Here is a 60,948-nt window from a genome sequence, read left to right as displayed (position 1 = left end):
ACGAGAAAGCAGTCACAGCCTTCGTTCCCTAGTCTCCTTCTGCCCCCTCCTCTTCCCATTCCTGAAACTCTTTGATGGAGTACAGTTTGGGAGTAAGTCACCAAGCATCCGTTCCGCATGGGAGGTGGAATTATTTGTGATGGAGGAAGGGGGGGTATGAGCATTATGGTTGAACCTTATTCCATCCTTGTTATTATACGTTAAATTTCAACAAGGCTAATAACGATGAGGATTGCCCAAACATTTCCTTCATGAAGCCAAGCGGGCTGCAGCCAATTGTAGCACCTCTGAGATCAGGCTTCAAACCAGGGATCTATCACCTCTTTAGGGGTCTTTAGAAAGGGCAACAGTTTCAGAATAAGGGGTCGCCCATTTAAAACGGAGTTGAGGAGGAATTTCTTTTCTCTGAGGGTCGCAAATCTTTGGAATTCTCTGCCCCAGAGAGCTGTGGAGGCTGGGTCATTGAATATATTTAAGGCGGAGATGGACAGATTTTTGAACGATAAGGGAGTGAAGGATTATGGGGAGTGGGCAGGGAAGTGGAGTTGAGGCCAAGATCAGATCAGCCATGATCTTATTGAATGGCGGAGCAGGCTCGAGGGGCCAAATGGCCGACTCCTGCTCCTATTGCTTATGTGGCACAGCCCATCATTCTTCAAGATAATTTTAAACAGGGCTTTAGAATAAAAGGTAACCTACCTCCTACAAACATGTGGAATTAGAAGTAGGGAGGTGTCCATTTCGACTGATCAATTGCTCAGTATGCTAACTTAATTTTGTATTACAAGAAGTTATCCATTTCACTTAAGGATATCAGGAAACCATGATCTACTACAGACCACCTGCGCTTGGGGCACTGTAAAATGTTATTGTTGGATACCAGCAAGTACATTGTGGAACACATTCCCTCAGCTAAAACACTGACGGTTTGGGGCCCAGGGAGATTCCGTACGCAACGTTGAGCGAAAACAATAGCATCTCGCGGCCCGTGGACTTGGTCTCAGGGACCTTATGTGACTTTCACAATGAGGAGGAGGAGATTTACCTCTGAAGTATTGGTAACTTTATTCCACAGCTCGAAGCACTCCGACCACAAATGGGCAGGTCAATAATATACATAATACCTTGGAGGTATGGCATGAAGCAAGAAACTATTCAGGTTTCTCCGGGGAGGTACGGTCGCTCACAGATTGGACAAAACGATGCCGACACTGACCCCACAAATTAAGAATTTTTTTATTGTTACTATCGAAACAGTTGATATGATCAGGAAGATTTAGCTCCTTTGTCACAGTTACTACTTGGGGGATATTTGTATTGTTCTGGGACGTCAATCCTGCCCAGCTGGACAATTTGTACTTCAAGGAATTGTGCCAGATGCAAATCCACCTCCACCAAACTGTTTGCAACAGGCATGTAACAGGAAAACATGTGAATGCAACCGCGTCCAAAACATCAAGTTGCTTCTGAAATGGAGTGCTCTGTGACATTTCTCTATACCAGCCCGTTCCTCTCGCCCAAACTGTCCACCCACAGACCCATCGACTGCCCACTCAGGGAGGCGACAGAGTATTGCTTGGCATTCACCCGGCACACACAGAATGCAGAGTCACCGTTGGGCACCACGCCATCACAACCTTCGGAGGGCCAATGTATGACCTTACCAACCTCACAAGCGTGGTGTTTCAATAGGATGGCAGCCGGGGGAACGGTCATTTTAATACCGTTGCATTATTCCAGTCTCCTTCACGCACTTTACAAGCTGCATAGTTACCATTCCAGGTCTGCTGATTGTAACTTCAGACAACTCAGGAATAAAACTAGCTTTGTTTGCATCATGTAGGGGAGCAGAAACGCCCAACTGATGGTAAGAACACTGTCGGGAGCCTCTCATTAACACATTAGAACATTGCACATTTCTCAGATCTGTAACGAAGGTACTCTGAAATAAATTACGTTCAATGCAACGTGAAAAAACCCTTCCAGCACAATATGAAAATAAATAATTGCTCGACTCTCAACCTTTGGTATAGGAAGGTGTAAAAACAGTAAATTGGAATGTTTCACAAGGGTTGGGGGCCCCAAGTCTCTGTGGCTCGACCCACAGGACAACATTCAGTTATCCCGCGGCTGCAACAGTTTCTTGGCTGCAATGATGGTGTTCTTCATCAGCATGGCGACGGTCATGGGGCCAACTCCTCCCGGTACCGGGGTTATAAAACTGGCTTTCTTCTTCACCTCTGAAAAAGATTCAAAAGGATGTTGGAAAACCACTTTTTAAAATTTTAATCTCTTCACGGTTATCTATTTGCTTCATGGGTTCTTTGCTTAAGAATTCATAGCACCACATCACTATTAGGAACTAGTTGGTTTATTAGCAAAGGTTTAACAATCACACTACACATTACCCGTTCATCCACCAGGCTCACAACCACCTGCCCCATCGTGGGTCCCCCAAACCCAACTAGCTGGGGTTTTATTGAGTCTTGTGAACATCACATGACTGGCTAAGCCACTCCCAACTCAACAGCTCTACAAACCTGTAGCACAGGTACATACATTACACCCAACAAGTAGTTTAAAAACATATTTTAATCATTCACGGGATGTGGGCGTCACCAACAAGGTCAGCATTTATTGCCCATCCCGACTGGAGGTGTTGGTGAGCCGCCTTCTTGAACCACTGCAGTCCGTGTGGTGAAGGTGCTCCCACAGTGTTGACTTTGTCGTAGTGGTTTTGTACAACTGAGTGTCTCGCTGGGCCATTTCAGAGGGCAGTTAAGAGTCAAACACATTGCTGTGGGGCTGGAGTCATGTGTAGGCCAGACCAGGTGAGGGCAGCAGATTTCCTTCCCTAAATGGTCACCATTACTGACACTAACTTTTAATTCCAGATTTATTTAATTTATATTCCCCAGCTGCTGTGGTGGGATTTGAATTCACATCTCCCGATTACTAGTCCAGTGACATTAGCGCTATGCTACCAAACTCCTAGTGCGTCCGACTGTCACTGAAGGCAATCCAAATGTGTTCAGTTAGAATGTGTAAGACTTAATTGAACCATTTAAAGGCAACCTAGTTTTGATAGTTTGCCAATAAAAGAGGCAGTATTCAGCCCTTGTAAACTTAGTAACCGCTCACAAAGCATCTCCCGACTGTATAACAACCCATGCCCGAATTCTCACAAAGTTGACACGGATTGTTTTTTTTTTTAAAACTGCTGCCAATGAACCGGAGGTAGTTACACAGCCACAGTTCCAGTGTGCGTTTTATAAGGCTGCGAAGTTGAATACGCTCCCTGCTTCGATGACGGGAAAGATCTTTTTTGAAAACACAAACATATAAAACTTGAGATGAAGTTGAGCCTGGATTGCGAATGGGAAAATGATGCGCTTTAAAAATTTTATTTGCGTTTATTTATAACAACATTATTTTCAACGAGGGAAAAATCGCTATAAGACATCTTTGAATAACAAGGATGTTTATCGAGCCAATCCAACAGGAATGTTTTAATATTCGTTTCTCGGTCTTTCTTGCCTGGATTTATTCTCAAATGGGAGTCACCACTGAACTACAACCCTGAACTGTAACGGTGGAAAATATCACAAATAATAAATGGATTTTGATCATTAAAAAGCAAAGAAGAGTTGGCATTTACGCAGATATCCGTTAACATTATTTTTAAATTTGGGACCTTTCAGTTTGTTGACTGGTCGGTGTCCCTGTTTTGAAACCCTACAAATGAACAGTGTCAGATGTAGTTGTTCCACAATGTAGGCCCATCCTAGTCCCATAGAAGTAATTGAAAGCGCAAGTGAAGCAAATTAGGGCCGTTGAACAAGTTGCAAGTTCGTTGGCAAACTTTTCATTCTCTAATCTAATCAAGTCGAGCAGCAATTAAAAATATACAGACTTCTCCAGGCCAGGGAGACAGGAGGCTGTAATAGCAAGCATTAAAATTCACAAACTTGGCCAGAGATTTTAATCCGGGACCTTGTTTTTCTTGCATCTTAGAAAGTTTTTTTGCAAAAATGGTGACTGATAATTGAACATGTCGAAATGTAATCTACCAGATATCCAACTGTTCCACGTGAAGCATTTATAGATTCATAAAACAGGACAGAGAGACAGACAGACAGATCTTATAATAATATTGCTTCAAAATATCAAGTAATCCCAAACATTGATGTACCGCACTCAACCCGATGGCTCAGCCAGTACATGCACTGGTACTCAGCCCTGTAGACGGACAAGATCTCCGGTTCAATCAGCTACTATGAGCCAGGGAAATAGTAGAGGCAGAACAATCGACCTCTGCCAGGGCTCGGACGGTTGACTGTCTTATGGGAACACATGTCCTACGAGACGAATTTAAGGAGCTAGGAGCTAAATTAAAAAGTAGGACCTCAAATGTAGTTATCTCGGGATTGCTACTGTCATGTATTGAACCAGCATTGTAACCCATGTATAAACTGACCTAAGTTGTACACCGTGAGAACACTGACCACTAGGTGGGAGACACTCCTAACCTGGACCTTCAGGTATAAAAGGGGAAGCTCCACCCACCTTCATCACTGGAGTGCTAAGGAATAAAGGACAGGTCACAGACTGACCTTCTCTCAAGCATGGGCCTCGTGTGCATTTATACTGTGTAGTAAGGACATATCAATGGCGACAAGAAACTGGGAATTAAACCACGCGAGCATGGCCACTAGCAGAACAGACGAGAGGTACTGTGTTAAGGAATGGTTGGGACAAAGATTCAACATTGTTAAAGCAGCACACAGTTCTCCAGGCAGACAAGGGCAGTCAGGCATGCCCAAACATGTAGTCAAACCCAGAGGGGGAGTTTGACAGAGACAATGGCAAGCTGAACAGCGATTCACGCCATTGCAAGGGACAATGCGGCCAGTAATGGGGCCATCAACACCTGTTAATGGTGCACTCAAGGACAATAACAGGGGCAGTCAGGGACGATCGACTGACAAGGGACATTTTGTTTCAAACCGCAACTCATGCTGGAGGCGTGGAGGTACACACTCAGCCGGAGTTTGCAGAGATGAGCAAAAGACCTGCAGAAATTGCAGAAATGGACACTGGGGGAAATCGCTGGAAGCTGAAGTTCAGCGAGTTCATGTGGAGCACGTATACAGTTCATACACCAGGACGCCATCGATAATGATGAAAGTGCTCCTCAATGGCATCCCAGTATCAATGGAGTTAGACACGGGTGCCAGCCAGTCCCTGATGGGTATCAAACAGTTCGAAAAGTTGTGGGCATCCAAGGCCAGGAGGCCAAAATTATCGCCGATTGACGTACAGCTACGGACTTATACAAAACAGATCATTCCGGTGCTAGGCAGCGCCATGGTAGTCGTGACCACAAAGATTCGGAGAACAGGTTGCCACTCTGGATTGTCCCAGGGGACGGTCCCGCACTACTGGGGAGGAGTTGGCTTGCTGTCATGAACTGGAAATGGGGCGATGTCAATGCAATTTCCTCTGGAGCGAGTATCATGCTCACAGGTCCTGGACAAATTTGACTCATTATTTCAACCCGGCATTGGCACTTTCATGGGGGCCAAGGTAGTGATTCACATAAACCCGGACACCAGGCCAGTACACCACGAGGCCAGAGCGGTGCCGTACGTGATGCGGGAAAAGATAGAAGGCGAATTGGACCGCCTGTTGAAGGAAGGCATCATCTCGCCAGTCGAATTCAGTGACTGGGCGAGCCCGATTGTGCCGGTGCTCAAGGCGGATGGATCGGTCAGGATATGTGGCGATTACAAGGCCACCATCAATCGGGTGTCACTCCAAGACCAGTACCCGCTACCGAGAGCGGAGGACCTCTTTGCGACGCTATCCAGTTGCAAACTTTTTTCAAAATTGGACCTGACCTCAGCTTACATGACCCAGGAGCTGGCGAGTGAGTCAAAGAAGCTGACCACCATCACGACACACAAGGGTTGTTTGAGTACAACAGATGTCCGTTCGGGATTCGCTTGGCCGCCGCGATTTTCCAACGAAATATGGAAAGCCTCCTCAAGTCGATTCCACGGACGGTGGTTTTTCAGGACGACATCCTCATTATGGGTTACGATACTGAATACCTCCACAACCTGGAGGAGGTGCTACACAGACTGGACTGGGTAGGTCTGCGACTGAAAAAGGCGAAGTGCGTCTTCCTAGCTCCAGAGGTAGAATTCCTGGGGATGAGGATAGCAGCAAACGGGATCAGCATCCAAGAAGGAAGCGATCCAGAGAGCACCCAGACCCCGTAACACGACGGAGCTGCGTTCGTTCCTGGGGCTCCTGAACTATTTTGGTAACTTTCTTCCCAAATTGAGCACGCTGTTAGAGCCGCTACACGTGCTCCTACGCAAAGGTCGCGAATCGGTCTGGGGAGACAGCCAGGAAAGGGCTTTTACTAGAGCACGCAATTTGTTATGTTCCAACAATCTGTTAACGCTATATGACCCATGTAAGAAACTTGTGTTAACGTGCGATGCGTCATCCTATGGTGTCGGGTGTGTGTTGCAGCATGTCAATGCCAAGGGTCAGTTACAGCCGGTAGCTTATGCCTCCAGAAGTCTGTCCCAGGCAGAAAGGGGCTACGGGATGGTAGAAAAGGAGGCGCTCGCATGTGTATATGCGGTAAAGAAAATGCACCAGTACCTGTTTGGCAGGAAATTTGAGCTGGAGACAGATCACAAACCCCTAACGTCCCTTTTGGCCGACAACAAGGCCATAAATGCAAACGCATCGGCACACATACAGAGGTGGGCACTCACGTTAGCTGCCTATGACTACACAATTCGGCACAGACCGAGCACCGAAAACTGCGCCGATGCACTCAGCAGGCTCCCACTAGCCACCACTGAGGGGGCTACCGAGCATGGTGCTGAGATGGTCATGGCTGTTGAAGCTTTCGGAAGCGAAGGCTCACCCGTGACAGCCCGTCAGATTAAAGTCTGGACAAATAGAGACCAGCTATTGTCTCCAGTCAAGAAATGTGTCCTGAATGGGGACTGGGCAGCCACGTACAGGGCATGCCCTGAGAAATTTAAACCATTTCACAGGCGCAAGGATGAACTCTCGATTCAGGCCGATTGCCTACTGTGGGGAAACCGCGTAGTCATGCCCCAGATGGGCAGAGAAGTGTTCATCAGAGAACTCCACAATGGGCACCCGGGCATTGTCACGATGAAGGCAATTGCTAGGTCACACGTTTGGTGGCCAGGGATAGACGCAGATCTGGAACTTTGTGTTCGCAGGTGCAACACGTGTGCCCAGCTGGGCCATGCGCCCAGGGAAGCCCCCCTTAGCCCCTGGCCCGCCAAGTCTTGGTCACGCATCCATGTGGACTACGCAGGTCCTTTCATGGGAAAAATGTTTTTGGTTGTAGTAGACGCCTACTCCAAATGGATCGAGTGTGACATTTTAAATTCAAGCACATCCTCTGCCACGGTAGAAAGTCTACGGGCAATGTTCGCCGCCCACGGGTCTACCGGACATCTTGGTCAGCGACAATGGCCCGTGCTTCACAAGCACTGAATTCCAGGACTACATGGCAGGCAATGGAATTAACCATGTTAGAACGGCACCGTTCAAGCTGGCCTCAAACTGCCAGGCAGAACGAGCATTGCAGATAATCAAACAGAGGATGCTCAGATTCTAAGGGGGTTCCCTACAAACTCGCTTATCACGCCTCCTGTTGGCCTATAGATCCCGACCACACTCGCTCACAGGGGTTCCACCCGCAGAGCTACTAATGAAAAGGACGCTCAAAACCCGATTATCCCTTATACACCCCACAATGAAAGAAATTGTCAAGAGCAGGCGCCAATCACAATATCACTACCATGACAGGAATGCGAGGGCGCGATGTATTGATGTAAATGATCCTGTTTTTGTCCTCAACTACGCTGCAGGGCCCAAATGGCTCGCAGGCACTGTGGTTGCCAAAGAGGGAAATAGGATTCTGGTAGTTAAACTTACCAATGGACAAATCTGCCGCAAACATGTGGATCAAACAAAAAGGAGGTTCAGCAACCCCATAGAAGAAACAGAGGAAGAACACGATATAGAGTTCACTCCACCACAGGTGACCGAACACCGGAACCAAAAGGAGGAGAGCCCAGTCACTGTGGGCAGCCCGGACAGGCCTGAGACACTGCAAACAGCAGACACTTGTTGTACACCGTGTGAACACTGACCACTAGGTGGGAGACACTCCTAACCTGGACCTTCAGGTATAAAAGGGGAAGCTCCACCCACCTTCATCACTTGAGTGCTAAGGAATAAAGGACAGGTCACAGACTGATCTTCTCTCAAGCATGGGCCTCGTGTGCATTTATACTGTGTAGTAAGGACGTATCAGCTACCAATGCCACGTGCCAGTCAGAGTAGGAATCGCAGGATAGCTCAGATGAATACATGGCTTGAGCAGTGGTGCAGCAGGGAGGGATTCAAATTCCTGGGGCATTGGAACCGGTTCTGGGAGAGGTGGGACCAGTACAAACCGGACAGTCTGCACCTGGGCAGGACCGGAACCAATGTCCTAGGGGGAGTGTTTGCTAGTGCTGTTGGGGAGGAGTTAAACTAATATGGGAGGGGGATGGGAACCAATGCAGGGAGACAGAGGGAAACAAAATGGAGACAGAAGCAAAAGACAGAAAGGAGATGAGTAAAAGTGGAGGGCAGAGAAACCCAAGGCAAAAAACAAAAAGGGCCACTTTGCAGCAAAATGGTAAAGGGTCTAAGTGTGTTAAAAAGGCAAGCCTGAAGGCTCTGTGCCTCAATGCGAGGAGTATTCAGAATAAGGCGGACGAATTAACTGTGCAGATAGCAGTTAACGGATACGATGTGGTTGGCATCACGGAGACATGGCTCCAGGGTGACCAAGGCTGGGAACTCAACATCCAGGGGTACTCAACATTCAGGAAGGATAGACAGAAAGGAAAAGGAGGCATGGTGGCGTTGCTGGTTAAAGAGGAAATTAATGCAATTGTAAGGAAAGACATTAGCTTGGATGATGTGGAATCGGTACGGGTGGAGCTACAGAATACCAAGGGGCAGAAAACGCCAGTGGGAGTTGTGTACAGACCTCCAAACAGTAGTAGTGATGTTGGGGAGGGCATCAAACAGGAAATTAGGGGTGCATGCAATAAAGGTGCAGCAGTTATCATGGGTGACTTTAATATGCATGTAGATTGGGCTAACCAAACTGGAAACAATACGGTGGAGGAGGATTTCCTGGAGTGCATAAGGGATGGTTTTCTAGACCAATATGTCGAGGAACCAACTAGGGGGGAGACCATCTTAGACTGGGTGTTGTGTAATGAGAGAGGATTAATTAGCAATCTCATTGTGCGAGGCCCCTTGGGGAAGAGTGACCATAATATGGTGGAATTCTACATTAGGATGGAGAATGAAACAGTTAATTCAGAGACCATGGTCCAGAACTTAAAGAAGGGTAACTTTGAAGGTATGAGGCGTGAATTGGCTAGGATAGATTGGCAAATGATACTTAAGGGGTTGACTGTGGATGGGCAATGGCAGACATTTAGAGACCACATGGATGAACTACAACAATTGTACATCGCTGTCTGGCGTAAAAATGAAAAAGGGAAGGTGGCTCAACCGTGGCTATCAAGGGAAATCAGGGATAGTATTAAAGCCAAGGAAGTGGCATGCAAATTGGCCAGAAATAGCAGTGAACCTGGGGACTGGGAGAAATTTAGAACTCAGCAGAGGAAGTCAAAGGGTTTGATTAGGGCAGGGAAAATAGTGTACGAGAGGAAGCTTGCAGGGAACATTAAGACGGATTGCAAAAGTTTCTATAGATATGTAAAGAGAAAAAGGTTAGTAAAGACAAACGTAGGTCCCCTGCAGTCAGAATCAGGGGAAGTCATAATGGGGAACAAATAAATGGCAGACCAATTGAACAAGTACTTTGGTTCTGTATTCACTAAGGAGGACACAAACAACCTTCCGGATATAAAAGGGGTCAGAGGGTCTAGTAAGAAGGAGGAACGGAGGGAAAATCCTTTAGTCGGGAAATTGTGTTGGGGAAATTGATGGGATTGAAGGCCGATAAATCCCCAGGGCCTGATGGACTGCATCCCAGAGTACTTAAGGAGATGGCCTTGGAAATAGCAGATGCATTGACAGTCATTTTCCAACATTCCATTGACTCTGGATCAGTTCCTATGGAGTGGAGGATAGCCAATGTAACCCCACTTTTTAAAAAAGGAGGGAGAGAGAAAACAGGGAATTATAGACCGGTCAGCCTGACATCGGTAGTGGGTAAAATGATGGAATCAATTAGTAAGGATGTCACAGCAGCGCATTTGGAAAGAGGTGACATGATAGGTCCAAGTCAGCATGGATTTGTGAAAGGGAAATCATGCTTGACAAATCTTCTGGAATTTTTTGAGGATGTTTCCGTCGAGTGGACAAGGGAGAACCAGTTGATGTGGTATATTTGGACTTTCAGAAGGCTTTCGACAAGGTCCCACACAAGAGATTAGTGTGCAATTATAAAGCACATGGGATTGGGGGTAGTGTGCTGACGTGGATTGAGAACTGATTGGCAGACAGGAAGGAAAGAGCAGGAGTAAATGAGTATTTTTCAGAATGGCAGGCAGTGACTAGTGGGGTACCGCAAGGTTCTGTGCTGGGGCCCCAGCTGTTTACATTGTACATTAATGATTTAGACGAGGGGATTAAATGTAGTGTCTCCAAATTTGCAGATGACACTAAGTTGGGTGGCAGTGTGAGCTGCGAGGAGGATGCTATGAGGCTGCAGAGTGACTTGGATAGGTTAGGTGAGTGGGTAAATGCATGGCAGATGAATTATAATGTGGATAAATGTGAGGTTATCCACTTTGGTGGTAAAAACAGAGACAGACTATTATCTGAATGGTGACAGATTAGGATAAGGGGAGGTGCAACGAGACCTGGGTGTCATGGTACATCAGTCATTGAAGGTTGGCATGCAGGTACAGCAGGCAGTTAAGAAAGCAAATGGCATGTTGGCCTTCATAGCGAGGGGATTTGAGTACAGGGGCAGGGAGGTGTTACTACAGTTGTACAGGGCCTTGGTGAGGCCACACCTGGAATATTGTGTCCAGTTTTGGTCTCCTAACTGGAAGAAGGACATTCTTGCTATTGAGGGAGTGCAGCGAAGGTTCACCAGACTGATTCCCGGGATGGCAGAACTGACATATCAAGAAAGACTGGATCAACTGGGCTTGTATTCACTGGAGTTCAGAAGAATGAGGGGATCTCATAGAAACGTTTAAAATTCTGACGGGTTTCGACAGGTTAGATGCAGGAAGAATGTTCCCGATGTTGGGGAAGTCCAGAACCAGGGGTCACAGTCTAAGGATAAGGGGTAAGCCATTTAGGACCGAGATGAGGAGAAACTTCTTCACCCAGAGAGTGGTGAATCTGTGGAACTCTACCACAGAAAGTTGTTGAGGCCAATTCACTAAATATATTCAAAAAGGAGTTAGATGTAGTCCTTACTACTAGGGGGATCAAGGGGTATGGCAGGAAAGCAGGAATGGCGTACTGAAGTTGCAGGTTCAGCCATGAACTCATTGAATGGCGGTGCAGGCTCGAAGGGCTGAATGGCCTACTCCTGCACCTATTTTCTATGTTTGCGTAGGTTAAGAAGCAGGGACGTTTGGGCTTGGCTGTGATACCGCCGTAGTGGAATAGTACTCCATCTTTCAGTGCCTATCCCTGCCCAGTGTGCGCGGACAGTATGCTGCCCATACTTGTGGAATTACACGTCATCAAAATGCTTTCAGGGTAAGGGGGCGAGGGGTGAATAGATCACCACATCTTCAGATCCAGATCAGAATCCGTATAGCAATGTAGTTCCTGGTTAAAACATAGGCTAGAAACGAGTCTCGAGCGATATCGTATATCCGCCCATTACACGCAGCGCCCCATATTCCGTTCCAGTGCAGTCAATGCAGCGGGATATCAGGCATTGTGGGAAACAGGCGGCTGCTCCGATACCTCCCGTTCCCTACCACCGCCTGAGACGCATTTCTGGGCCACCATGACTGTGGGTCAAGGCAGCACAGCGGCAAGAACTGCTTTTGTCACTGTGTGTACCAGCAGTGGAAAAGGTGCCAGGGAAGCTTTCCTTTGACCTGTACCTCCACTAAAATAATCAATTATTTTGTTTTGAAAATGTGCTACACAGAGCAAGTCCTCCCCAATGTGCCATTGGACGGAGCCACACACAGGTGATACAGGTATTGCCCTTGGCTTGTGCCACCCGAGGTAGACAGACTGCCCAATGGACCTCAATGTGTTGGGGAGATCACAGAATTGTGTGTTTTGTTACAGCACGGAAGGAGGCCATTTCGGCCCATCGTGTCCACGCCACATCAGGATCAGGCAGTGCTGTGTGACACGCGCTCTCTTGGCTCAGGTGGTGAGGAATGAACACCACGACGATACACTGCCCCGGCACCCAAACTTTACCTCATTAAAAAAAAGGAGGAAAAACAAAATATATATATATTTTTTTTAAAAAGCAACTTACCTGGAGTGACGTGAACACAGCAGCTAAATTCAAATAAGGCAATTCATTTCTTTAAGCACCAAATCTCCATTTTGCTGTTTAAATTGATTATTTCCAAATTATTGGGCAAATCATAATTTTTTTTTATATATAAACGCACGAGAACTATAAGTCGACTATATTCCCCTTCTGTAGCTGAACTAACCAGAACGGCATTTATCAGACTCACACCCCCAGGTATTCTCCAGATTTCATCCGTCAGCTAACCTCCATTACCTTCAAAATCCACATCGCCAACCAGCTTGGATTTCCCAGTCACCGGGTCCTGGATGCGATTAATACCGACATCAATGACCGCTGCACCTTCCTTGATCATGTCAGCCGTGATTAGGTTCGGAATGCCTGCAATGCACAAGGGAAGGTGATCAAGTCACAACATTTGGAAAAGCAATAATTGTTTCTATCTCGAGGGGAGATTTAGACTGGGCCGATAAATAAGAGGTGATCTCATTGAAGCACTCTTGGAGGGCTAGACAGGATAGATGCTGAGAGGCTGGTTCCCCTGGCTGGAGAGTCCAGAACTAGAGGCAGTGTCAGCTGAGGCTCAGTGGGTAGCAAACTCACCCGAGTCAGAAAGTTGTGGGTTCAAGTCCACTCCAGGGACTCGAGCACAAATCTAGGCCGACACTCCCAGTGCAGTGCTGAGGGAGTGTCACACTATTGGAGGTGCCGTTAAACATCTGCTCTCTCAGGGGGACATAAAAGATCCCTGAAGAGCGGGGAGTTACCCCCGGTGTCCTGGGGCCAATATTTATCCTTCAATCAACATCACTAAAATGGTTTATCTGGTCATTACCTCATTGCCATTTGTGGGAGCTTGCTGTGCGCAAATTGGCTGCCGCGTTACCCACATTACAACAGTGACTACACTCCAAAAGTGCTTCATTGGCTGTAAAGCGCTTTGAGACCTCCGGTGGTTGTGAAAGGTGCTATATAAATGCAAGTCTTTCACTGTCTCAGGGGTCGGCAGTTTAAGACTGAGATAAGGAGAAACTTCTTCAGTGAAGGTGGTGAATCTTTGGAATTCTCTGCCCCAGAGGGCAGTGGAGGCTCAGACTCTGAATATATTCAAGGCTGAGAGCGATAGATTTTTGGACTCTTGGTGAATCGAGGGATACGGGGAGCAGGCAGCAAAGTGGAGTTGAGGTCGATGATCAGACATGACGATGGTGAACGGTGGAGCAGGCTAGAGGGGCCGTATGGCCTACTCCTGCTCCTAATTCTTAGGCTTACACAACACTGCAATTAAGAAATCTATTGGAACAGAAGTACTGAGCTGATGTTCATTCAGATTTTTATTTTTTTCTGATATAAAACACAGAATTGAATGACCTACGATGTTAAGTTACTGCTGGGGAACTATGCCAAAATTATACGGTTAGTTCCTTGCAATGACAAATAGGGTTTGCACATCAGTCAGTCACTGAAAAGTCACGGTACTGCACAACTGAGCCAGTTCCAATTACTGATAGAGGGGAAAGAACAGCTAATTTCGCCAAACACAGAAGCTGGAAAAATGTCAGCTTACATAAGAAATAGGAGCAGGAGTCGGCCATTTGGCACCTCAAGCCTGCTCCGCCATTCAATAAGATCATGGCTGATCTGATCTTGGCCTCAACTCCACTTCCCTGCCCGCTCCCTATAACCCTTGACTGCCTCATCATTCAAAAATCTGTCTATATGTAAACCTTAAATATATTCAATGACCCAGCCTCCACAGCTCTCTGGGGCAGAGAATTCCAAAGATTCACGACCCTCTGAGTGAAGAAATTCCTCCTCATTTCTGTTTTAAATGGGTGACCCCTTATTCTGAGACCCTAGTTCTAGATTCCCCCACGAGGGGAAACATCTTCTCTGCATCTACCTTGTCAAGCCCCCTCAGAATCTTATACATTTCAATAAGATCACCTCTCATTCTTCTAAACTCCAATGAGTATAGGCCCAACCTGCTCAACCTTTCATCATATGACAACCCCTTCATCTCAGAAATCAACCTCGTGAACCTTCTCTGAACTGCCTCCAATGCAAGTATATCCCTCCTTAAATATGGAGACCAAAACTGTACGCAGTACTCCAGGTGTGGCCTCACCAATACCCTGTACAGTTGTAGCAGGACTTCTCTGCTTTTATACTCTATCCCCCTTTGCAATAAAGGCCAACATTCATTTTCCTTCCTGATTACTTACTATACCTGCATACTAACTTTGTTTCATGCACAAGGGCCCCCAGGTCCCTCTGTACTGCAGCATTTTATAATCTCTCCTCATTTAAATAATTTGCTTTTTTATTTTTCCTACCAAAGTGAATAACCTCACATTTTCCCACATTATAGTCCATCTGCCAAATTTTTGCCCACTCACTTAGCCTGTCTATATCCTTTTGTAGATTCTATGTGTCATTCTCACAATTTACTGTCCCACCCATCTTCGTATCATAAGCAAATCTGGCTACATTGCACTCGGTCCAGTCATCTAAGTCATTAATATAGATGGTAAATAGTTGGGGTCCCAGTACTGATCCCTGTGGCACCCCACTAGTTACTATTTGCCAGCCTGAAAATGACCTATTTATCCCGACTCTCTGTTAGCTAGCCAATCCTCTATCCATGCTAATATATTACCCCCAACACCGTGAACTTTTATCTTGTGAAGTAACCTTATGTGGTACCTTATCGAATGTCTTCTGGAAATCCAAATACACCACATCCACTGGTTCCCCCTTATCCACCCTGCTGTCTGTTTTTATATTTCTTGCCAGTTTACTCTCATGTGCTATCTTCTCTGTCTTTATCATTTTTTTTAAGCCATTCTTTGCTGGTTTGTAAAAATATCCCAATGCTCTGGCCTTCACAACATTGCATGCCTGTGTTGTTAATTGATACCATCCTTTACTTCCTTCGTTAGCCTCCCGTTCCTTCGCCTTATATCATCAATGATTTTTGTGGGAAATTAAAATCTTAATGCCGGGGGTGAGGTAACCAACTAGATACCAGGAAAAACAAACTCTTATAGGGCCTTTCTGAAAATAACCTTGAGGCACACAAGAGTGCCTGCAAACCATCCCAATACCACAATAAGGTGTTTGTTGTGGCCAAAGTTAGAACCATTTTAATTCTGTGCAACCCTTGGACAATATTAGAACTGCCTTGTCCAACCCTTAGAGAGCCACATCCTTGAGAAACAAGCTCTCTGTTCGGCAGGCTGCAAATATAATGGAGAACCCTAATCGATCATTTCTCCCCTTGGCCCTCTAGCTGTTTCTCCATTTCTTATCTGTACAGATGAAACAAGGTAGACTCATTTGCAACTTTACATCAGAAATAGGAGCAGGAGTCGGCCATTCGGCCCCTCGAGCCTGCTCCGCCATTCAATACGATCATGGACTCAGCTCCACTTCCCTGCCCGCTCCCCATAACCCTTCACTCCCTCATCGCTCAAAAATCTGTCTATCTCCACCTTAAATATTCTAACTGCTCAACTATCGGTAGCCATGTCTTCAGCTGTCTAGGCCCCAAGCTCTGGAACTCCCTCCGTAAACCTCCTTCCTCCTTAAAACCAACCTCTTTGACCAAGCTTTTGGTCATCTGCCCTAATTTCTCCTTATGTGGCTCGGTGTCAAATTTATTTTTGTCTTGCAACACTGCTGCGAAGCATCTTGGGATGTTTTACTACGTTAAAGGCGCTATATAAATACAAGTTGTTGTTGTTTATTAGTACTAGGCGGGAAAAATATTGTTGTTAATAAATTTCAAGTGAAGTACCATTTTTAACACTTCAGGAAATTTGAGTTTACTTCCAAGTTTGTTCAAAATTTACTGGGAGCATTATTGTCATATTGGTCCCAAGTTCTGGGTGGGTAGGATGGGTTTAGGAGAGAATTGTAATCAAGGACGACATCCACAAAAACTGATGTTATTGCGGAACAGCGCATTGGCCTTTATTGTGACAGTTAGAGTCACATCTGTAATTCAGTGCCTCCGTCACACCAACCGGAGTTGTGAGAGCTCAGCCATTCCCTCACCGAGTCAATTTTCCTGAACTGCCTACACACACACACACACACATCTTCTAAAAGCTTTATTAAAATAAAGATTTATTTAAATAAATTCCTTGAAGATGGTATTGGTCTAGAGGACTACGCTGTAAATACTGAGCCCATGGTTGGCATTGGACTTCTGGAAGTCCACACTTTCGGGGACACCCTGCGAGATGTTTTTGACATCAAAACGATATGAAACACATCGTTTGCTTTGGATCCGTCTTTCGGGCGAGACGTTAAACCAAGGCCCCATCTGCTCTCAGGTGGATGCAAAAGATCCTACAGCACTATTTCTTGTTGTCCCCAGTCTCCTGGCCAATATTGATCCCTCAATAAACATCACTAAAACAGATTATCTGGTCATTATCACATTGCTGTTTGTGGGAGCTTGCTGTGCGCAAATTGGCTGCCGCGTTTCCCACATTACAACAGTGACTACACTTAAAAGAAAAGAACTTTATTGGCTGTAGAGCAGTTTGGGACGTCCGGAGGATGTGAAAGGCGCCATGGAAATGCAAGTCTTTGCTTCGGAAGCCTAACTGTGCGCATCTGTTGTTGAAACGTGCAGACTCCAGTTTCAACCAGTCCTGAAACTTGAAACCATTCACTTACCTGCTGCGGCCACAATGATATCCGCAAGTTGTGTGTGGGCCCTGAGCTGGTCTTTGGGTGTGTATCGATGAGAGATGGTCACCGTGGCATCCCCTGCAATACAACACTCGCATTATCTTTCCAAGTCGCAATCACGTGCAACTAATCCTCAGTCTGCTGTCACCTCCACAAGGTCAAGACGAGCTTCAAGAGGTCTACATGGGTGCTTGGAGTGAGATACAAGAGTTGAGTGAAACGGACCCATTGCCTGCAGTCAGCCACAATGTAGTTTGAAAAACAGGCTAATATTGCAAGATCAAGCTCTTTAAATGGAAAGGAACCCTAGTAAGAACAAAAGGCAGATCAAAGAGGACATTTCTTTCTTCAGTTTTGAAGCTTCATCTCCCAAAAGATACCACCCGAATTCTCCAACCCTTGTGTGACAACAGATTGCTGCTCAAGTGTCAGATGGGGGGGGGGGGGGGAAAGAGTCCTATTATATTGCTATATGGCTGCAGCAACAAAACTGCGCTTGAAAAGTTAGTTTGTGGGTAACTGTGTCTTTAAGAAAGTTCTTTTAACTTTATGTCAGGGCAGCAGCCAATACTTAAAAGTTTCCGGAGAATGTTCAGTCACTATAAGAGGCAGCCTATCTATAAGACACAGGGGATAGAAATTGCTTTTTTGGCGATAGCGGTTTTTTTTTTTTTTTAAGGCATTTCTCGCCAAAAATACCGTTATAAATACCGCTTTTTTTTTTTCAAAAAGGGGTCAAATTGGCAACAAAATGCGCCCAACGGTAAAAATCGGCTTTGCACGAGGATTCACAGTCCTCGCCAACTGCAGCCCGAGGTCGATTACCGATAAAAACACAGGCCCTCAGATGGAAAACATTAAAAAAGAGAGGCCCTGGGAGGGAAAACATTTTTTTTTTTAAAACACAGGCCCTGGGAGGGAAAACACTACAAAAAAAAACACAGGCCCTGGGAGGGAAAACACAAAAAAACACAGGCCCTGGGAGGGAAACACAAAAATCATTTACAAGACCCTTAACTAAGTAATTGCTGCAAGAGAATTTAAAACTTTATAGCTTACCTTTTTTGCAGGTCTTCCTACTTACCGCTGTTTGAGGCTGCAACCCAAGTGTTTCTCGGGCGTTTTGTTCCGCCCAGAATACGGGTGTGCCGAACGGCCAATTTAAAGCGATAGCGCTTTTGTTGGCGTTGCACAAAGGTGGTCCGCTTTTCGTGCGGTATTTCAAAACGCCAGCATACCACTTTGGCCAATTTAGGTGAGCACCATTTACTGTCAAAAAAGTCAAAATATCACCCAAAAAAGGCAAAATATCGCTGAAAAAGTGAGTGCAAGGCTGGCCAATTTCTAGCCCAGGCAGTTTCTTTGACACAGCATCAGCCAAGAAGCAAAGCCTTGGTTTTAGAGACAACTGACATTTATTTCGAGGATCAAACTGGACATTTAGAATTGCATCTGTTGTAGGCAGGCATCAAAAGAAAACAAGGTCAGCGGAAGACAGCAGGCTGCTGTTCATATCGTATCGACTTAGTGTCAGCTGTGGCTCAGTGGGCAGCACTCGCGCCTCGGAGTCAGAAGGTTGTGGGTTCAAGTCCCACTCCAGGGATATGAGCACAAAAAAAATCCAGGCCGACACTCCCAGTGCAGTACTGAGGGAGTGCTGCACTGTTGGAGGTGCCGTCTTTCAGATGAGACGTTAAACCGAGGCCCCGTCTGCTCTCAGCTGGATGTAAAAGATTCCATGGCACTATTTCAAAGAAAAGCAGGGGAGTTACCCCCGGTGTCCTGGCCAATATTTATTGCTCAATAAACACACAGAATATATGGACGTTGTGACATTGTTGTTTGTGGGAGCTTGCTGTGCGCAAACTGGCTGCTGTGTTTCTCACATTTCAACAGTGACTACACATCAAAAGTATTTCATTGGCTGTAAAGCGCTTTGTGACGTCCAGTGGTCATGAAAAGCACAATATAAATGCAAGTCTTTCATTCTAAATCATAACCCATGCAACGGTTCATCGGAAATGCCAACAAAGGCTGCTGAAAAGAACCAAGTCTGGAGAGTCTAGTTTGAAGAGAGGTGTACATATCGTTTAAGCAAGTTCTTGTCCTGCTAGTTTCCCACAGCATGTGCGCTTCTGTCTGCATCTTATATGAAGAATATTTTGAGTTAATTTGAGCCTCAATGCACCAGTCGGAGTGCAGTACATGCAGTGTCTACTGACGGACAGTCGAGAGTCTGGCGAACAAGGCCACAGGGTGTGTGACTGCGAGGAGACAGCAATGGGCAGCCTTTTAGTATGAATCCCAATTCACAGCGTGCACAACAGCACGAGCTTCAGGTCGTAGGAGATTCAGTCTGGATGTGAATACCAAATTAAAAGCAATAGCCGCTTAATCCTACAGCCGGGGCCTGAAATTGCCTGGTCCCGTTTGGGGTGGATAACATGCTTCGGCCCTTGTGTAAACAAATGAGCGGGGCGGAGTTGGTCGGGGCAGTGGCAGAGGGGCGGCAACGAGCCGGGAGCGGCGCGAAAGGCGGGCAGTGCCCCGCCCGGCCTGACCCTCGGCCCACAAGTAAAAGAAAATGGCGGCTGTGGTGGGCCCTCCAGTTTACGGGCTGCCGTACCTCCCAGGCACCGGCAGCTTCCCGCCACACGGCATGGCGTGGCATTAATCCGTTCCCCGCCCCTTAAATCTTTACAACAGTATTTTTTTTTTTAAAAAGTACATAAAAAAAGCTAAACAAACTTCCAACAGGAAATAATTCCAAAGTCACATTAAAGACATTTCCACCTTTACCACTTAAAATGCCAATGGTTTTGTTTTGCGTTTCCCTTTGAACTTCAGTGAAGAGGGGTCGACAAAGCAGGTTGAACTTCAACATGAAGTCCTGTTAAATTTGACACTGTGCAGTACATGACCTTCACCCCTCACCTCCAGGCCGCTCGTGGGCTCCATCGGTGTGCAGGAGCATCGCTATGGGCATTCCCACATTCTTCGACCGGCCAGCAACAACAACGTTCTTCCCAAGAGTTGGGATCCCTGAATGGAAAAATGGCATCTTGTTAATTCATGAAAACCAACACAGTCCTTGACTGAAGTGCAAACTGACAGTCCACACGACAAAGTACACGCGTCTTTTTCTGTTTTGCCACTGGCTACAACTATCACCTGAGGAAATGAGTCATCGCAGACACCACCACAAAATCTGGTTCCCATTTGATTTGTCTGGAAAATGACGTATAACTAGTATTATGCACCAGGCAAATGTCCAACATGCATACACCCTTTGGGGAACAGCAATAAAGGTGGTGGAGACAGAGAGAGATTTGGGTATTCTAAGGGATATGGGCCAAAGGCGGGTATAAGGATGATCTCATTGAATGGCGGAACAGGCTCGAGGGGCTGAATGGCCGACTCCTGTTCCTACATCTCTTTTTTAAAAAAAGGTACGTGAGCATTGCAGTGAAGCACTAGCGAGAGCGAAAAGGGTGTTGGGGTGTATCCATAGGACAATTGAGTACAAGACAAGGCAGACTATTTTGTTATTGTACAAGACCTTAGTCAGGCCGCACTTGGAATACTGTGTCCAGTTTTGGTCTCCTCGTATGGTGGGCGATAGAGGCTGTGGAGAGGTTGCAGAGAGGGCCACTAAACTAATTCTAAGTTTAAAGCATCTTAGTTATCAAGATAGGTGAAAAGAACTGGAACTCTTTTCACTTTAGAGAAGCGTAGATGGGGGGGTCTGATTGAAGTTTGTAAGATGCTGAAGGAATGGACAGGTTAGGGAGGACCAGGGACACAAATTTAAGTTGTATAAGGCTAGATATCAGGAGGTGGATCTTTTCCCAGAGAATCGCAGGCCTCTAGAACAGGCTGCCGTCTCACTGAATCCCTTCAAGTGAGAGGTGTCTGCAGCGGAGATCAGCTCTTACAGGAGGTTGGTGCTGCAGGGAATTCTGGGCCAGGGTGATCTCCTGGACCAGTTTCAATCGCCTGGATAGGTCGGAGAGGAATTTCCCAGATTTCCCCCCAAATTGGCCTGGGTTTTTTTTTTCTGGTATTTCACCTGCCTCAGGAGATCCCAGGGTTTGGGGTGGAGTATATATGTTGCGATACACAAGGTATCACAATTGTGTGGGACAGGCTCGATGGCCCGGGTGGTCTTTACCTGTCCAGTCATTGTTTGCATCTTTCCAGAATACCAGGAACACAAAACTACTCAATAAAGTTGAACATTTTCAGGCAGGTTTCTACATTCCTGCTCAGGTCTGCGGGCATTATAGTACAGTGAAAGTTATGGGCCAAGATGTAAATATATATATATATTTGTTTGAAAATCACCTGTTCTTTGGATTATTTCCCACACTCCCCAAGGTGTCGCAGGCAGCATGGAGCTCTGGTCGAGGCACATACGGCCTACATTAATCACATGAAACCCATCCACATCCTTCGCTGGAGACACTGCATTGCAGATCTTGCGCTCGTCGAGGTGTTCTAAGGAAATAATTCAGCGTTGGATCAATCCATGGGCCAGTCTCGATTTTGAAAGCAAGAGTACATCAACTTATCGTTGTTAAGATTCAAACCAGGCTACGTGTTGGGCACTTTAACAAGCACATCACAGAGGCATCCAGTTCTATACCTACTGACCTAGCTCTCCAAGGCTACCAGCTGTTTAAGGGGAAGCTAGCAATGTGCATGAGGGAGAAAGGAATAGAAGGATATGCCAATAGGGCAAGATGGCATTTTAGCTACGAGGAAAGATTGGATAGGCTGGGGTTGTTCTCTTTGGAACAGAGGCGGGTACACCGTATTGAGGTGTGTAAATGATGAGGGGCCTGGATAGAGTGGATAGGAAGGACCAGTTTCCCTTAGCAGAGGGGTCAATAACCAGGGGCAGATTTAAAGTAATTAGTAGGAGGTTTAGAGGGGATTTGAGGGGAAATGTCTTCACCCAGAGGGTGGTGACGGTCTGGAACTCACTGCCTGAAAGGGTGGTAGAGGCAGAAACCCTCACCACATTTAAAAATTACTTGGATGTGCCCCTGAAGTGTCGTAACCTACAGGGCTACGGACCGAGAGCTGGAAAATGGGATTAGGCTGGATCATCATAGATGAGGATGACTTGCTTCCTCACCAAAAAGGAATGAGTTCACAGGTGTTTCAATGAAGGACCTAATATTCCAGGTCCTGAACTACATTCTGAAGGGTGGAAGATGCCTGTGCGTGGATTTTATTTAACCTGGGGTGACCGTTGCACACCAGCCACCACACGGGCTTGACAGAGCTAGGTCTTGGTCCAGTGGCAAGGGTTAACCAGGACGACTGGAGACCTGCTCTGCTGCACGGACCTAGTACGCACACATATCGCAGTGTGGGCTGGGCCCGTGCTGCCCCTGGGCCCTCGCCTCTTCTGGGCCCCGATCATGCCCTCTACGAACTCTTGCCGCTCCTCCGCCCCTTGTCGCCCGGCGCAGACACGAAATGCTTTCCTTCTATGCTGTAAATGTCTCGGACTATGGAGAGGGGTGAGGAGGAGGTCCTGTGGAGCATAAACACTGGCACGGACCAGTTGGGCCAAATGGCCTGTTCCTGTGTTGTACTCTGTCATTTTAATATTCCTGCCTGCAATTGTATATATATTTTTAATTCTCCCCTGCAGTGTATTGCCTTCACTGATTGGAAGCGATCTGATCACAGGTTTCAGGAGACACTTTGGAACGTTGCAGACCCACCAAGGTGGTGTTACTGTATTGCAAGCTCTTCAATCGGTCCAATTGTTGTAGCTCATTCCCACGTTACAACAGTGACTACACTCCAGATATACTTCATTGCCTGTAAAATGCTTTTGGAGAGATCTGGTGGTCATGAAAGGCGCCATAAACCTAACCACCCTTGTGCCACCAGTGCGGTGCGAGGAGAACTATGCCAGCGTTTGCCGCACCAGCTTACTGAAGCTTTCTGGGAGAGAGAAATAGTCGAGCCATTGGAAACGTGGAAACGTGGACCCATCCCCCCCTCCTCCCCCCCCCAGGGTCTCTCGTCACGTGAAATGCTACACCCCCAATCCCCCCCACCTTCCCACACTCAGGCAACTCTAGCATTGGTCACAGCAGGACAAGCCATGACCCGATTCAGGGTGGGAGCCTGGCTAGAGTAGGGGGCAATAGTGTCGACACAACACAACATCGCAGAAAATAAACAACCTACACAATGTCACGCTGGAAGAGATGGTATCTTGAACGAGAGGGCTGATACTCAAATGATCATAGACCTAACCAACTATACATATCATCAATACAATCATTAACAACAACTACTTGTATTTATATAGCGCCTTTAAGGTAGTGAAATGTCCCAAGGTGCTTCATGGGAGTGATACGAGGTTAAAAATATGACACCAAGCCGCAGAACTAGAAGTTAGCACAGGTGACCAAAAGCTTGGTCAAAGAGGTAGGTTTTAAGGAGAGCTTTGAAGGAGGAAAGAGGTAGAGAGGCAGAAAGGTTTAGGGAGGGAGTTCCAGAGCTTGGGGCCCAGGCAACAGAAGGCACGGCCTCCAATGGTGGAGCGATTATAATCAGGGATGCTCAAGAGGGCAGAATTACAGGAGCACAGAGATCTCGGGGGTTGGAGGAGATTACCGAGATAGGGAGGGGCGAGGGCCATGGAGGTATTTGTAAACAAGGATGAGAATTTTGAAATCAAGTCTTGACCAGGAGCCAATGTATGTCAGCGAGCACAGGGGGTGATGGGTGAGCGGGACTTGGTGCGAGCGGGACTTGGTGCGAGCACAGGGGGGGATGGGTGAGCGGGACTTGGTGCGAGCACAGGGGGGGATGGGTGAGCGGGACTTGGTGCGAGCACAGGGGGGGATGGGTGAGTGGGACTTGGTGCGAGCACAGGGGGGGATGGGTGAGCGGGACTTGGTGCGAGCACAGGGGGGGATGGGTGAGCGGGACTTGGTGCGAGCACAGGGGGGGATGGGTGAGCGGGACTTGGTGCGAGCACAGGGGGGGATGGGTGAGCGGGACTTGGTGCGAGCACAGGGGGGGATGGGTGAGCGGGACTTGGTGCGAGCGGGACTTGGTGCGAGCACAGGGGGGGATGGGTGAGTGGGACTTGGTGCGAGCGGGACTTGGTGCGAGCACAGGGGGGGATGGGTGAGCGGGACTTGGTGCGAGCACAGGGGGGGATGGGTGAGCGGGACTTGGTGCGAGCACAGGGGGGGATGGGTGAGCGGGACTTGGTGCGAGCACAGGGGGGGATGGGTGAGCGGGACTTGGTGCGAGCGGGACTTGGTGCGAGCACAGGGGGGGATGGGTGAGTGGGACTTGGTGCGAGCGGGACTTGGTGCGAGCACAGGGGGGGATGGGTGAGCGGGACTTGGTGCGAGCACAGGGGGGGATGGGTGAGCGGGACTTGGTGCGAGCACAGGGGGGGATGGGTGAGCGGGACTTGGTGCGAGCACAGGGGGAGATGGGTGAGCGGGACTTGGTGCGAGCACAGGGGGAGATGGGTGAGCGGGACTTGGTGCGAGCACAGGGGGGGATGGGTGAGCGGGACTTGGTGCGAGCACAGGGGGGGATGGGTGAGCGGGACTTGGTGCGAGCGGGACTTGGTGCGAGCACAGGGGAGATGGCACTTGGAGAGAGACCGAGAGTGCTTCTATAGAGGCATCACAAGGAATTAGCTGCACAGCATGGTGAGGGAGAGCCTCAGGCTGATAGAACCAGGGAAAGTGCCCCACTACTTCACCAATCGGGATTTCAAGAGATGGAATATAGAACACGAGGCTCAAATGCCTCGCAAGATCTAGATCTAGATCCGCAGGCTCACTACTTCTGGTCCCACACACTTGGAGCAACCAATCTTGTATGGGATTGACACTCTGTGCCAGTCCAGTAGAGGAAAGCTAGCCAGCTCAGTTTTCTTAGGTCGAGAACATCTGGGTACTACAGGGGCAGGTGCTGCTAAAACACGGGCATGCTCCAGCAAACGTCACCGTGATTAATAATTACACCTGGGTAGCCCCAGACTTATGGGGCTATACCCAAACGTGGGATACTTGGTTATACCCCTACAATTGTACAGGGCCTTGGTAAGATCACACCTGGAGTACTGTGCACTGTTTGGGTCTCCTTATCTGAGGAAGGATATATTTGCCTTGGAGGCTGTGCAACAAAGGTTCACTGGACTGATCCCTGGGATGAGAGGGCTGTCTTACAATGAGAGATTGTGTAGAATGGGCCTCTCTGGAGTTTAGAAGAATGAGGTGTGATCCCTCATTGAAACATACAAGATGCTGAAGGGGATTGATGCAGGGAGCATGTTTCCCCCGGGCTGGGGAGTCCAGAACCAGGGGTCACAGTCTCAGGATAAGGGGTCAGCCATTTAGGATTGAGATGAGGAGAAATTTCTTCTTTGGAATTCTCTGCCCCAGAGAGCTGTGGATGCTGAGTCCTTGAGTATATAGAAGGCCGAGATCGATAGATTTTTATAGTCTCTGGGGAAGTAAGGGATTATGGTGATCGGGCGGGACAGTGGAGTGGAGGTCGATGATCAGCCATGACCTTATTGAATGGCGGAGCAGGCTCGAGGGGCCGTAGGGCCTACTCTTATTTCTTATGACGTGACTGACCATTACATCCCAGTGTGTGGGTTTAGTGGGACTAAGTCTCCATTAATTGCACTGGGTCAGCACAAGCTGGTTAGCCTTACCCCTTCAGTCATAGCCACCACTGTGTCATTACAACCCCAACTACGATGTTGTATGGGACTAACAGGACCGGTCACATTAATAGCCCCAGTTTCTGCTTCACAGCCGCCTCTACTATCAAACAACACGTCTTAACCAATATCAAAACCTATGCTGCAATAAATTTCAATCAAGTGTGGACTTCACCAGTGGCACAATTCGGGTATGATATTATCCTGTTGCCGGAGGACTTCAGTGAGCTTGTGATGTCTTCCCTAAAGCATTGTTACATGCTGGAGCAAGACAACTCGATCTTGAAATTGAAAGCTTAACAGACATAAGAACATAAGAAATAGGAGCAGGAGTAGGCCATTCGGCCCCTCGAGCCTGCTCCGCCATTTAATGCTGATCCAATCATAGACTCATGTCCACTTCTCTGCCCACTCCCCATAACCCCTTATCCCCCTATTCAGTTTAAGAAACGGTCTATTTCTGTCTTAAATGTATTCAATGTCCCAGCTTCCACAGCTCTCTGAGGCAACGAATTCCACAGATTTACAACCCTCAGAAGAAATTTCTCCTCATCTCAGTTTTAAATGGCAGCTCCTTATTCTAAGATCATGCCCTCTAGTTCTAGTCTCTCCCATCAGTGGAAACATCCTCTCTGCAACCCCCTTGTCAAGCCCCTTGATAATCTTATACTATTTTGATATCACCTCTCATTCTTCTGAATTCCAATGAGTAGAGGCCCAACCTACTCAACCTTCCCTCATAAATCAACCCCCTCATCCCCGGAATCAACCGAGTGAACCTTCTCTGAACTGCCTCCAAAGCAAGTATATCCTTTCGTAAATACGGAGACCAAAACTGCACGCAGTATTCCAGGTGTGGCCTCACCAATACCCTGTATAACTGTAGCAAGACTTCCTTACTTTTATACTCCATCCCCCTTGCAATAAGGGCAAAGATTCCATTGGCCTTCCTTGCTGTACCTGCATACTAACCTTTTGTGTTTCATGCAGCAGGACCCCCAGGTCCCGCTGTACTGCAGCACTTTGCAATCTTTCACCATTTAAATAATAACTTGCTCTTTGATTTTTTTCTGCCAAAGTGCATGACCTCACACTTCCCAACATTATACACCATCTGACAAATTTTTGCCCACTCACTTAGTCTGTCTATATCATTTTGCAGATTTTTTGTGTCCTCCTCACTCATTGCTTTTCCTTCTATCTTTGTGTCATCAGCAAACTTGGCTACGTTACACTCAGTCCCTTCTTCCAAGTCGTTAATGTAGATTGCAAACAGTTGGGGTTCCAGCACTGATCCGGACTCTGTTTTCTGTTAGTTAGCCAATCCTCTATCCATGCTAATATATTACCCCCAACTACGTGAACTTTTATCTTGTGCTGTAACCTTTTATGTGGCACCTTGTCAAATGTCTTCTGGAAATCCAAATACACCACATCCACTGGTTCCCCCTTTATCCAGCTTGCTCATTACAGCCTCAAAGAACTCCAGCAAATGTGTCAAACATGATTTCCCCTTCATAAATCCATGCTGAAACTGCCTGATCGAATTTTGTTTTTCCAAATGTCCTGCTACTGCTTCTTTAATAATGAACTCCAACATTTTCCCAACCACAGATGTTAGGCTCACACTGGTGGGATATTGGGCTGAATACATCAGCATACCCCTGGGATCGTATTATTTCACACACTCTGGTAGTTCTCCACATATTTTATATATATATATATATATATAGTGTATTTGATATATGTAAAACATTTTATTCAAGCATACTGGACAGCTGGAAGTGGCTGAATTCTGGAAGGTAATTAAGTGAATTAATAAGTTTTTATTTTGATGCATAGACCAAGTGTATTTTTTTTTAATTCATTTCCAGGATGTGGGCATTACTAATTAGGCCAGCATTTATTGCCCGACCCTAATTGCCCCTTGAGAAGGTGGTGGTGAGCCGCCTTCTTGAACCGCTGCAGTTCGTGTGATGAAGGTGCTCCTGGTGACTCTTGTAGCAGTTTGGTACAAACGAGTGCCTCGCTGGGGCCATTCCAGAGGACAGGTAACAGTCATAAGAACATAACTAGGAGGAGTTGGCCATTCGGTCCCTCGAGCCTGCTCCGCCATTCAATAAGATCATGGCGGATCTGATCTTAGCCTCCACTCCACTACCCTGCCAAACCCCCTGAGAATCTTATACATTTCAATAAGATCACCTCTCATTCTTCTAAACTCCAAAGAGAAAAGGCCCAACCTGCTCAACCTTTCTACATAAGTCAACCCCCTCATCTCAGGAATCAACCTTCAATGCAAGTATATCCCTCCTTAAAGGAGACCAAAACTGTACGCAGTACTCTAGGTGTGGTCACATATAATGCTGTAGATTTCTGGCAGGACTTCCCACATTGCTTTGGGTCTGGAGTCACATATCAGCCAGACCGTGTAAGGGCAGCAGATTTCCTTCCCTAAAAAGGACCAGATGGGTTTTTACGACAATCCGGTAGTTTCAGGGTCACCATTACTGACACGAGCTTTTTATTTCAGATTTAATTAATTGAATTTAAATTCCCCAGCTGCCAGGTTGGGATTGGAACTCACGTCTCTGGCTCATTAGCCCAGGCCTCTGGATTGCTGGTCCAGTATCACCACTATGCTACCGCTCAGAATGGCAGGCTGTGACTAGTGGGGTGCCGCAGGGTTCAGTGCTGGGACCCCAGCTACTTACAATATACATTAATGATTTGGATGAAGGAATTGAATGTAATATCTCCAAGTTTGCAGATGACACTAAACTGTGGGCGGTGTGAGTTGTGAGGAGGATGCTAAGAGGTTGCAGGGAGATTTGGACAGGTTAGGTGAGTGGGCAAATGCATGGCAGATGCAGTATAATGTGGATAAATGTGAGGTTATCCCCTTTGGTGGCAAAAACCAGGAAGGCAGATTATTATTTGAATGGCGACAGATTAGGAAAAGGGAAGGTGCAACGAGACCTGGGTGTCATGGTTCATCAGTCATTGAAAGTTGGCATGCAGGTACAGCAGGCGGTGAAGGCGGCAAATGGTATGTTGGCCTTCATAGCGAGAGGATGTGAGTATAGGAGCAGGGAGGTCTTACTACAGTTGTACAGGGCCTTGGTGAGGCCACACCTGGAATATTGTGTTCAGTTTTGGTCTCCTAATCTGAGGAAGGACATTCTTGCTATTGAGGGAGTGCAGCGAAGGTTCACCAGACTGATTCCCGGGATGGCAAGACTGACATATGAGGAGAGACTGGATCATCTGGGCCTATATTCACAGGTGTTTAGAAGGATGAGAGGGGATCTCATGGAAACATAAATTCTGACGGGACGGGACAGGTTATATGCAGGAAGAATGTTACCGATGTTGGGGAAGTCCAGAACCAGGGGACAATGTCTAAAGATAAGGGGTAAGCCATTTAGGACTGAGATGAGGAGAAACTTTTTCACTCAGTTGTTAATCTGTGGAATTCTCTACCGCAGAGAGTTGTTGAGGCCAGTGCATTGGATATATTCAAGAGGGAGTTAGATATGGCCCTGATGGCTAAAGGGATCAGGGGGTATGGAGAGAAAGCAGGAAAGTGGTACTGAGGTGAATGATCAGCCATGAACTCATTGAATGGTGGTGCAGGCTCGAAGGGCTGAATGGCCTGCTCCTGCACCTATTTTCTAGGTTTTTATGTTCCCGCATCTATAATCACGACTAACTGTACTAACAAATTAATGACGGACGAAAAGCCAAAAGGATGTAGGAGAGCCCAGGCCAGACAGAACTGGAACGTGAGGGGTCAGAGGTAGTTCCAGCCCCTCAAAACCAGTGCACGGTGAGAAAGAAGGGAAATCTTAATTTTGGAGTCTCCCTGCTAGCCAACTGGACAAAATGGAATACATATTTAGTTATAGTCTCATGAACTGTAGTCCCAAGTTTGTATTATTATGTATCTGATACACAATGCACAATAATGCTTGAAAAAAAAAAACGCTTTTGAAACTAGTTTAATAGAGTAGACCCAATTAGATTTTAAAATGTTGGGCCTCTCTTGACTAACATTTTAAAGAGCTTCTCAGCAAACTCATAAAAAACGGGAGCAAGGTCATGTGACTGCCACAGTCTTGGACTGTTTGTGTATCAGCACGCAATCAGCAAGAACACCATATCTTGACCCGTGCACACACGTTCCATTTGTGTTGCCATAGCCACCCCAGACTCGAGTCTGGATGGCCAGAAACAGATGATGTCAGGACGCCATGGGATGAGGGCCCGACAGGGGGTAGGTAGGATCATTAGACACGTGTGGGGGGGTTCCAGTGTAAGTCAATGATTGGGTTAACCAGTCTCTATAGGCTTTGCTGGGAAGTATACGAAGGGATCGCTCAAACACTAAGGAGTGGACCCCTTCTTATACTTTGGGGTGGAAAATCGGTCTTCTGCCGCTCCTCGGCGCCCCTCTGGGGCGGCAATGGCGGCAGAAAGCAGTAACGCTCGAGCAGCCAGCTTCCAGCGCCCTGTCGGGACATTCAGTACCGGAATCGATGGGCCATGGAGCATTACCGGGACAGGTGAGTCGGACCGACCCGTAGCGCCCCCTGGTGGGAACGCCTGTGAAAGCAGGCGGTCAGAGCCATAGCGCCCCCTGGTGGGAACGCCTGTGAAAGCAGGCGGTCCGACCCGTAGCGGCCACAGTGAGATCCAGTAATGTCCACCTCAGGTAATACAACTGATGTTGTGGTGGCACCAGTTATGGACTGGGAAGGTTTTGGGGGCGAATGAGTGAGTCATGGCCAGGGTCGGCTGAGGGTTAACCCATGGGTCCTCTACAATGGGCCCAATGGTAATATAAACCTGGACTGACTACTACTCAGATGCTGTCATGCGTCAAGTCTCACTTACACTGAATAAAATATAATCACGGTCACCAATACTTTCAGAACTTAGAGTGAAAGGATTAATTGGCACAGATTCAGAAACTCAACACCCACCATCTCGCCTGGCCAGTGCCCATAGCAACAGGCTAAGCAGACTGGGCATAATTTAATTTGAGCTGAGGAAAGACTGGATTGGTCGGTGTTGCTTTCTTTGGAATAGGAGGTGGTTGAGGGGAGATTAATTGAGGTGTATAAAATCGTTAGCTGCCTGGATAGAGTGGATAGGGAGCATCTATTTCCCTTAGCAGAGAGGTCAATAACATGGGGACATTGATTTAAAGTACTTGGATAGGCACGTGAAGTGCTGTAACCTACAAGGCTGCAGACCAAGAGCTGGAACGTGGGATTAGGCTGGATAGCTGCAAGTGTCAGCTGTGGCTCAGTGAGTAGCACTCCCGCCTCGGAGTCAGAAGGTTGTGGGTTCAAGTCCCTCTCCAGCAACTGGAGCACTAAAAAAAAAAAAACCTCGACTGATCCTCAGCACTGAGACATTAAACCGAGGCCCCGTCTGCCCTCTCAGCTGGACATAAAAGATCCCGTGGCACTATTTCAAAGAGGAGAGTTATCCCCGGTGTCCTGGGGCCAATATTTATCCCTCAATCATAAAAAAAAAACCAGATGATCTGGTCATTATCACATTGCTGTGTGTGGGAGCTTGCTGTGCACAAATTGGCTGCCGTTTTTCCCACATTACAACAGTGACTACACTCCAACAGTACTTCATTGGCTGTAATGCACTTTGACACGTCTGGTGGTCATGAAAGGCGCTATATAAATACACGTCTTTCTTTTTAAACCTATGATTCTGGATGCAAGAACAGTGGAAGTAATGGGCTGCAACATTGAAGGCACGGGAGAGAACAACAACAAAAAAAGTCAAGTACAAGGTCAGCGGGTCGATTCCGGGCCCGAGTTTGATATGACAGTGGTGGCTCCCAGTGTTAAAACAAGTTACCAGTGCATTCCACTGGCTAAATACCGGCTACGTACAGCTCGTTCCTCAGCACCCTGTGGGTAGGTGCTGCCAAGGCTTCAGTTTCTGTTTTGTTGGACGTGTCTTTTGAGAACTGTAATGCATCATGCTTCGTATCAGTATCAGCTGTGTCTCAGTGGGCAGCACACTCGCCGTGGAGTCAGAAGGTTGTGGGGTCAAGTCCCACTCCAGGGGCTTCAGCACAAAAATCCAGGCTGACACTCCCAGTGCAGGGCTGAGGGAGCGCCGCACTATCGGAGATGCCGTCTTTCAGATGTGGCGTTAAACCGAGGTCTACACTCAGGTAGACGTAAAGATCTCATGGCACTATTCTGAAAAAGAGCAGAGGAATTATCGCCTGTATCTAGCCTGATATTTATCCCTCAAACATAAAAACAGATGATCTGGTCATTATCACATCGCTGTGTGTGGGAGTTGTGCGCAAGTTGGCTGCCGCGTTTCCCACATTACAACAGTGACTACACTCCAAAAAGTACTTCATTGGCTGTAAAGTGCTTTGGGACATCTGGTGGTTGTGAAAGGTGCTATATAAATGCAGGCCTTTCTTTCTCAGTGAATATGTGCACGTTTTCTGGACATAACTCTGAAGGAAGGTATCAGTTGCCATTAACATTTGGCGTTTTTCCTTAAATTCATCTTGAATATATTCCGTGCAGAAATTTCTCTCGACGCTTGCTCCGAATGTCCCTGGCCCTAATTTGGTCATGTGGTTCAGCACATTATTGCTTCCATTTTGTTCATATTTCTATGGGCAACGTGTAAACAAGTCAGGAGCAGTCGCTCTGGACTGTTCCTGTTCAGCAGCTTGCAGTTAGTCTGAGCAGTAAAAACACAGTCTGCACTTTCAGAATCTGCAGGGAAACGAGGAGGACAGAGTTTTCAGTTTCCCTTAAACTCTAGCGCTGTTGAAAAAGACTTGCATTTATATAGCGCCTTTCATGACCACTAGACGTCTCAAAGCACTTTACAGCCAATGAAGTGTAGTCACTGTTGTAATGTGGGAAACGCAGCAGCCAATTTGCGCACAGCAAGCTCCCACAAACAGCAACGTGATAATGACCAGATAATCTGTTTTTGTTATGTTGATTGAGGGAATAAATATTGGCCCCAGGACACCGGGGATAACTCCCCTGCTCTTCAAAATAGTGCCATGGGATCTTCTGCATCCACCTGAAAGAGCAGACGGGGCCTCGGTTTAATGTCTCATCCGAAAGATGGCACCTCCGACAGCGCAGCACTCCCTCAGCACTGCACTGGAGTGTCAGCCTAGATTTTTGTGCTCAAGTCTCAAGTGGGACTTGAACCCACAACCTCCTGACTTAGGGGAGAGTGTGTGACCCATAGCTGACACTTAGTCAGCTCAGTGCACACATTTGTTCTCGACATACGTGCGATATGGATTTGGGCACGATGTCAACATTTGCTGATGACACAAAAGTAGGAAATGTGGCAAACAGCACAGACTGCAAGAGAGTTTGCAAAGTCACAAACAGATGCCAATTTCAGGCAGGGAAGTGACCACCAATACATTTTCAGAGGGAAACAAAACCAAGTACGTTCAATGGAAAAACACTGATAAAGGGCAGAGACCCGCCCAGCAAAGGAGCACTAATAATTCCTTGCAAGTGTGAATGCGAAGACAGAGACCATTGGATTTTAAGAGAAAGTGAATAAACATGTGAAGCAGGGCTGCGGAGCTAGTTGTTGATTAGTCCAGTAAAGAGCTGCACATTCACAGTAGGATGAGTGGCCTCCTGCAGTGTTGCAAATTTCTGTGGTTAGATACTTCCGGAGAGACTGGAAGCAGTACTTAATATGCAAAGGAGCACTGGTATGGGGATCTGTGCTAAAGGAACTGCTCAGAATAAAACATTTAAAGTTCTCTTGATCTAGGTATGGAAATTGCCTTGTGACCACGTCAGTGATGTCTAGGAGTCTATTTCACCCCATCAGGTTCTGGGGCTCAAGCATGTGTCAGTCTATGTGACAAAGTGCTGGCATGAGATGTGAAAACTACCTCATTAGATGCTAAGGCCCAAGCTTTGTGATGTTAATAACTTAGTAATGTTTTAGCACCACACAAACCCTCTGGCAACAAACTGGCAGGTCTCTGAATAATGGAAATATCATCTCTGGATGCAATTAATCTTTCTTTTTTTAAAAAAGAGGTCCTTTTAAAATAAAGATTTTTAAGTCCTTTTTTAAAAAAAATGATTATTGTGCTGCACAATAATGTGTATATTGTAATGAAGCAAATGACTTTAATCCACTTGCTTATCCATAACTCTATGATTACAGTACTGTAATTGCAATTTTTACCTCTTTCATCCTTCAAGACGCTCCTTAAAACCGACCTCTTTGACCAAGCTTTTGGTCACCTGCGCCAATTTCTACTTTTGTGGCTCGATGTCAAATTTTTTCTCTCATAATACTCCTGTGAAGTTCCCTCGGACATTTCACTACGTTAAAGGTGCTATATAAATGCTATATATGTATATATGCCACAGTACAGTATAGATTCCATAGGATGATGCCAGGGATGGGAAATTATAGTTATATTATGAGGAGAGACTTGACATACTGGGACAACTTCCACTGGATCAAAGAAGACAAAGCAGATTTAGGAGTTTATTAATATTATGAAAGGTTTTATTAGGTGAATAGGGAAAGACTGCATTCTCTGGTTAGGGAGTCAGTAGCTAGGGATCATCAATTTCAAATTGTCATTCAGAATGAAGACAAAGGTTAGCAGAAACGTTTTAATGCAGAGAGTTGTTAGAACAGAGGAAGATACGGCTCAAAGAAACTGGGGTTAGTTTTGGATTACTCTAGCAAAGAGCAAACATAGACATAGCTTCTATTTTGGCTGTAAATGTCTACAGTATGGTCCTATGGTATTCAAGGTCCTATGGTATTCAACCTGCAGCAGAGCAGGTCTCCAGTCGTCTTGGTTAACCCTTGCCACTGGATAAAGACCTAGCTCTGTCAAGCCCGTGTGGTGGCTGGTGTGCAACGGTCACCAGACGTTAAATAAATCCACACACAGGCATCTTCCACCCCCTCAACTGGAACATCAGGTCCTTCACTGAAACATCTGTGAACTCGTAGAAGCAAGTCATCCTTGTTCGAGGGACCGCCTGTGATGGTAATGATAAATGTAAGTTGTTGCTTTGATGCAACTTGATCCAATGGATAAAATGGTTAAAATAGAACGGCTAAGTGAATAAAGTGACTTGGAAAAAAATTATTTATTTAACCGTTTTGCACTGTACTACGAATGTGGCTGCTGAATTTTCCAGATACTCAGCCTGGCAATTGAGTTAGATACCACTTATCTCCTAACAAAGCTGCCTGTATTTATTCAGTAAACTGGATGAGGCAGGGTTAACACAAGCTCGTTGGTATAACAGAGTCTTACCAGGTAAAGGTAGCTGCACAAGCAATCCATCAACTTTACTGTCATTATTGAGTTTGGAAATCAGCTCCAGCATCTCCTCCTCCGTGATGCTGGATGGCTTCAGAATGGTTTCACTTGTGATGCCTGCTCAACAAGCCAAAGAACAATGATGAGAAAACGTCCACAGTTCAAATGCTTTGCAATTAAAAGCAGCCCAGATCTCACTGCCAGTGATTTCACAAGCCTAATAGTGCCGTGGGATGTTTTACATCCACCTGAGAGCGCAGACAGGGCCTCGGTTTAACGTCTCATCCGAAAGACGGCACCTCTGACAGTGCAGCTCTCCACTGGAGTGTCAGCTTAGATTTTTGTGCTCAAGTCTCTGGAGTGGGGCTTGAACCCACAACCTTCTGACTCAGGCGAGTGCTGCCCACTGAGCCACAGGGGACGCACAAAGGATGGAGAGAAGGACCAATTTGAAATAGGAAAGAAGGGGCTGCCTGATGGACTACATGTGAGCAATCAATCTGAATCTGGATAACCTCTCAACATGTCACTGATCGCCATGGCAATGATATCCATTTGTACAGCAGGAAAAGTTTTGGTCAATGTACAGAAAACACATTCTCCACACAACAGCAATCAGGCTGCAACCAGACCACCTCAAGGTCGTCTTAACATTTTAAATATTTGATTTATTGATTCCTACTCACACTAGCCAACTCCCAATGACTTCTTCTTCGTCTTGCTGTTTGTGTGTCTTCACAGTGAGCATTGGCTGTAGAGGCACCATGCAGACCTGCTCCTGTCCCCACTCAAAATCCACAGAGATGCCCTTCCAGCAAGTTACTCACTGTTCAGCTACCAAAAGCTGGCTATTTTTACCCACCCTCACTTGGAGCCACCGCCGTCAGTGAACACAGCCAAGGACGGAAGCAGCGAGCTTCTCCATCTGTTTGGCTCAGCCACACGCCGAGCCATCGGGAAAACCAAGTGGCTATTTCAAAAGGGGTCATTAGTGAAAGCAAGTCCACATCAATCTGGAGACCTGTGTGAAGAAGCTAGAGATGGGGGGGAGGGGTGGCGCTGGGGGCAGGGAGGGAGGGGTTGAGGGCTGTGGGAGGGGGGGGGGAAAGCAGTCTTTTGGATAAGATGCATTACTACCACTGAATACAGCTCACCACTTAACCCAGGATTGAACTCAGTCTATTTAGTAGCAGGAAGCTTGGTGAGCCCAGCTAGCTATTACTGATGAGTGCGATATGCCAAGTCACGAGTGCTTATGTTGCAGCAGCGCATCTTCAAATAAGCCTCCCTCCACATGCACTTTACTGCCCTATACCCTATTTATAGCCTTTTGACCATTAATTCAATACGGTCCAATTCATTTTAATTTGGATCATTCATTCAAGGAAGTGTCTGTTCGGCAGAAGGTGGAACCCAATTTACTAACATACTATAACAATTTGTACTTACATATCTCCTTTAAATGTAGGAAAACATCCCAAAATGCTTCACTGATGCATTTGATAAAGTGCCACATAATAGGCTTGCAGCAAAGTTGAAGCCCATGGAATTAAAGGGACAGTGGAAGCGTAGTTACGGGATTGGCTCAGTGACAGGAAACAGAGAGTAGTGGGGAACGGCTGTTTGAGACTGGAGGACGGTATACAGTGAGCTGTGTTCCCCAGGACCACTGCTTTTCTGGATATACATTCCATGTGGGTGTACAGGGCACAATTTTAAAATTTGCAGATCATACAAAAGGTGGAAGTATAGTGAACAGTGAGGAGGAGAGGGATAGACCTGAGGAAGACAGACAGGCTGGTGGGATGTGCAGACACATGGCAGATGCAATTTAACGCAGAAAAGTGCAAGATGATACATTTTGGTAGGAAGAATGAAGAGGCGCAATATAAACTAACGGGTACAAGTCTAAAGGGGGTGCAGGAACAGAGAGACCTGAGGGTATATGGGCACAAATCGCTAAAGGTTTGAGCAGGTTGAGAAAGCGGTTAAAAAAAGCTAATGGGATCCTGGGCTTCATAAATAGAGGCATAGATACAAAAGCAAGGGAGTTATGATGAACTTTTATAAACACTGGTTCGGCCTCAACTGGAGTAGTGTGTCCAATTCTGGGCCCCGCACTTTAGGAAGGATGTGAAGGCCTTCGAGAGGGAGCTGAAAAGATTTACGAGAATGGTTCCGGGGATGAGGGACTTCAGTGACGTGGATAGACTGGAGAAGCTGGGGTTGTTCTCCTTGGAGCAGAGAAGGTTGAGAGGAGATTTGATCGAGGTGTTCAAAATCCTGAGGGGTCTGAACAGAGTAGAGAGAGAGAGAAACTGTTCCCATTGGTGGAAGGGTCGGGGACCAAAGGACACAGATTTAAGGTGATTGGCAGAAGAAATAAGGCAACGAGGGAAAACTTTTTACGCAGCGAGTGGTGAGGATCGGGAATGCACGGCCTGAGGGTGGTGGTGGCAGACTCATTTGTGGCTTTCAAAAGGGGACTGGATAAGTACCTGAAGGGAAATAATGGGCAGGGCTCCGGGGAAAGGGCGGGGGAGTGGGACGGGCTGAGGTGCTCCTGCAGAGAGCCGGCACGGGCTTGACGGGCCGAATGGCCTCTTTCTGTGCTGTAACCGTTCTATGGTTCTAGAAAGACAATCAGACAGAATTTGGCACTAAGGCAAAGGCGGGAGGCACTTGTACATCTGCAGTTGCCTCCCTTTCCAACACAGGCCTACTTTTGTCTTAATCACATACCGCAGCACAATGCTGGTTATCTGGGAACACATCACTAACATTTAAACTTACAGCTATTGCTGTTTTTCTCCTACAACATCAAGCTATTGAACCCACTTTTCTGAATTCCCATAAAAGTTGTGTGTCTTAAAATTCGATCTGATTTGCACTAAAGATTTTTTTTTTTTTAAATGCTAGTTAAGATTTTCAGTTTAACACAGCAATTCTGATTATGTAAGTTTGGGAGGAATATATTAAAAGCTAATTTAGTAGGTTTTTAGTCTTGTGCCACCAAATCCCAGAGTGCAAGTTTGCCTCCAGAAAACTCAAACGTCCCATCCTCAAAGGCAAACGCAGCAGGAAAATTTAATTGCAGCGATTGCCAGCTGTTGCACTCTCACATTCTACCTCAAAAGATGCACGCGGATGGGAGCTATGATTTTTATACCTGGCGCGATTTGCCATGAAAGTCCATTTCAGGGAAAGTGTAAATGACATCAACCCTTCAAATGCCCTGGCAATACTCCTTCTAGGTCTTAGACTTGCTGGAAGATGTCGGCACTCCTCACATTCTGCCCTCTTGAGCATCCCTGATTATAATCGCTCAACCATCGGTGGCCGTGACTTCAGTTGCTTGGGCCCCCAAGCTCTGGAACTCCCTGCCCAAACCTCTCCATCCTCCTTTAAGACGCTCCTTAAAACCTGTTGTTGAAGATGGGGCTTCAGCACGGAGCAAGTAAAACATTGAACAGAAAAGTCTCAAGTCCAATTGACGCACTGAACTCAAAGCACGAGTCCTTTCAACATGGATGCTCCACGGAACCGAGGCATGTACTACACAGGTAAAATGGAGGCAATGCATCGAGATCCATACCTACATCAGCAGCAGCTTTGGTTTTGTTTTTCACATAGGAATGACTGGCTGGGTTGTCTCCGACCAGGACAACACTGAGGTGCGGTCTCCGGTTGCCATTAGCAACCCAGCTTTCCACGTCGAGCTTGGCCTCTCCGCAGATCTGCCTGGCCAGCCTTCGTCCAGAGATGACCACCGCCTCATTTCTGAAAATAAAAAAAGCCAAGATTTGACAGGGTGGGGAGAACAGCAGTGCTCAAATTAAAACCGAAGGCGTTATGTATTTAACCCCTTGTAACCTGTATGACACCTGACCACCAGAGAGCCCACCTGTTAGAGTCCCAAGGGATCCCAGCATCCTTTCAGAGCACGGTATATAAGCAGGCCACCCACGAGGTACCTGCACTCTGGAGTCTTATTAAAAGGAGTTAAGGTCACACTTGCTCATGGTACACAGTACTCAGTTTCATCCTTTATTATCAGTGTACCAATTGGCGACGAGGTAACAAACAACCGCGCGAAAATGCAAAGAACAATCGGTATCCTGGAGAAGTTCTCAGAAGGGGACGATTGGGAGACCTTCGTGGAGAGACTTGACCAATACTTTGTGGCCAATGAGCTGGAAGGGGACGAGAATGCTACCAAACAAAGGGCGATCCTCCTAACTGTCTCTGGGACAACCACCTATGGCCTCGAAGAACCTCCTGGCTCTGGCAAAACCAACAAAGAAATCCTACGAAGAATTGTATACACTGGTCCAGGAGCACCTAAATCCTAAGGAAAGCGTTTTGATGGCGAGATATCGGTTCTACACGTGTCACTGATCGGAGGACAGGAAGTGGTGATCTATGTCGCCGAACTAAGGCGCCTCGCAGGACATTGAGAGTTTGAGGGATTCCTAGAACAACTGCTCAGAGACTTTTTTTTATACGGGGCATTCCTTCGCAAACTGTTGACTGTAGAAACTCCGAATCTAATTAAAGCCATAACAATAGCCCAGGCATTTATGTCCACCAGCGACAACACCAAGCAGATTTCGCAGAGTAAAAAAGTGGAAATTGAGCTGGACAGCGAGAAGGCATCATCGCGCCGGTGGAATTCAACGAGTGGGCCAGTCCGATTGTCCCGGTACTTAGAGGACGGCACGGTCAGAATTTATGGGGACTATAAAGTAACGATTAACCGTTTTTCGCTGCAGGACCAGTGCCCACTATCCAAGGCAGACGACCTGGCTGGAGGGAAGACATTCACCAAGCTGCACCTGACCTCAGCCTACATGACGCAGGAGCTGGAGGAGTCTTCGAAAGGCCTCACCTGCATGAACACGCACAAATGTCTGTTCATCTATAACCGGTGCCTGTTCGAGATTCGGTCAGCCGCGGCGATCTTCCAGCAGAACATGGAGTCTGCTAAAGTCGGTTCCGTTCCTTGCACCGTGGTTTTCCAGGACGACATACTGGTTACAGGTCAGTACATCATGGAGCACTTGAAGAATCTGAGAGAGGTTCTTAATCGGTTGGATCGCATGGGGCTCAGATCGAAACGCTCAATGTGTTTTCCTGGCACAGTACGTTGAGTTCTTGAGAAGATGAATCGTGGCAGACAGCATCAGACCCACCAACGCCAAGACAGAGGTCATCAAGAACGCGCTGAGACCACAGAACGTAACAGAGCTGCGGTCGTTCCGGGGATTCCTTAACTATTTCAGTAATTTCCTACCTGGGTTAAGCACCCTGCTAGAACCCCTGCTACTGCGCAAGGGAGACGACTGGGTGTGGGGGAATTCACAAGAGGCTGCCTTTAAGAAAGCCAGAAATCTGTTGTGTTCAAACAAACTGCTTGTCCTGTATAACCCCTGTAAACGATTAGTGCTAGCTTGCAATGCGTCGTCATGTGGGGTCGGGTGTGTGTTACAACAGGCTAACGAATCAGGGATTCTGCAACCGGTCGCTTATGCGTCCAGGAGTTTGTCCAAGGCCGAAAGGGCCTATAGCATGATTGAAAGAGAGGCTCTGGTGTGTGTTTACGAGGTGAAAAAAATGCACCAGTACTTATTTGGCCTCAAGTTTGAGCTTGAAACTGACCACAAGCTGCTCATATTGATGTTCTCAGAGCAAAGGGATTAATACCAATGTCTCTGACACATCCAAAGATGGGCGCTCACGCTGTCAGCATACAACTATGTAATCCACCACAGACCCGGCAAAGAGAACTGCGCAGATGCGGTCAGTCGGCTGCCATTGGCCACCACCAGGGTAGAAATGACGCAACCAGCAGACTTGCTCATGGTCATGGAGGCATTCGAGAATGAGAAGTCCCCCGTTACGGCCCGCCAGGTCAGGACCTGGACCAGCCAGGATCCTTTACTGCCCTTGGTTAAAAAAAAAGTGTCCTCCATGGGAGCTGGTCCGGTGTCCCAGCGGAGATGCAGGAGGCGATTAAGCTGTTCCACAGACGCAAAGACGAGTTGTCCCTGCAGGCGGACTGTCTATTGTGGGGCAATCGCTTGGTCTTGCCCAAGAAAGGCAGAGATACGTTCATATGTGAACTGCACAGCACCCACCCAGGCATTGTAATGATGAAAGCCACAGCCAGATCCCACGTGTGGTGGCCTGGCATCAACTCAGATTTAGAATCATGCGTGCGCCAGTGCAACACTTGCACTCAGCTGAGCAATGCATCCAGAGAGGCAGCGCTAAGTGTGTGATCGTGGCCCTCCAAACCGTGGTCGAGAATCCAAGTGGACTATGCGGGCCCATTTCTAGGCAAAATGTTCTTGGTTGTCGTGAACACTTACTCAAAATGGATTAAATGTGCAATGATGTCTGTAAGCACGTCCACTATTGAAAGCCTATGAGCCATGTTTGCCACGCGCGGCTTGCCTGATGTGACAATGGGCCGTGCTTCACCAGTGCTGAATTCAAGGAATTCATGATCCGCAACGGGATCAAACGCGTCACATCTGCTCCGTTCAAGCCCGCATCCAACGGCCAGGCAGAACGGGCAGTTCAGACCATCAAGCAAAGCTTGAAACGCGTGTCGGAAGGCTCCCTGCAGACCCGGCTGTCCTGAGTGCTACTCAGCTACTGCACCAGACCCAAGTCACTGGGGTTCCCCCAGCCGAGCTGCTCATGAAAAGGGCACTAAAAACAAGGCTCTCTCTTGTCCGCCCTGATCTCCATGATCACGTGGAGGGCAAACGGCATCAACAAAGTGTGTACCATGACCACTCAAATTTGTCAGGCGATATTGAGATCAATGATCCTGTGTTTGTGCTCAATTATGGACATGGTACCAAACGGCTCGCTGGCACGGTCACAGCCAAAGAGGGGAGTAGGGTGTTTCAGGTCAAATTGGCCAATGGACAAACGTACAGAAAACATTTGGACCAAATCAAATTGCGGTTCACCAACAGCTACGAGCAACCCGAAGGTGACCACACGCACCACACGCACCACACACACGACCTGCACTCTAGTCTTATTAAAGGAGCTAAGGTCACACACAGTAGTTAGCCTCACCATTTATTGAGAGTGTACCAGAAGGCATGCAGCTCAGGCTTTCTGTTAACTTAATGACGATCTTAAATTAGGATCCCCAAGCCGGAATTTTAGCCAAACATCTTGATATTGGTGTCATCTTAGAAACCTTGCATCAGCCTCCTAACCCCATTCACAGAATTAAGCAGAGGTCTAAGATTGATGAGCAACTAGCGAACCAAGCATTAAGCATGTATGGGGTCTTAGCTGGTGTATGCATTTGCTCCATGGGTTCTTTGCTTAAGCATTCATAGCAACACGTTGCTATTAAGAACTAGTTGGTTTATTAACAAAGGTTTAACAATCACACTACACATTACCAGTTCATCCACCAGGCTCACAACTGCGTACATCATCGTGGATGACCTAGACCCAACTGGCTGGGGTTTTATTGAGTCTTGTGAACATCACGTGACTGGCTAAGCCACTCACAATGCAACAGCTCTGTAAACCTGTGGTGCATCCTCATGGGTGCATGCATTACAGCCGGAGCAGTCCAAAATCCCACAGTCCTGCTCTTTACCCATGGCTCTATCTTTTGGTTTGATATTTATCCAATTTTTTCCCCCCATCTCCCAGAGAAGATGCACTAGGGTCTGCCTCAATCACTTCTTGTAACAAAACATTCCATGCTCCAGCAACTGTCAATATGAAGAAATTTCTCACAACAACTTGTATTTATATAGCCCCTTTAATGTAATGAAAGGTCCCAAGGCACTCACAGGAGTATTGAGATACAAAAATTTGACACTGAGCCACACAAGGAGAAATTAGGCCAGGTGACTTGGTCAAAGAAATAGGTTTTAAGGAGCATCTTGAAGGAGGAAAGAGAGAGAGAGAGAGGCGGAGAGGTTTGGGCAGGGAGTTCCAAAGCTTGGGGCCTAGGCAACAGAAGGCTCGGCCACTAATGGTGGAGTGATTATAATCAGGGATGGTCAAGAGGGCAGAATTAGAGGAGCGCAGACATCGCGGGGGGTTGTGGGGCTGGAGGAGATTATAGAGATAGGGAGGGGCGAGGCCATGGAGGGATTTGAAAATAAGCAAACTCTCTCCTCGTTCCCAAGTCGCTGAATCCCCAACCAGAGGCAATAGTTCTTCACTATTCACTGCCAAAACCCTTCAGGATATAAAAATCACCTCCTGGCTTTCTCCACTCGAATGGAAATATTGCGAACAGCTCAGGCCCTATCCTTATAACTCCAGTTTGCCAGCCCATCCCAAGGTCAGCCAATGCTATATACGTCAGAGTAATACAAGATCCCAGAGTGAAAGGAACAGAAATCTTGGTGGGATGATGGGTCTGCAGGGCTCGAGGAGGTTAGAGAGATCGAGAGGAGCACTGGGAACCAGGAGCCAAAGGAAGGTTAGCTAAAACAGAAGCAATGGGTGAGCGGGACAGGATATGGGTCCGCAAGGTATAGTCCTATTTAATAAGAGATTGGAAAAGCGAGGGACAGTAATATGTTTGACAATTAAAAACATTGTTTCCAAACATACATCTTAAGACTACATCGAGAACAGTACACGCAGTCCTATGCCAAGAAACATACGTGTACAAAAACTCCGTGAATCATGCCCAGCCCATTCACAGTAAGCTCACCTTTAAAGGATAGCTAAAGTCCCATGGCACTATTTCGAAGAATAGCAGGGGAGTTATCCCCGGTCTCCTGGCCAATTATTTGTGCCTCAATCAACATTAAAAAAACCCTGATTATCTGGTCATTATCACATTGCTGTTTGTGGGAGCTTGCTGTGCGCAAATTGGCTGCGTGTTTCTCACATTACAACAGTGACTACACACTTTGAAAAGTGCTTCATTGGCTGTGAGGCGCTTTGGGACGACGAAGTGGTGAAAGGTGCTATATAAATGCAAGTCTTTCTTTTTTCTTTCCAACCGAGTTTAACTTTATAAGTCTCTTTTATACTATTAAACAAATCATGCATTGTCCGATTTCTTGCTGGGTTTAACCTTGTTAGCCATTTTATGACCCAAACAGATAGCTGAACACATACAACCTTGAGGCATATCCTATTCCATTGTCTAAAGTTCCATCCTTCACCAATGCCATTGTAATGGAGATTAGCAAGCCTACAGTTTAAGTCAGTTCGGCCTACTTATGTGGTTTAAATATAATTGCTACATTACCTGTATCTCCCCTGCCTTCCACCCTATTACAGGCCTTCCCTTTTGTTCGGTCCTCCCCTCCTCCTTTCCCCAGCTCTGCACTGGCTTAAAACCTGTTACATCTCTAACTTTTTTCAGCTCTGAAAAGTCATCGGCCCGAAACGTTAACTCTGTTTCTCACTCCCACGATGCTGCCTGACCCACGGAGTGTTTCCAGCATCCGCACTATTTAGCTTTTGTATTAGCTGTTCTGTCTTCATTCTGTATTAAACACAATGTCAAAACATTATCTATAACCTTACAGGCCACATTGGGGTATTGGTGAAGCCACACCTGGAATACTGTGTAGAGTTTTGGTTTCCATATTTACGAAAGGATATACTTGCTTTGGAGGCAGTACAGAGAAGGTTCACTCTGTTGATTCCGAGGATGAGGGGGTTGACTTATGAGGAAAGGCTGAGTAGGTTGGGCCTCTACTCATTGAAATTCAGAAGAATGAGAGGTGATCTTATCAAAACGTATAAGATTATGAGGGGGCTCAACGAGGTGGATGCAGAGGATGTTTCCACTGATGGGGGAAGACTATTAACTAGAGGGCACAATCTTAGAATAAGGGGCCGCCCATTTAAAACTGAGATAAGGAGGAATTTCCTCTGAGGGTTGTGAATCTGTGGAATTCACTGCCTCAGAGAGCTGTAGAAGCTGGGACATTGAATAAATTTAAGACAGAGATACACAGTTTCTTAAACGATAAGGGATAAGGGGTTATGGGGAGCGAACAGGGAAGTGGACCAGAGTCCATGATCAGATCAGCCATAATCGTATTAATGGCGGAGCAGGCTCGAGGGGCCGAATGGCCTACTCCTGCTCCTATTTCTTATGTTCTCAGCTTGGGGTTGAACAGCACAGCCAGACATCAAGCTGCCTGGCTCAGCCTGAGGCAGTGAAGGCGTTGGTAATGAGGGATCAGAGTTTGTGGTTATAGCCTAAACTTAACATTTATCTGGAGGAAATTGGGGTTCATCCATGACTGGATGTGGGATTGCTTGTCTGACCACGACAACAGATGTTAAATGAGCAGCCAGTTAATGGAGTACTTGCTCCCAGCAGCACAGAGAATCACACTGACCATCACTCCCTTCCACATAATTGAATTCCCTTAATTTAATGCAGTTCAGTAACCAAGGGATGCCCAACTCAACGAAACACAGGAGCTGCTGCATTGATAATTTCCCAAAGCAACAACACAATGTAATACCTGGTGTGATTTTCGGTCTATAGTACATTAGCTCAAGGGCAGGGCTGTGGAGCTGCAAATGGCCCCAGCAAGCCAGGTCGGCTTGGATTCCTGCTCCTGATCGCTATCCAATGACCCTATTGGAAAGTGCTTGTATGGACATGGTGCGAGAAACATGTCAAACTTGGCCTTGATGCTCATACCCGGTGTCCAATGATCACAGACACTCACTCGCCAGGCTCCTGCACCAACAGCCACCTCTGGCAAAGGGACTCAAGGCCTGCCAGACCCCGTAAAGGATTGGGGGGGTGGGGGAAGAAATATCCCTGTGGCTGAATGGTTTGATGGGAATGAGAACATTACTCAGTAAACCATAACATTGGGAAATACAGCAACTTTCCAAAAAAGCATAGCATCTAAGTTTGTGCCTTGTATCATGAATTGAAGTTTTTCAGGAAGCTCAAGGAGGAGCTAGAACAGGAAAAGTCCAGCGAAGACAAACAGACACTGCAACACATCAATGCACGTCAACTAATCAGAACAGAGACACTTTACAAAACTTGCGTGGTATTGTGCTCGCACTAAAAGGAGATTCACCGCTCCATTTATTTCAAATAATCGCTCTGAAGAATTAACCTGCAGCTTGCTGATCGCCAATGACAAATGAGTGCTGCCCTCTGTTTAGATGGAGTGGATAGGGCCGATATTCTCTGTGGAGTTTATCTCATTGAAACATATAATGCAGGGTCGATGCAGGGAGGATGTTTCCTCTGGCTAGAACCAGGGGTCACAGTTTCAGAATAAGGGCTCAGCCATTTAGGACTGAGATGAGGAGGAATTTCTTCACTCAGAGGGTGGTGAATCTTTGGAATTCTCTGCCCCAGAGGACTGGATCATTGAATATGTTCAAAAGCTGAGATAAATAGATACTTGGACTCTAGGGGAATCAAGGGATATGGGGATTTGGTGTGAAAGTGGAGTTGAGGTCGAAGATCAGCCATGATCTCATTAAATGGCGGAGCAGGCTCGAGGGGCCGAATGGCCAAATCCTAAATGGCCCAACACGGTGGGATATGGAACACCTCCAACCCAAATATGCCCCCATGTAGTTATCAGCACTCATTGTTCAAACACAATAGCCCCAAAGGTACCATTGCTCCTAGTAAAGGGACACGGTCACATCAAACACAGTGCTGGGCATGTTGTAACGAGTGTTTAATATATACACAAATTGTAGCAAGGAAGCTCGACACAAACTCCCAATTTACTTTTGGCACTCTACATATTAATTGCGATTGAATGGAAGGAGCGGGAACCAGATAGCCAAAGTTAGCCACAAACACCAATTGTTAAACAATTCCCATTTGTGCATGAAGCGCACGCAGGTGGTGAAAGGGTCAAAAATGTTCATTTATTGTCCAAAAGTGACTGCAGCATTGATGGCAGGTTTCTGACTACCAAACACATCAGCAACTAAACACGCTTCTCTATACATTTCAGCACACGGTACTTGGATTCAACCATCAACTGCACTTAAATAGATCTCCTTGGCAGTATAACTAGTGACTCCTGGCAACTGAGGAGACGGAGAGACAGTAACTGTCCAGTCTCCTGATTTAGTAAGGACAGCTGCTAGTTGGAGGTGTGTCTAAAGAATCCCATGGACTTAAAAAGAATGGCAATTGGAGCTAGTTAAATAAGGAACTGCAAATCTCGAATTGCTCTCGTGTGGAATCAGTTTTCAAGACAGACTTTTGTTAAAAGAACGGAAATGCAATCATATGGCACTGACTAATGCAATTATTTGCTGCATACTTAGCTTTTCATTCAGTACCATACAGCAGCCATGAAACAGCCTCTTGTTCAGCAGTGTGCTTTCAAATACAAAAAACCCCACCCCCAGGCTGACAATGTTGGGACCATTCTGCCAGAGAATGGGAGCATTGAGAGAGGAAATGGACAGATAAATACTGGGGTCTACAACAAATCCCGCAAGCCACCGTCTGACCCTCTAAACCCGGACTCCAACCGGTCAGAATATCAGATCCGTCTCTAAATTTAGACTCACTTTGCTGCATTTCAACGCGTTTGGGACGCGAGGTTTCATCAGAAAGAGACAGGGGACACATTTGGAGAGAGAGGAGCCCGAATGGTGGGAAATTCGTGGGTTCACTGCACGGAGCAGAAAGCCGTCTAATGAACAATGCTCCAAGATTGTGCATTTTATTTCATGGCATTGTTAACTTTTAAACCCCCACTCCCGGCCCAAAAACCCCCACCCTGCAGATTGTCTGCAGTTCCTGCAAATTATATCGCAATATTTAAAGTCGTCAACTTCCAGCCTCTCCACAACCTAAAAATAGCTGGAAGCAGCGAGGGGGGGAATCTGCAATCGGAAGTGTTTTATTCCCCAATACACTGACTGGTGACTGCACACAAGGAGCTCTCGTGTAAGCCGCAGCACATATTTCATCATCCAGCGGCCCCGGCCCGTCCTCCCCCCAACCCGGCTCAGACACAGGGGCCCCCCGCTCCCTCCCTCACCCCCCCAACCCAGGACACAGGGGGCCCCCCCCAACCCGGGACACAGGGGGCTCCCTCCCTCACCCCCCAACCCCGGGACACAGGGGACCCCCCCAACCCCGGGACACAGGGGACCCCCCCAACCCCGGGACACAGGGGGCCCCTCCCTCACCCCCCAACCCAGGACACAGGGGGCCCCTCCCTCACCCCCCAACCCCGGGACACAGGGGGCTCCCTCCCTCACCCGGCTCAGACACAGGGGCTCCCCCCAACCCCGGGACACAGGGGGCTCCCTCCCTCACCCGGCTCAGACACAGGGGCTCCCCCCAACCCGGGATACAGGGGGCCCCCTCCCTCACCCCCCAACCCGGGACACAGGGGGCTCCCTCCCCCCCCCAACCCCGGGACACAGGGGACCCCCGCTCCCTCCCTCCCCCCCCAACCCAGGACACAGGGGGCCCCTCCCTCACCCCCCAACCCGGGATACAGGGGGCCCCTCCCTCACCCCCCAACCCCGGGACACAGGGGACCCCCCCAACCCCGGGACACAGGGGGCCCCCTCCCTCACCCCCCTAACCCGGCTCAGACACAGGGCCCCCCCCCCCAACCCGGGACACAGGGGGCTCCCTCCCTCACCCCCCAACCCGGGACACAGGGGGCCCCTCCCTCACCCCCCAACCCCGGGATACAGGGGGCCCCTCCCTCCCTCCCTCCCTCACCCCCCAACCCGGGACACAGGGCAGTCCCCCCTCCCCCGGCAGCACATATTTCATCATCCAGCGGCCCCGGCCCCGGCCCGTCCTCCCCCCAACCCCCGGCTCACAGACACAGGACACACCGGGGGCAGCCCGGGCAATGGAGGCGAGAGGGTGTAGACACTGGGGGGGGGGGGGGGTCACACACAGATAGAGGACGGCCACCTCCCCCCCCCCAGTCTCCCTCTCCAGTCTCCCCCCCCCCCCCCCCAGTCTCCCTCTCCCCCCCAGTCTCCCTCCCCCCGGTGCCCATGGCCTACCTCGGGGCGCTGGTGTGCAGGTTGCGGGGCTGGCCAGCCCTGAGCAGCAGGGTGCGGAGCGGGCCGCTGTGGGCCATTGCGGAGGGCGGTAGTGGCCGGCTCCCTCAGGGTGCGCTGCCGCCGCCGCCTGCCTTTTAACGTCTCTTTGACGTCCGCATGAAGGAGGGGTGGGGGCGCGGCTTGTTGCCTGCAATCCCATTGGCCGGCGGCGGGACGCGTAGCGAGCGAGCGCACCGATTGGCCGAGCGCTTGTCACTCATCAGTTTCCAGTTGGGTTGCCGCGCAACCAACAGACGTCACCAGTTTGTCCATTTGCGAACCTCGGTGAGGGCGGGAGAGTGACGCTAAGTCTCATTGCTTGCTGAATGTTCCTGCCCCAGCCTGCACCCAGCACCGCCAGCTGGCTCATCCTTCCCACACCCATTACCCAACAAAAGCCGAGCTCCACTGCAAGCATTGCTTGCTAAAGGATGGCTCCTGCAGCCAGTGACTCAGTGGGTGGCACCCTCGCCTCTGGGTCAGAAGGTTGTGGGTTCAAGTCCCACTCCAGGGACCTGAACACATGAATCCAGGCTGACACTCCCAGTGCAGTGCTGGGGGAGTGCTGCACTGTCGGAGGTGCCGTCTTTCAGATGCGATGTTAAACCGAGGCCCCCTCTCAGGTGGACGCAAGACATCCCACGGCACTATTTTGAAGAGCAGGGGAGTTATCCCCAGTGTCCTGGGGCCAATATTTATCTCTCAATCAACATCACATAAACAAAGATTATCTGGTCATTATCACATTGCTGTGTGTGGGAGCTTGCTGTGCGCAAATTGGCTGCTGTGTTTCCCACATTACAACAGTGACTACACTCCAAAAGTACTTCATTGGCTGTAAAGCGCTTTGGGACGACCGGTGGCCCCGAGAGGTGCGATTCTTGATTTGTTTTGCTGTACGCATGACTACAGAAATGAGGATTGTACCAATAATCACTGTGTCATAGATACACTATATATCGCAAACCACATCCCTGCCAAAGAGCAGCCCTTGCCCACATGCAGCCTCCAGGTTACAATAGGAGAGTACTATACTAACTGAACATTAACGGCCACAATGGATCAGCAGGTGGTCCAGCAGCTGAGCCACAGACAGCAGGAAGTTATAACAGAAAATGTCGGAACTCAGATAAAGCAGCATCTGTGTCGAGGAAGATAGGGTGACTGTTTCAGGTCAATGACCTTTCGTCACTAAGAAGTTCCAAATGTTGATTCTTGGATCGAGGAGGGCACAGGGCTGGCTTCAACATCAACACACTCAGCTAGGCAAAATCAACAACTCCCTGAAAATTCTAGGCAGAGACCTGCTGAAGGTGATATGTGAAGGTGGGGGGTTTGGGCTGCAAGAACGAGCTTAGCTTCCGCTTTGTTGCCCTCTAGGGCTATCAGTATATATCCCAGCTAGAGAGTAGAAAAAACACAATTGGTTATCTTTCTCTAAAGCACATAGAGGGGTTGCTAACTTTGCTAATGTCTCCAGTGTGCCAGCGCAGCCTTCGGTCGCCGGAGGAAGAGCGTGTTTGAAGGCCAGCTCCTCAAATCTGGCATCAAGCTTATGGTCTACAGGGCAGTAGTGTTACCCGCCCTCTAGTATGGCTCAGAGACGGGGGCCATTTCCAATAGACATCTCAGAGCTCTGGAGAAGTACTACCAGCGCTGCCTCCGCAAGATCCTGCAAATCCCCTGGGAGGACAGACGCACCGACGTCAGTGTTCTCGACCAGGTCAACATAGAAAATAGGTGCAGGAGTAGGCCATTCGGCCCTTCGAGCCTGCACCACCATTCAATGAGTTCATGGCTGAACATGCAACTTCAGTACCCCATTCCTGCTTTCTCGCCATACCCCTTGATCCCCCGAGTAGTAAGGACTACATCTAACTCCTTTTTGAATATATTTAGTGAATTGGCCTCAACAACTTTCTGTGGTAGAGAATTCCACAGGTTCACCACTCTCTGGGTGAAGAAGTTTCTCCTCATCTCGGTCCTAAATGGCTTACCCCTTATCCTTAGACTGTGACCCCTGGTTCTGGACTTCCCCAACATTAGGAACATTCTTCCTGCATCTAACCTGTCTAAACCCGTCAGAATTTTAAACGTTTCTATGAGATCCCCTCATTCTTCTGAACTCCAGTGAATACAAGGCCAGTTGATCCAGTCTTTTTTGATATGTCAGTCCCGCCATCCCGGGAATCAGTCTGGTGAATCTTCGCTGCACTCCCTCAATAGCAAGAATGTCCTTCCTCATGTTAGGAACATCCCCAGCATCGAAGCACTGACCACACTTGACCAGCTCTGTTGGGCGGGCCACATTGTTCACATGTCTGACACAAGACTCCAAAAGCAAGTGCTCTACTCGGAACTCCTACATGGCAAGTGAGTCCCAGGTGGGCAGAGGAAACATTTCAAGGACACCCTCAAAGCCTTCTTGATAAAATGCAACAACCCCACCAACACCTGGGAATCCCCGGCCAAAGAGTGCCCTAAATGGAGGAAGAGCATCCGGGAGGGCATTGAGCACCTTGAGTCTCATCGCCGATAGCATACAGAAATCAATTTCAGGCAGCGGAAGGAGCGTGCGGCAAACCAGTCCCACCCACCCTTTCCTTCAACCACTGTCTGTCCCACCTTTGACAGAGACTGTAATTCCCGTATTGGACTGGAGAACTCACTTTTCGAGTGAAGCAAGTCTTCCTTGATTTCAAGCGACTGCCTATGATGATGATGAATCGCACAGCCAAGTGTAGATTTGGTGTTTTCAGTCGAGGACATATTCTCAGCAGTTGGGTTTGAAACTAGGTTTTAATTTGCCCTTCCTCCATGAAAAGTAAATTTTCTTCCAAGTTTATTCCGCCCCCAGTCTAGTTTGAGCCAGAATCCCTATGCAAGTAAGCAGGTCATCTGTTCCTAACCTCTGTGCAGCTGAAGGCATTAAACTGACCGCTGCAATGTCACCAGAATTTAATCTGACATAGGGGAACTGAGGAATGTAAAGAAATTGTTAAAGACATACGGCTATAATTTGATCAAAAACTGCCACCATCGCTTTACTGCCCAAAAAATTTTATGATTCTGCTATTAAAAAGGCAGAAAATTCATTAAAAAATGGGGGGGGGGGGAAAAATTGGCATTGTACGTGGATTCTCGGCGGAAAACACGATCCTCGTCAACTTTAATCCAAGGCCGTTACGAGTTGGGCCGAGGGAGGGGAAGAACATAAAATATATTTTTCAAAAAAACAAATAATAAAAAATTTTTAAAAATCGCACAACATTCACAAGACCCTTTTCCAGTAAGTCGCTCCAAAAGAATTTAAAAATAAACTTTAACTGACCTTTTTTTGTGGAGTTTCATACCGACTGCCGTTCATAGGGCTGCTCTGACAGGGTTATCCTCACCGGTTCCCCCCCGCCCCATCTACGGGTCACTGCTGCCACCAAACTCAGGCGGAAGCAGATTTCCGAGTGTTGCTCGCCGGCTGTCCGCTCCGCAGTTTGACGAATTTCCCACCGGGTGGTTTTCCACCCAAAACAAAGAAATACCACCGAAAAACACGGCTGATGAAATCCCAGCCCATAGTACTGGAGAAATCACTGATTAAAGCCAACAAATCCCCTGGACCCGATGGCCTTCACCCTAGAGTGCTAAAAATTCCCCAGATTCTATAATGGTGCCAGTGGATTGGAAGGTAGCAAATGTAAGTCCGCTATTCAAGAAAGGAGGGAGGGGAGAGAAATCAGAACTACAGGCCAGTTAGCCTGACATGTCATCAGAAAAATGCGAGAATCAATTATTAAGGAAGTGGAAACTGGGCACTTTTTGGCAGAATCAACATGGTTTTATGAATGGGAAATTGTGTTTGACAAATCTATTAGTTTTTGAGGATCTAACTAGCTGGGTAGCTAACAGGGAACCAGCGCATGGAGTATATTTGGATTTTCAAAACAACAACTTGTATTTATATAGCGCCTTTAACATAGTAAAATGTCCCAAGGTGCTTCACAGAAGTATTATGTCAAAAAAAGTTGACAAGCTACTTGAGAAAAGCTTGGTCAAAGAGCTAGGTTTTAAGGAGCGTCTTAGAGGAGGAAAGAGGTAGAGAGGCTGAGAGGTTTAACCAGGAAATTAGAACTTGGGGCCTAGGCAACAGAAGGCACGACTACCAATGGTGGATTGATTACAACCAGGGATGCTCAGGAGGGCAGAATTAGAGGAGCGTAGACATCGCGGGGGGTTGTGGGGCTGTAGGAGGTTACAGAGATAGGGAGGGGCGAGGGCCATGGAGGGATCTGTAAACAAGGATGAGAATTTTGAAATCAAGGGGTTGCTTAACCGGGAGCCAATGTAGGTCAGCGAGCACAGGGATTATTGGTAAACAGGACTTGGTGTGAGTTAGGACATGGGCAGCTGAGTTTTGGATGACCTCAAGTTTAGGTAACTAGAGGTAACAAAGGCATGGATGAGGGTTTCAGCAGCGGATGAGCTTAGGCAAGGGCGGAGATGGGCGATGCTACGGAAGTGGAAATAGATGGTCCTAATTATGCCCCGGATTGTGGTCGGAAGTCAAGTGTCAAAGGCTGCAGACAAGTCAAGAAAGACTAGGAGGGAGAGTTTACCTTTGTCACAATCACAAAGGATGTCCTTTGTGACTTTGATGAGGGCTGCTTCGGTACTGTGACAGGGGCGTAAACCTGATTGGAGGGATTCAAACATGGAGTTGGGGGAAAGATGGGCAGATCTTGGAGGCAACAATATGTTAAAGAACTTGAGAGAAAAGGGAGGTTGGAGATAAGGCGGTAGATTTCCAAGGAAAAGGTATTCAATAAGGTGCCACATGAAAAGTTGTTACACAAGCCAAGTGATCAGAGGTTTGGAGGAAATATGGATAAAGGATTGGTTAAAGGGCAGAAAACAAAGTAGGAATAAACGGGTCATGTTCAGGTTGGCAAGCTGTTACTAGTGGGATGCCGCAAGGATCAGTGCAGAAGCCCCAGCTATCTACAATCTATATTAATGACTTAGTTGAAGGGACCGAGCGTAATGTATCCAAGTTTGCTGACAATATAAAGCTGGGTAGGAAAGTAAACTGTGAGAAGGACACAGAGTTGACAAAGGAATATAGACAGGTTAGGTGAGTGAGCAAGGTGGCAGGTGGAGTATAATGTAAGGTTATTTGCTTTGTTAGGAAGAATAGAAAAACAGGATTTTTTTAAATGGCGAGAAACAATTAAATGTTGGTGGTCAGAGATATTTCGGTGTCCTTGTACACAAAACACAAAGTTAGCATGCAAGTACAGCAAGCAATTAGGAAGGCAAATGATATGTTGGCCTTTATTGCAAGTTTGCTGGCGTGAAGTCTTGCTGCATTTGTACAGGGCTTTGATATATTACGCTCGATCCCGTCACCCAAGTCATTAATATAGATTGTAAATAGCGGGAGCCCCAGCACTGGTCCCTGCGGCATCCCACAGGGCTTTGATTGGACAACATCTGGAGTACTATGTTCAGTTTTGGTCTCTATCCGAAAAAGGGGCAGTTAAGTGTCTGGAGTGTCCCCCAGATCGGGGGGGCACTTGATCTAATGTTTATTTTGTTCTCTCCCCCCCCCCCCCCAAAAAGAGTGGTCTCCGTATCCGAGGAAGGGTATACATGCCTTAGAGAGGGTGCAATGAGAGTTCAGTCGATTGATTTCTGGGATGAGATGGTTGTCCTAAGCTGAGAGATTGAATAGACTAGGCCTATACAGTCAGGAGTTTAGAAGATTGATAGGAGATCTTATTGGAAGTTAAGGTCTGAGAGAGCTCGACAGGGTAGATACTGATTGGCTGTTTCCCCAACTGGAGGGTCTAGAATTAGGGGCCATAGTCTCAGACTAGGTTGTCAGCCATTTAAGATTGAGATGAGAATTTTTTTACTAAAGAGTGCAAATCATTGTAATTCTTGACCCCAGAGGACTGTGGTTGCTCAGTTGTTGAGTAGTCAAGAGTGAGACTGATTTTTGGATTCTAAGGGAATCAAGGGATATGGGGGGGGGGGGGGAAATCAGGTCAGAAAGCCATCTTCTTAGGCCGTCCCTCGAATCGAAGATAACTTGCTTCCACACCAAAAAGCGATGAGTTCAATGAGTTCACAGGTGTTTCAATGAAGGATCTGATATTCTAGGTCTCAAACTGCATCTTGGAAGGGTGGAAGATGCCTGTGCGTGGAGTTTAAAAAAAAAATGTGGTGGCCCACGGGCTGGACAGAGCTAGGTCTTGGTCTAGTGGCAAGGGTTAACCAAGACGACTGGAGACCAGCTCTGCTACACGGGCCTAGTGCGCACACATATCAGTGTGGGCTGGCCCGTGCTGCCCCATGGCCCTCACCTCTCCTGGGCCCCGATCACAACGCTCTGCAATCTTTCACCGCTACTGCCCACGCTCCAATCCCCAACCTGGATTATGGTGACGTCCAGTCCAGTAGCCCTCTTCACAACGGTCGCCCTTCGGACTGGCTCACGCTGTATCCTGTAGTGGTATGCCGCCACGCCACTCCTTTTATGGCCCTGACCTGCTGGAAAGTGGAGTCGAGGTCTAAGATCGGCCAGGAGCTTGTTGAATGACGGAACAGGTCTACTCCTGCTCCTATTTATTGTGTCCCATGTTGCTTATGAAATTTAGGAATGCAATGGTCAGGGGGACAGGCAGGCATCTCCATGTTCCCCCCCCCAAGTCACACACCATCCAGATTTGGAAGCATTTATCCTTCATCATATGCCGTTCCTTCATCACTGGGTCAAATTCCTGGAACTCCCTCCCCAACAGCAGTGCAACAGTTCAAGAAGGTGGCTCACCACCATCTTCTCAAGGGCAATAAATGCTAGCCTTACCAGCAACGCCCACAATCCAAGAATGAATAAAAAAAAACATGAGGTACTTAAAAAGGTCGTCAGTATTCAAAGTAGAAGTCACCTGATCCAGCTAGGACACATCCTAGGCTAGTGAGGGAAGCAAGGGTTAAAACAGAAGCGGCTCTGACCACAATCTTCCAGAGATGGGGTTGTTCCCAGAGGACAGCAAATATTACACCCTTCAAAAAAAAGGAAAATAATCCTGGCAATTACAGGCCAGTCAGCCTACCATTAGTGGTAAGGAAACCTTGAGATAATAATCTGGGGCAAAATTAGCATATGGAAAATTATGGCTGATTAAAATGAAGTCTGCACAGATGTTAGCAAAAGCAAAATACTGCCGATGCTGGAAACTCAAAATAAAGAGAAAATACTGGAAATATGCAGGTGAGGTCAGGCAGCATTTGTGGAGAGGGAAATTGAGTTAATGTTTCAGGTCAATGACCTTTAATTTTGTTGCAACTAGTGTTTGATAACTTGACTGAGCTCCTTGACAAAGTGACTTTCAAAATAGCATTTGACACGGTATTATATAATACTCATAAGCAAAAGTAAAGCCCATAGAATCAAAGGGACAACGTGGATATTAAAGCAGTGTGTAGTGGTGAATCATTTATCACCCAGGGTTAGCATTATGACCACTGCTTTTTAAACTGATTTGCACTAGCTTTTTGAGCGTCCTTCTGCACCTCCAGCCTCCCACACATGCGCAGACTCCTTGAACCCAAAAGTAGGGCCTGTATTGTGAGCTGTGGTGCTTTTCGAGCTGTACTGCTGCCGTTCCGACAGCATTGTTCTATCCTGAGCCCACCGACCATGGTGCTTTGCTGGTCCGAACCTGGAGTTCCTGACCACAGTGGGACAGAGATTGAGACTGGGGAGTGAGAATGGAGAGATTGGGAGAAAAAAGGGAACTCAGATCACAATTTCTCAGCAAGCTCAGTGCATGTGACAAGGGACATCATTGGAATAGATAAAATCCAGAAGTTACAACACTGTCACTATTCAATTCATACCCAATAAACTGGTTTACAATCTGTGACCCACACTCAATGCCCCATCTATGGTGCAGCAGGGGGTTAAGGTCAGGACCTTGGGCTAGTATGCAAGAACAGGTGGGGGGGGGGGGGAAGAGAAGCTCTCATATCTGGAGTTGACAATCAAAATGGCTCAAATTACACTTTGCAAAGTCTTTGAGAACTTGGGCTGAGCAGTTTTAATTACACATTGCAGAGAAACCTCTATCTCATCCTCCAAAAGGGACCAATTAAGTCATGTGATCATGGAAACCCAGCACATTGTTCTAGTGCAAATAGCGACATCTATATATTCCTGACCTGGACAGACAGATGCCACTATGAACATTGAGGATTGCAAGACTATTAGAGGCAACAGGCTTGCAAAATTTAACCAAAGTGATATATTTTAACCAAAGGCAATATAACCCAAATGTTACAATTTTAAAAATGGTGCAGGAAGACAGACCCCAGGTGGGGTATTTGATAGGGACATCGGTGCTGGAAATTGAGAAGGCGATGAATAGGCTCCAAAAGACCAGTTGGGTGCTTTTTGTTTGATGCATTAATCCAGTAAAACTCAAGCTGCATCAGGTTTGGAGTGAGCCAATGCCCACTAGAGAATTTAAGGGAAATATTTGTGTTCTTAGAAGTCTCTGCAGTCTTGCCAATCATGGCAGGAAATGACAGGGACAGGCTCCCTTTTAGAGTTTCGCCCTGGTTTAAAAAGTACCCACTGTAAGATTTGATGACCCATATATACCACTGTCCTCATCTGTGCTTCACATTAGTAATGATGATGCTTCAAGTTATGAGAGTAGGATTACTTCTCCGAAGCCAAGGATAAATAAGTACCCGGGATTCCCGGAATTTGGAAGGCATCCATATTGCACTCAGGTTACACTAAAATGTTCTGAAGCAATCATTATCTTTACCATAGTAGTAGAGAAGTGTATGCTGGAGAAGTCAAGCACATATTCTCCAAGGTACCAGTTTACAATAAATATACTGTTGCGGATTATCACACATTATTATCCACATTTTGGCACTCAAGCTAATTGTCAAGTCATATTGTTAGAAGCAAATTGTATGCTGGTTTTTAAATTTTTGCTTGATTTACATTTTTAGGCAGAAAATAAGAGTCTCTAAGCCCTCAATAAGCCAATACCTTTACAGGAGAAAGTTGGTGCAATAAGAGGCAATATACAGGGGGAGACTTTCACCATGACGATTTTCTCAGCGGTACAGCTGTTTTTGGGAGAAACCACCTGGTGAAAGTTTCCCCCTTACTTTTTGAATGGTACAGCCCACATCTTGAAATGCCCGACGGGAGCAAACCGCTGACGTGCACTGCTGAGAAAATCACCAGGGCGCTAGTTTGGCCTCAACAGAAGCCCGTCCAAATTGCCGCAGGAACCGCCCTGTAAAAGCAGCATAAACAGGGCGAGTACTCTGCAAAGGTAAATTAAAGGTTCTTTATTTGTAATTGTAAAAATGGTAATTAGCTTTAGAACTATCCTGGGAATGTTTAACTTTTTTGGGTGATTTTTAAAAAAAAGCTCCCCCCTCCCCCCCCCCCCGAGTGTAAATTTAAAAAAAAAATTAAGAACCGCCCGTTTCACCTTTAACCACCGAGAATAATGGTGCAAGATCCATTTTCTCGCTGGCCAATTATTTTTACCTTAATTATGGAAATTCTCACCAGCGTTAGTTGCAAAACGTTAGCGGTTTTTCTGGGCGGGCATTGAGGGACTCTCGGGAAAATCCAGCCCACAATGTTACTTGTTATCTTGAAAAAAGAGTCAGATGAAGAGACTGCTAAAAACATTATGGCTAGCACAAAGGGACCTGGAGTCTACTTGTATGCAATGCTCTTTGCACCTGCAGCAGAGCAACATTGAGGACTCTCCCATTGGAAGTGGTTGCAATTCTTTTCAGGTCTGAAGTTCTCGTTGCCCCTCACATAGAAAGGGAAACCATTTCTGTCAGACCTTTTAAGAAGTGATTCTCGACAGAGAAGACAAAAGCTGCAGTAACAGGTGGATGGATTCATTCTCCAACAGGAATCACATTAGATCAGTGTTACCAACGGAGTCAGACAAGTTGTGGGCTCAAACTTTACTGGAGAATCTGACCACAATGTTCACCGATACTGCAGTGTAGAGTGCCAGTCTGTACAGGTAGATAAAAAGCAAGGTCTGTAGTGTTCAGTGCTGGCCAATATACAATAGAATAGCACAGCACACAAGGCCATTCAGCTCTTTCGAACAATCCACTTAGACCCACTTCCCCGTATCCACAATTTTTTCTCCTTCATTTATCCAATTCCCCATTGAAGGCTACTATTGAATCTGTATCGGCAGTGCATTCCAAATCCTAACCACTTATGGAAAAAAAACATTTTCCCTCATGTTGCCAAGCACCATCAATCCGTGCCCTCAGGTTATCGCCCCTTCAGCCACTGTAAACCATTTCCCTTTATTTACTCTATCGAATCTCCTCTTGACCGTCTCTGCTGCAAGGAAAACAACCCCAGCTTCTCCAGTCTATTGATGTAACTGTAATCCCTCATCCCTGGAACCATTCTGGTAAGACACTTCTGCACCCTTTCTAAACCTTCACGTCCTTCCAAAAGTGTGATGCCCAGAATGGGACACTACTCCAGCTGGCCCAACCTAATGTTGTATATAGGTTAAGCACAACTTCCTGGCTTTTTTACTCTATGCTCCCATTTATAAAGCCCAGGATCCCATATGCTTAACTGCTTTGTTAACTGGTCCCACCACCTTCAAAAGATTTTGCCCAAGCAACTTTCTGTGCAGTACAGAACTGACTGCTAGTTCCTTTATTTAAGTTCCCCAGCTTCTCCATGCTAAGGGGCAGAAGATCTATTGCACAAATGGAAAGTTGATAATTTAGTGTACAGAAGTTCAAGCATTAACCATAGCCCACTTGAGAAACCTTCCCCTTCACCCCCTGAACAAATCTCTTCCTGTGCCACATATTTCTGAAATTACACTTTATTATATTCACCATTAGAAATGTACAGTAAGTCATCTCTTTCGCAGATGTTTGACAAAATGTGCAGGTTTCAGAAGCGCACATTGAAGTGTCAAAAGTCAATAGATCCCACTGAACAAAGCATGGTAACCAAAAAAGCACCTCTTGTAGAAAGGTACAAAGATACACTTCTCATTTTTAAAACTACATTGCTAACAGTCAAAAAATTAAGAATCAAGGTTAAAATACCATGTGAACCAGACACAGACGTAAAAAAAAATTTCAACATAGCAACTGCTGGAAAAAAAACATGCGTGTCAGGATTTCCAATGCCAAACGCTCAAGAATACATCTAAATTGCTGGAGGAACCGACAGCTCAACACCCGCATAACACACTACATCTGCTCCTTGGCTTTTGTCTTACAGAATTCTAGAAAGTCGAAACAGAATGATAGACCCTCACTGGAATGGGCCGAGAGCGGTCTCATCTCAGCCCAACTGAGAAATTCACCATTAGCTGTTATTGAATGGGCAGAGAGAGAGCAATGGCAAAAAATAAACGGGACGACTGAAAAGAAAAATCATGAAACAAACTGGAACGTGAAACAGTATTTGCAGTAGTGGGCTGAAGAGCAAAT

The 60,948-nt window shown here is 47.1% G+C and overlaps 2 protein-coding genes across 4 annotated transcripts in view; both read right to left on the bottom strand.

The window, feature by feature from the left end:
* Positions 1-1,219: 1,219 nt before the first annotated feature.
* Positions 1,220-49,582, bottom strand: mthfd2 (methylenetetrahydrofolate dehydrogenase (NADP+ dependent) 2, methenyltetrahydrofolate cyclohydrolase). 2 transcript variants are annotated; one of them, XM_070866346.1, is made up of 8 exons: positions 49,369-49,497; positions 38,951-39,135; positions 35,350-35,472; positions 21,620-21,772; positions 20,210-20,317; positions 17,261-17,353; positions 12,827-12,952; positions 1,220-2,240 (listed from the first exon to the last, which is right to left on the bottom strand). In XM_070866346.1, exons 1-8 carry the CDS (start codon positions 49,443-49,445, stop codon positions 2,116-2,118), a joined length of 990 nt encoding a protein of 329 aa, XP_070722447.1. In that variant the 5' UTR covers positions 49,446-49,497; the 3' UTR covers positions 1,220-2,115. The 2 variants fall into 2 exon arrangements, with proteins under 2 accessions (XP_070722447.1, XP_070722448.1); XM_070866347.1 differs by lacking the exon at positions 38,951-39,135 and having other exon boundaries at positions 49,369-49,582.
* Positions 49,583-60,313: 10,731 nt separating this feature from the next.
* LOC139235133 (heterogeneous nuclear ribonucleoprotein H3-like) overlaps positions 60,314-60,948 on the bottom strand; it is an 18,598-nt gene continuing 17,963 nt past the window's right edge. For both annotated transcript variants that reach the window (XM_070866345.1, XM_070866344.1), the window contains one exon: positions 60,314-60,948. This exon is cut by the window's right edge and continues 769 nt beyond it. The gene's annotated coding sequence lies outside the window, so the exon portion shown is untranslated.

Source organism: Pristiophorus japonicus, chromosome 22 (genome assembly GCF_044704955.1).
Source record: "Pristiophorus japonicus isolate sPriJap1 chromosome 22, sPriJap1.hap1, whole genome shotgun sequence".
Taxonomy (NCBI): Eukaryota; Metazoa; Chordata; class Chondrichthyes; family Pristiophoridae; genus Pristiophorus; species Pristiophorus japonicus.
The sequence above is the reverse complement of the archived record's forward strand: the minus strand, read 5'-3'. Positions and strand labels throughout refer to the sequence as shown.

Bases quoted from the DNA above. Each gene is read 5' to 3' on its own strand.
- mthfd2 (XM_070866346.1), bottom strand. From the start codon at position 49,445: ATGGCCCACAGCGGCCCGCTCCGCACCCTGCTGCTCAGGGCTGGCCAG. The intron at 39,136-49,368 runs GTAGGCCATGGG...TTTTATTTTCAG, and splicing joins CTGCACACCAGCGCCCCGAG to AAATGAGGCGGTGGTCATCT. The intron at 20,318-21,619 runs GTGATTTTCAAA...TTTTCCATTCAG, and splicing joins GGAAATAATCCAAAGAACAG to GGATCCCAACTCTTGGGAAG.